A 59,221-nucleotide genomic window follows, 5' to 3' on the forward strand; every position below is an offset into this window, starting at 1 on the left:
TACCGAGCTACTTTGATTCACTTTACTAGAGCTTGAGTGCTTAACTATGCTCTGTGAGTGCTTAACTATGTTAATTTTGAATAGACTCAAGACCCTTAGAAAGAGAAGACAAACTTGAAGGGGTTTTGAAGACCAGTAAAGCCACAACATACTATTGACTAAATAGGTTGGCATTCATTATGGTTCTAGGCACTAGACAGAAATATTACTATGATACATGCAAATGGCTTCTAGGAACCTTGCAGTATAAGCAGGTAAAGAGTAAGCCTATCTTAACAGAAAAGAAGAATTCTAACAAGATTACCATACAAATCACCATCATTATCTATGAACACTGCTGCAAACAGAATGGTTTTATAGATGAAAACCTTTGAAAATGTTCAAAAGTTATTTACAGCTAACCTTTCAGCTGATAGTCTAATGAGCCAGTCTTCTACATAGCCATCGGTTACAGTTGAGAACTTTGGAAACCAACAGTGATCTACATTATGACAATCACTGCCATTGAAATGTCAAAACATAATCACTACACATTGTTAAACTGATAAGAAAGAATGAAATGAACCTTTATTTCTCATGGAACAGTTGTAGTGTTTCTGCATTGCTTCAGAATCAGAGTCTCAACTTATTAATGCATTACAGAAAGTGAAACAGATTATACTGAGTCAGTTTGCAGAAAGGAAGTGAGTTAACCCAGATGGTTTTATGGTAAAGAGAAAAAGGGTCTGTAAGAAATGTTTTCAAAAAAGAGTCTTCTTCATTTATGGGAGAGAAAACTCTCCATGCCAAGTACCAAGACTGCAGTTCTTCATGGTGTGCTTTAGGGACTTCATTGGGAATGCAGATGTTTGCACCATTCTAGGCGTTCGCAATGGCAGCAGGGAATACTAGAACCTGGTAGTGAAATCAGTAAAAGAGCAGCAGACATTCCCCCTTAATATATTTGCCCTATAACTTTACTATCTGCTATTAATTAGAATATATTTACTTCACCCACATCTAATCTGCTCAAAAGTAAAAAAAACAGTAAGTGTACGTATGGATTTTTCTGCTATTTAAATGTACAGGTTTCAGTTCTAAATACAATGTTTAAATTTTAATAGATTTGGCTCAAACTGCAAGGCAGGAAAGGCATAAAATACTGGCTTTCAGAGTTAAGTAGTAATAGCATTTTGACATAGTCATGATTCAAGCAGATAACAAATATTTCACTCCATTTGTTTGTATTTCTTTTAATGGCAAGGACAGAACACTGGGATGGCAGAACCCCCAAATAAATGGAGCCTTTCTAGTCAGTTGATCTGGATATATGTTAGACCCCTTCCAGTATTGGTTTCCACCTTAAGCCACTAGGCTTCGCCACAGATGGGCAATAGTTTTGGTCTCTGGATGATTTTAAAGATAAGCCATGCAACATAAAATACTGTACTTTTACTTTTGAAAAGATGGTGTTAGCCTAAAAGAGAACATTCATAATGTAATTGTTTAATGATTAGGCTCTAAACTTTTCATAGTCTAATTATAGGGAGGTATTCACAGTCAGTTGTCATCTTTTTGCCTTTACCTTCGTAACAAAATGAGGGTTGTCTTCCATTCCACATTAAAACGAAGGGGACTGCCCCAAGACAAAACTGAAAGGCAACAGATTTGTCTAATGAACTGATGAAATGTAGTGCTTGAAGAAATATTCAGTAAAGTGTCTGAAAACTTCCAACTTAAAGTCTGCTCAAAGTTCTAAATCCACATTGCCCACATTCATGTCAAAAAATTAACCTGATTTTTTTTTAATCTGAAGCAAGATACTTTTAACTTATCAGAACTGATGCTGTAATAGTATGTAGGAGGAGGCAGTCTCTCTTTTTCACTGGGGCATATAACCACCCTGCCTTACAGTCTGTGGTAGATAACACTTTGGCATCTCCTCATCTGTCACTGTATTTATTATCATGGTTCCAATCTGCAAGGCTGGTCCCTCAGGGCTTGGGTGGAAAGCACCTGCTAAGGTAACCCCCTGCTCATCTCTCTCAGGGCCAGAACTGCACATTTGTGAGGCCTGAAGTCCAGCAGTATCCTCCTCATTTATTGGAGGAATCTGTTTTGCTTTCTCCAAATGAGATCCATCCATGACTGTGTCATCCCTATTGCCATTCTGTTTGAAGTAGCGTTGCCTTGGAGTTGAGTTGTCACTTCCCAGCACTTGCTGGTCTTCTGGCCTCTCTTCCAAGTCTAGTAGGGGTTGGGTAGACTCAGACCTAGAAAAAACTTGCACCGAAGGTATCTGGTCACGGTAGCCATTGGGTACTACAGTTGAATACTGAACAGTGCTGGAAGTGTTTTGAGCAGGTTCACCTTCATCACTATCAGAAACACTTTGTCGAGGAGAAGACATGCAGGACGATCCTCCGATACCACTGCTGTGCCCTTCTGAGGCATTTTTCTCCTTTTTAAGCAAGTCGAAAGGCTTCAGATCCTGTTCAGAAAGGGACTTCTTGTCATCAGCTTCAATTTCTACAACACTGACATCGGTAAAGCTACCTTCTGGATATATCTGCTCTTTGGAATTAAAATGCTAAAAAGAAACAACACGAAACAGTTATGCTATCTTTGATGCAATTTGATTTTAAATAAAATCAATGTTTATATTACATTGTCCTTGGCATACACTCATGATTCCTTGCATCTAGGAATTTAACCAGGGATGGCGCGGGAGTCCAAAGAAGGGTGGAGTCCGACAGGGCATTAGCGGTCCTCATTAACATTTACCAGACAAAGAAATGCTGGCATCTCATCAACTAATAGCAAAGAATTGGAAAAAATCTACAGATCTGACAATAGTTGTGTGGTATAAACTATCTTTGGAACACTGTGTTAGCTGTATGGGTTGTGTGGAAGTCCAAAAAGGGGGTGGAGTCCGATGGACTCCCTGCCCCATCTGGCCTCCTGGACCCTGCTGGCCGAGCCCTGGCGCACTGACAAACCCAGATGCCATGCTCCCTGGAACACGGGGAGCAGTTGGGAGCGCTGCACCACCTTGAGAGGAGGCCAGGGCAAGAGCTCTGGGGGCTGTCTGCACTGAGGACTCCAGCAGTCAAGCCCTTGTGCACATAAAGCACAAGGGTGTGACTGCTGGAGTCCTAGGTGCAGAGAGGAGGGGGTGGCTTGTTGAGCGGGTCTGGGCCACGCAAGTGGTGGGGCGGGCAGCTCATCAAGCTCCCCCGCGCCCCAGACTGAGAAGGGTCTGTCCATCCCTAAATTTAACCTTCTTGAATGCTGAGCTAACATGGTGGGATGGTTCGCACAATCAAACATGAGGCTGCAGTGCGTGCATGCAGGCATTTTGAATATTCAAGCTGCAACCTGTCAGGCGAGGATTAAACAACCGTTGCACAATCCTAAAACAGGCCATGGGTTATGTGAGGGTTGTTTAATCCTCGCACAATCCATCCCTGACTGGTTCAGATGACATGCCACGCTTGTGGCTTGAATATTCAAAAGCTGCCCAGCATATGCCATAACCATACCAGGTCAGTGCCTACTTGGCCTTTCGGCTTTACCCCGCCATAGCCCACCTAAATCCTGTATTATCTAAATATTATTAGGAATGAAGCATTTCATTGTCAGAATTAATCCCAGAGCTTCTAAAATATTTGCATTATCCTTTGTACAAGATTTTGTATACAAAATTCTATTCAACATACCAAATTTATTCTTCTGAATTAGAAATCACAAAAACTGTTTCTTGCATATTAATGCTTTAAATAGATTTTCTATTATTTTAGGGGTTTTTTTTAAAGAGAAATATTATATGACAACATTTCTTTCATTTCTGCATATGGTCAAAGTCTTTGGCATGGATCTTTTTGTGACTATAAGAGCTTTTTCAGTCTGTGGAAGATTTTTGATCGAGCAGGACATTTACTTTGGCAAAATGGGGAAGGTGGTGCTCCCCCACCCAATTTCCTTCCTCCTTGTGCGGCCCTCATGCCTCTTCAAAAGTTGGAAGACCCTCTAGAATGGGTGGGCAGAAAGTACATTTCCAGATGTTTTTTATTTCAACTCCCAGAAGCCCCTGCCAGCATGGCCAATGCTCAGGAATGCTGGGAATTGGAAGTCCAAAAAATCTGGAGATCTACTTTCTGCCACCCCTGCTTTAAAACAGTGTAGGAGGTGGCATTAGGGGAGCTGGCAATTGCCACTAATTGCTGCTTATTGTCCAACAGGAGCAGCCTGAGCAGAACTCTGCTGAGGGAGTTCTCCTGCTGGCGGGAGCAAACTGGATCCAATTCAGTGACTGACACAACTACAACAGTCATATTAAACAAAATTCTTGCATCCACACAGTATTCAACTTTGTTAATGAGAGGTGCCAGGGCTCAAAGTTAACTGGATACTGCTTTTGCTTTTATCTTTAAACCTCATTTTGACAGAGTTGGCTGGAGCCTAAGGTATTCATCTTTATTACTTCAATGGTTCAAGAATGAACCTGGCACTGAACACAGGTCCTGCCCTTTTTTTTACTTAATTGTCAAATTATTATTCCTCTCCACTCCATACTTGTACCACAAGTGTGATATAAGTGTGCATTTTGATTTTCTCTTGCAATACAACATTTTTTCAACCACTAGTTTCCGGGGGAACAGTTCTCCTTAAAGTTAAGCAACATTAATGCTAGTCCACAATATCAGTCCGTACTCCCCAACCAATTTACAATTCCAGAACTGCTAGATTAAGAAATTAGAACTGTACTCCAAGATGTCATTTATAAGAACACTTCTTGTGGCTAGGACACCCATCCATATAGAAAATATGGCCAATACCCAGTTGAACAAGAAAATCTTGAATTTCTAGCTAATTTGCCCTTCCTTTTTCTATTCAAGACTAGGCTTTTGCTAATCAAGCTTATAATCCTGAGCTGCAGCCATACTGGTGAAAAAGCAGTTCAGAATACTTTAGAAATTATATTACCTTAGATGGTGTTTGTGGTGACCACTGAGCAATTACACTCTTTGAAGGGTCAGGCACATTGGGCCAGATGTGCTTCTTGATGCTAGCGAAGAATCAAAAGAGACAAGTCATTGCACTGCGATCACATGAGCATACTGAAAATTCTCTGCCTATTTATGCAAGGCTGATAAGAGTGATACTTATATTCTATTGCATTTTAAAGAATTGCATTGTGCTGATTTTGTCACGGTTAAAATGTTAAACTTAGGGCTGTTATCACACCCACTTTATGTAAACACTTGCATAGAAAATGTATGTCCATACTGAGAGAGAATTTCAACATTCCAATGGTCCAATATTCTCCTCCACCCCTAAGGAAATGGCAAAAAAGACAATGGGCAGAATCCAACAGAGCGCTTACGCCTCTGCTGATTCTCTTGCACCCTGCTGATTCTGTTGTGCAAGTGGTGGGTCCTGCCAATTCCGCTGCACAATTGGGACCCACTGCTTGCACAACAGCAATTTAGCGCTTCCCAGAGGAAGCCCTGAAATAAGCGGAAACATTAGTTTATTGGTTGGGACAGGTCAGTGGAGCTTGCTGACCTGCCTTGTTCCATAAACGAGCGTTTTCACTCATTTCTGGTTGCCCAGGAAGCACTAAATCTTCCTTCTGCATGTGGCTGGTCCCGCTTGCAGATGGGAATTGGCAGGGCGTAAGGGAATCGGTGGAGGTGTTGGATTCCGCCCTTAAAAATTTTAGGAGCTACGCAACCTTATATACACATGTGTTTGTGTATATCTCCACATCTATCTTAAAAGTGAGAAATGGCATCAGAAATGCTGTAAGAAATTTAATATTCCAGTGTGCATGTAGACAGCCTGTAGTATCAAGGGGCTTGAAAGCCATCTTGCTTTTTAAGAGCAGAAACTGCCATTTAGCTTTCCACTCTAAGTACATAAAAATGTGGGGCAAGTGTTATTTCTAAAGGAACGCATGATCCATAACTGATTCCAAAACCAAGAAGGCTCTGCCTCACGTTCCAGCCAGATGCGTAAGTCCACATGCTGGCAACAGAGGAATGTCTGGCTGGGATGTGGGACAGGGTCTTCTCGGCGGCACCACCCCAGGTGACGAACTCCCTCCCAAGACAATGGTTAATCTTTTAATCAGCTTGTTTTAATGTTCTCTTTTTGCTGTTTATTTTACTTTGTCTATTTTAATGTTGTAAGCCACTTTGGGAACCCTGCCAAGGGCTGAAAGATAAATAATTTTGTTTTTGCTGGTAAATAAGAGTAGTGGATATTATTCACCAAATCTTTTCTGCACTACCAGTAGTATTTAATGATTTCAGGATTTTGCTGTTTGGGTGGGTGTAACTGAATGACATTTTGAGGACCTTTACCCAGTGCCTCTTTCAAAGATAATACAGCATATTGTGCAATATACTGTAACAAAGGTACTTACATATCTCGTTTGTTGAAGCAAAATAATACACCTAAGAGAGTAAACAGCAGGAATGCTAGACATACAGGTACAACTATTGCTTCAATTTCTCCGTCCCCTAAAGGATAAACACAAAGAAATTAGGATGTTTTCCTCAAACACTGCTTGATAACGATATGCTTAGAACAAACTAATCTGAAAACATTTGAAATGCATTATGTGACTACGGCAAAGACAACTCCTGCAAAAGCTGACTCTGCTCCTCTTTGCTTGAGAAAAAATGTTTAAGTGACCAAGATGTCACATTAGGCATAACAATGTGAGCAAATCCTCTACATTTAACCACATTAAAAAAGATTCTCAAGGTAACAGAATAAGCAAACAGAACATTAATATCAGATAGGAGCAGATATAAAATGCAGCAAGTTAAACACATACATTAACTTAAAATAAGGATTAAAATAGAGAACCAAGTAACAGAACCAAACAAATCAGCTCAGTAGGCAAAAAACTGTTTTTTTTAAAAAAAGGTTTTGCCTGCCCATGGAAGTCCATCAACAGGGGGTTAGATGGGCCTCCCTTGGTAAGGAGTTCTAAAGTCTGGGAGCAGCCACTGAGAAGATCCTCTCTTGAGTATGTGCAGGTAGCATACAAAGCTGATTAATCATCTTATAATAGGGATTTGTCTTATGTTTCGATGATCAAGTTAGGATCATTATGTTTGCAACACAGTCCCAAAACACTAAGCTTAGGATCAAGCTACAGTGGCAAGAAAAATTTGTGAACCCCAATGATAATTAAGGAAATTCCATAGTTTTACCATGATAGCCTTCCTGAATCAAAACAAGCCCTTTTCTAAATATCCAAAAGGATATTTATATTAACCAATTCCATGTCTTGTGAAATAAAATGATGTATAAATTAGGCAAGCAATAAGTACTTAAGAGTCAGGGTATGTGCAAAAGTAATTGAACCCCTGGTTGCATTAGCTCAATGAAAGGGAATAATCAGAATCAGGTGTTTGAGTAATTAGGTAGATCTTCAGGGGTGAGTTTGGAGGACCCCCCCATAAAAGGACCAGAAACTTTGTGAGTTTGGTCTTTACCATACGGTTGTGTGGAAACACATCATGCCATGATCAAAAGACATCTAAGGACCTCAGAAAAGCAGTTATTGCTGCTCATCAGTCTAGAAAGGGTTACAAAACTAATTCTAAGGATTTGGGGCTCCATCAATCCATGGTCGGACAGATAGTCTACAAATGTTGAACGTTCAAGACCATAGTCACTCTATACTAGGGATGTCAGAGAATTCTGCCACGGATCTCGGTGAGGCCGAATGCCAGTGCATTCGGCCCGCCGAACTCCGTGGCAGAATGGCCTGCCACCCCCCGGCCCCCGCAGATCCCCCCCGGGACGAGACTTACCTGGGGCGGATGTTCCGGACGGTGGCGGCTTCAGAGGCGGCTGGTCTTCCAAACGGCCGCCGCCGCCATTTACAGTCTGTTTTTTTTTTTTCTCCCCCATTTGTGATAGGCTACGTAAAGACTTACGTAGCCTATCACGTCTGGGTTTAAAAAAAAAAAAAATGCGTACGCAAATGGCAGCGGCTACAGCTGTCGCCATTTGCGTTCCCCCTTATTTTCGCCGTCTTAGTCTATGTAAATATTTACGTAGACTAAGATGGCCAAAAATAAGGAACGCAAATGGCGGCAGCCGTACCCGCCGCCATTTGCGTATGTGTTTTTTTTTTAAAACCCAGACGTGATAGGCTACGTAAGTCTTTACGTACCCTATCACGGCTGAATACAGGGATGCAAACGGCGGCGGCTACAGCCGCCACCATTTGCGTCCCTGCTAGCCAGCGGCCGGATGTCTGGCGGCTCTGCGGAATCCCCGCGGAGCGGAGCCGGCCGGCCAGGATTCCGGGGGGAGGCACGGAGCACCTCCCCCCCCAGTGGAACCCGGCGGAGCCAGGTAAGCGGGGTTTTGTACACCCCTACTCTATACCCAGGAGTGGTCGCCCTACCAAAATCTATCCAAGAACCCATCATCATCCAGGAAGTCAACAAGAACCCCAGAGTAACATCCAAGGAACTGCAAGCCACTCTCGCTAATGTGAGTGTTCATGACTAAAAAGACTGAAGAAGAATCGTGTTCATGGGAAGATAGCCAGAGGGAAACCACTGCTTTCTAAAAAGAACATTGCTGCCTGCCTGAAGTTCGTTAAAGATCAAATAGATGATCCCCAAGACTTCTGGAACAACGTTCTCTGGAGAGAGGAGTCAAAGGCAGAGGTTCTTGGCTCAATGAGAAACATTCTGTTTGGTGAAAAACAAACACTGAATTTCAACAGAAGACCCTCATGCTAACCATCAAGCATAGTGGTGGGAACATGATGGTTTAGACCTGCTTTGCTGCCTCAGGACCTGGACAGCTTGCCATCACTGACACAACCATGAATTCTGCAGTGTATCAGAAGATTCTAGAGAACAATGTCAGGCCATCCATCCATGAGCTGAAGCTGAGCTGAAAGTGGGTCATGGCAACAAGACAGTCATCTTAAACATACAAGCAGATCTACAAAGGAATGGCTGTGGAAGAAGAAATTCTGTGTTTTAGAATGGCTTAGTCAAAGCCCAGACCTAAACCCCATCGAAATGTTGTGGCAGGACCTGAAGCGAGCTGTTCATGCAAGGAAGCCCTCAAAGGTGACTGAGTTGAAGCAGTTTTGTATGGAGGAATGGGCCAAAATTCCTCAAAACCTATGTGAGAGACTGACGAACAGTTCAGGAAACACTTACCTGAAGTCATTGCTGCTCAAGGGGGTGCCACCAGGTACTGAATCTAAAGGTTCACATACTTCTTCACACATGGATATTGAATACTGAATCAGTTGTGTATAAATAAATGTTGAAAAAGCATCATGTTTGTTTGTCATTTGTTTAACTCAGGTTATCTATTGTTCTTTATCTAAGATTATGAGGTTAGATGAAGATCTAATAACATTTTAAGTTGGAAATATGTGACAATCCTAAGGGGTTCACAAACTTTTTCTCACCACTGTAGATATGAAACTAGCTATGTGAGGCTAGTTTCATTACTTTAAAAAAAAGACAGGACGCTCATGGGAAAATCTGAACAGTTCAATCACAATTCAAGACTTAAATATTGGAACATTTCTTTAAAAGCTTACCAAATCTATTTGTAGTAAATGTAAAAACAGGGCCACTTTTTCCTCCTTTTTCTGTGTATGCTGACATCTGCACCATATATAAAGTGTCACTTGATAAGGATGACAGTTGGTACTCTGTTTTGGAAGGGTCCACATTCACAACTAGAAGTGAAAAATACCCCTTTATTCAATGTACATTATTTAAACTTTATGAATACCTGACCTGTATTAAATCTACTTTTATTTGATAGATTGATAAAACTTAAATCAACTGTTATTATTTAACAACTCCAACTTTCATAATTCAAATAAAAAGAAAATCTGCCAATGTAGTTAGACCTGAATATATTTCAACCTGCATTTCTAATTCTATTAAGTCAATTAACATTTCCTGTAATAGTGTATTACCTGAATAAATACTACTTGTCCTAAGAGGTTCAAGACTCTACTTCTTAGAAGTGAAGGTGCTAAGAGAGATCTCTTAGAAGTATGCAACTTTCATTTAAACAAAATAAACAAATAAATATGAATACAAAACAATTTGTCTATGTTTCTAACTTCCATCTATTAATTTTTTTGGGGCTGTGATAGCATGTGCCACTTGTTGGTCAAAATGAGCATCTGGTGTTGTAAACAAAAGGCTGCAGAAAGCCAGCAGACACTCTAATGCTTCAATGCGTAATGAATTTCCAGTGACTGACTGTTCGAGGGGCATCCTGAGCATTCTTGTCAAGTCATGAGGTTATGAAAATGTGAAAGGCATTTTATATATTTTCAAGGAAACAGTTAAAAGCACCCTAGCTTATCACCAGAGAGGTGTCCCTCAGTGACTAGGAGAAGTTGAGTTTCACTTGGGACTAAAATTCCTAAATCCTCTAGGCTACATGCCACATTCAAAGATGTTGGTTTCATAAAAGAAAAAAGGGAAGCCCTGATTAGTTCCCAGAAATATGCACCAAGCAGAATGCTATGGAGGATGGAGTACATAATTACTACATTTTTGTAAAGTCAGAAAGCATTATGATGCTATTGCAGGCATAAACATCTGAGTACACAAAATGCATGAGTAAGTAAAGCTTACTTACTCTTACCTGGCAAGTAAAGCTTAAGATTAAATTTTAAAAAGCCTTTACTACCATCCTGTTTATCATGTATGTAAAGAAAAGCAAAGACACAATTACCTGTTTCATTCCCAGCAATTGTTTTATAAGATATAGTGTAGTATTTGATAAATCCATTCTGCTCTTCCACTGAAAGAGGTTTCCATTCTAAAATGGCATCAGATTTTCTAACTTTCTTTGTTCGAACTGTGGGTCCGTTAGCAGGCACTATTAATGAAAAGGATTAAGATACAGCTCCCATAAGGCTGTTTCATCAAAAGGCCAGTGTAACTGTTTAAATGCAGGATAGAAAGTATCTGCAAATGTACTGAAACAGCCTAAATAACACAGTATATCAATTACTCCCCTTCACGGATCACTGCCTTGTTGTGGCGAAGGGGCTTGCGTAACTCAGTGAAACCATAAGCTATGCCGTGCAGGGCCACCCAAGATGGACAGGTCATGAAGGAGAGTTCTGACAAATGTGGTCCGCTGGAGAAGGAAATGGCAACCCACTCCAGTATTCTTGCCAAGAAAACCCCATGGAACATATCACAAGGCTAAAAGATATGACGCTGGAAGATGAGCCCCTCAGGTCGGAAGGTATCCAATATACTACTGGGGAAGAGCAGAGGGAATTTCCAAGTAGCGCCAGAAAGAGTGAAGCGGCTGGGCCAAAGCCGAAAGGACACTCAGCTGTGGATGTGTCTGGTGGTGAAAAGAAAATCCGATGCTGTAAAGAACAATATTGTTTAGGAACCTGGAATGTCAGATCAATGAATCAAGGTAAGCTGCAGGTGGTCAAACATGAGATGGCAAGATTGAACATTAATGTCTTGGGAATCAGCGAACTCAAATTGACAGGTATGGGCAAATTTAATTCAGGTGACCATTATATCTACTACTGTGGGCAAGACTCCCTTAGAAGAAATGGAGTAGCACTCATAGTCAATAAAAGGGTGGGAAAAGCAGTACTGGGGTACAATCTCAAAAATGACAGAATGATCTTAGTACGAATCCAAGGCAAACCATTCAACATCACAGTAATTCAAGTCTATGCCCCAACCACAGAGGCCAAAGAAGCTGAGGTTGACTGGTTCTATGAAGACCTACAACACCTTCTAGAACTAACACAAAAAAAACAAAGGCTAATAGAGTTTTGCCAAGAGAACACGCTGATCATAGCAAACACTCTTTTCCAACAGCACAAGAGGCGACTCTACACATGGACATCACCAGATGGTCAATATCGAAATCAGATTGATTATGTCCTTTGCAGTCAAAGATGGAGAAGCTCTATACAGTCAGTAAAAACAAGACCTGAAGCTGACTGTGGCTCAGATCATGAGCTTCTCGTTGCAAAATTTCGGCTTAAATTGAAGAATGTAGGGAAAACCACTAAACCATTCAGGTATGACCTAAATCATATCCCTTATGAATATACACAGTGGAGGTGAGGAATAGATTTAAGGGATTGGACCTGATAGACAAGAGTGCCTGAGGAACTATGGACGGAGGTCCGTAACATTGTTCAGGAGGCAGCAACTAAATGAATGCAGAATTCCACAGAATAGCAAGGAGAGACAAGAAGGCCTTCTTAAATGAACAATGCAAAGAAATCGAGGAAAACAACAGAATGGGAAAGACTAGAGATCTTTTCAAGAAAATCGGAGATCTCAAGGGAACGTTTTGTGCAAAGACGGGCATGATAAAGGACAAAGAAGGCAGGGACCGAACAGAAGCAGATGAGATTAAGAAGAGGTGGAAAGAATACACAGAAGAACTATACAGGAAAGATCTTCATGTCCCTGATAGCCATGATAGTGCGGTCACTGAACTTGAGCCGGACATCCTCGAGAGTGAAGTCAAGTGGGCCTCAGGAAGCATTACGAACAACAAAGCTAGTGGAGATGACAGTATTCCAGCTGAGCTATTTAAAATCCTAAAAGATGATGCTATTAAAAGCGATGCTTTCGAACTGTGGTGCTGGAGAAGACTCTTACGAATCCCCTGGACTGCAAGGAGGTCAAATCAGTCAATCCTAAAGGAAATCAACCCTGCCTGCTCATTGGAAGGACAGATACTGAAGCTGAAGCTCAAGTATTTTGGCCACCTAATGCGAAGAGAAAACTCCCTGGAAAAGACCCTGATGCTGGGAAAGCTTGAAGGCAAAAGGAGAAGGGGATGGCTGAGGATGAGATGGCTAGATAGCATCATCGATGCAATGAATATGAACTTGAGCACACTCCGGGAAAGAGCAGAGGACAGGAAGGCCTGGCATGCTATGGTCCATGGGGTCACGAAGAGTCGGGCACGACTTAACGACTGAACAACAGCAACGTATCAATTACTGCATTGTGACAAAAAGAGCAGGCACTAGAGTATGAGTGCTTTGAACTTACCACCTTCCTGAAGGTACGCTTGTGTTGATTGTTCTTCTCCTTGACCATTACCATATAACGGATGCACAGTTACTGTATAACATTTGTGTGGCTTTATATCACCTAAGGAAATAATTTTAAAATTCAGATTTATGTATTTTAGCCAAATATATAGAATAGGTTAGTTTGTATTCATTCTGTTTTTAACACTAGTTCATTCTATCAATTTCCTTTAAACCTGAAAAGTCGACTGAACTACATAGAAGCTAATCTAAAGTGCATTTGATCTAAGAACAACCTTGGATGCTGTAAGACATACAGGCAAGTGATTATGCAAATACTTTGTGCTTCTGCTTGGAATATACACTATAATGTCTAAATGTGAAGTTTTGCAATTGGAATAGCCAAACTCTTCACATATAAAGCTTGCATGCAACTCAAGCCCCTATGCTCTGTATCTCTAGCTATCAGGCAGCAGTTGCTGCCACTTCTAGCACGTGTTTTTTTAATCAATTTTTATTGTGAATTTTAACCAAACAAAACAACAAAACAAACAAAAAACATTAACAAATGCAAAAAATTAAAACTTCAGTTTCAAATATTACAATATTTTAAGAAGAAAAAAAGAGGAAAAAAATAGATTACACATAAACTTCAGTAAAAGCAGACCAGATATCCAAATATAAGTCCATTTGCAAATTACGCCTATATACCACTCTTTCAAATGTTGCTAGTGTTCTTAAGTCTTCAATCCGCTGCATTATAGGCGATGAGATTTATCTTACCAGTATCATAATATCAGTCTTTTAGCAACCACAAGGCCGCGAAACATCCATTTACGTTGAACATGTGTCACATTCCCAAAAACAGTAATTTAAGAGAATTTTTACATCAGTAAATATAAAAGTGCTTTCCAATACAAAATTTATCCATATAATAACTTCCTCCCAAAAGGAGGCAACTATTGGGCATTTCCAAAACATATGAATGAGAGAAGCACTGACTGCATTACACCTCCAACAATTGGCCGAATTTGACAAGCCTTTATTAAAAGACATTGTGGAGTCCAATAGACCTGAAGCAAAAGTTTTTGCTGAGTAAGACTTTTAGCACATGTTCACCAAACTTCTACCTGTGACCCTTTTTCATGCTCCTTCCAATCACTTGGGCACATCATAATGGAGCAGGTAGAGTAAATAGCTAGAAGCTAGTTCTTTTCCCCAAATGAGCTTGTTAACTGTCAGAACTCTCCCACACATACCTTGATACTCTCTAGGTTAGCTTCAAGAGCTCAGGACTTACACACATTAATTTCACTTTGGAGGCCACAAGATTTTGGCTTGATACAGCAGGTCTTTACATCTGCTAAAGCCAGAGCTCTGGAAGTTCGGAGCAACATCAGGCTTCTGTGGTATCACAAGAGCTCAGTCAATGATTTGATTTGCATGTAATGCAATATCATGGGTTAATTAATAAACCCATGATTTCCTGGCAACAAGCAGGAGTGAGTGAATGCACTGCCTACAGGGCGCTCCTTGCTTCCGCTTTCGGTAAACAACCTACAATCGCCCCATTCACAGGTGTGAAGTCCGAACTCGGACATTCTGGGTTGTTTAGAAATTAACCCAAGAACAAATCCAAACAAACAAACAAAAACAAACAAACAAATCCCAAGAACAAACCCAAGAACAAATGGATTAACTCTGAGTTGTTCTCAGCTTGTGCCCAAGAAATCATGGGTTAAATAACCCACTGTGTTATGTGTGAACTGGGTCACTGTTAGAGAACGGCACACACAACAATAGACTTGCCAAAGAAAAAAAACTATATGCTGTGTGCCTTATACCCTACTCATCTCTACAGCTATGGAAAGGGGCCTAACTTGGAAATAGATTTTTAAAATATTACAAATATTATAAGTTGTTTACATTTATTTTTATATTCATGCCAAGCTATATAACTACTATTCTAAGTTATAGGAGCTGTTTATTTGAAAACCTCCAGTCCATCTAAAGAATTATCACATATCTTTAAATGTTCTTATTAGGGTATAAAACGTCAACTATTTTCATGAATGTACTGTACCCCATTACTCTCCAAGGTTACCTTTTAAAAATGCACCCTGTTTTGTTCCAGGTTCCTGCTGCCATTCAGTAGCGCAGGTCAAATTGATGCATTGTTCATACCATTCAATTATGTATTTATCGACTGGTTCTTTGGGAGCTGTCCAATTTACCCAGAGTTTGCCATCTTTAGGAAATGCTCCAACATTTTTCACAGGAGCTGAAACAAACATAACCACAAGAAGTCTTTATTTCAATAGGAGCTGTAATTTAAAGATTTCAACAACTAAAACATTCCTCATTTCAACAAAAAAAATTCAACTGAAAAGCCGCACATCTTGTTTTAGTTATAATACAACTATAAGATTTATAGTTACATCTCATTCCAATGAGTTTTTAACTAAGCCTGACCAGATGCCCAGGCAGCATCAGAGACAGAAGTGGAATTCAAGGTAGGTTTTCACACCCAGACCAAGAGACAGAACTGAGATGTTCATGTCTGGAAGGCGAGAACAATGAAAACACTATGCTGCAATGGCTGAAAACATGTGCATGTGCAGAAAATATCGATCTGTTAAATCCTTGCCTAAGTGCCTGGGACTACATGTTGCCACATAAATTATGCAGTATTTTAGTGGGGCAATAAAGTATATTCTAATCTGTACTGAAGTGTTCCTACTAGGTGGTGCCACATACTTCAGAGGAAGCTTTACAGCAGGGGTGTGCAACTACGGGAGGTCCAGGGGCCATTACTGCCCCCCAACCTCCCTTGAACGCCACACTCCGCAGGGCACTGTGCAGCCTGCAGGGTGTCCGCCCACAAAGATTTTAAAGAAAGGGGAAACTGCTCCATAGTTCTACAGAGTAGTGTTAAATTTAGTTTGTGTCCAAGCTAAATGTAACCCTTTAGGTGCTCCGGAGCAGCTAAGGACACCATTTTTTCCATTAATATTTGTTTAAAAATTGGGAGGGTGGCACAGGCTGTGCCAGGGCTGCATGTTGTCCACTCGCTTTACAGAAACCAGATGTATGTGTCATTCCCTTTTTCAGTCCAGCAACTGATATGTGCAGCATGGAGATGCACCTCCTGACTTGTAAGTGGTCAGCTTGAGATTACCCAGTGAGTACTGTATATTTTTTACGCTATTACTCTAAGTCAGAATGAAGATGCGAAGTTGCACACAATTGCTTCCATTTACTTATGCCTACATTGTGCTTAAATAAGTCATCAGTGTGAATGGCATGCCAGCCGTAAGGGTACAAGGCTGTGTCCACCAAGTCAAACTGTTTGTTACATTATCTGGTACCCTTAAACGCCTTCTACGAGAATTGGCAGTGGGGTCCGACTTCAGAAACCAGTTTTGCAGGCATCTTATGCACAGACTTGCCTGTTGTTGTTGTTCAGTCATTAAGTCGTGTCCGACTCTTTGTGACCCCATGGACCATAGCATGCCAGGCCTTCCTGTCCCCCGCTCTCTCCCGGAGTGTGCTCAAGTTCATATTCATTGCATCGGTGATGCTATCTAGCCATCTCATCCTCTGCCGGCCCCTTCTCCTTTTGCCTTCAAGCTTTCCCAGCATCAGGGTCTTTTCAAGGGAGTTTTCTCTTCGCATTAGGTGGCCAAAATATTTGAGCTTCAGTTTCAGTATCTGTCCTTCCAATGAGCAGGCAGGGTTGATTTCCTTTAGGATGGACTGATTTGACCTCCTTGCAGTCCAAGGGATTCGTAAGAGTCTTCTCCAGCACCACAGTTCGAAAGCATCAATCCTTCGGCACTCAGCCTTCCTTATAGTCCAGCTCTCACAGCCATACATTACTACTGGGAAAACCATAGCTTTGATGATACGAACCTTTGTCGGCAAGGTGATGTCTCTGCTTCTTACTATGCTGTCTAGATTTGCCATTGCTTTCCTCCCAAGAAGCAAGCGTCTTTTAATTTCATGGCTACAGTCACCATCTGCGGTGATTTTGGAGCCCAAGAAAGTAAAATCTGTCACTGCTTCCATTTCTTCCCCTTCTATATAGCAGGAAGTGATGGGGCCAGATGCCATGATCTTAGTTTTTTTAATGTTGAGTTTCAAACCAGCTTTTGCACTCTCCACTTTCACCCTCAACAAGAGGCTCTTTAGATCCTCTTCGCTTTCTGCCAGTAGGGCGGTATCGTCTGTGTATGTGAGGTTGTTGATAATTCTCTCAGCAATCTTAATTCCGACCTGTGATTCATCCAACCCGGCATTTCTCATGATGTACTCTGCATATAAGTTAAATAAGCAGGGCGACAATATACAGCCTTGTCGTACTCCTTTCCCAATTTTGAACCACTCGGTTGTTCCATGTCTGGTTCTTACTGTTGCTTCTTGACCCTCGTACATGTTTCTCAGGAGACAGGTAAGGTGGTCTGTTACTCCCATCTCTTGAAGAATTTGCCACAGTTTGTTGTGATCCACACAATCAAAGGCTTTAGCGTAGTCAATGAAGCAGAAATAGACGTTTTTCTGGAATTCTCCTGCTTTCTCCATGATCCAGCGAATGTTGGCGATTTGATCTCTAGTTCCTCTGCCTCTTCGAAACCCCGCTTGTACTTCCGGTAGTTCTTGGTTCACATGCTGCTGAAGCCTAGCTTGTAGGATTTTGAGCATAACCTTGCTGGTAAGTGAAATGAGCGCAATTGTGCAGTAGTTTGAACACTCTTTGGCGTTGCCCTTCTTTGGAATTGGAATGTAAACTGACCTTTTCCAGTCTTGTGGCCACTGCTGAGTGTTCCAAATTTGTTGGCATATTGAGTGTAGCACTTTAACAGCATCATCTTTTAGGATTTTAAATAGCTCAGCTGGAATACTGTCATCTCCACTAGCTTTGTTGTTCGTAATGCTTCCTGAGGCCCACTTGACTTCACTCTCGAGGATGTCCGGCTCAAGTTCAGTGACCGTGCTATCATGGCTATCAGGGACATGAAGATCTTTCCTGTATAGTTCTTCTGTGTATTCTTGCCACCTCTTCTTAATCTCAGCTGCTTCTGTTCGGTCCCTGCCTTCTTTGACCTTTATCATGCCCGTCTTTGCACAAAACGTTCCCTTGAGATCTCCAATTTTCTTGAAGAGATCTCTAGTCTTTCCCATTCTGTTGTTTTCCTCTATTTCTTTGCATTGTTCATTTAAGAAGGCCTTCTTGTCTCTCCTCGCTATTCTCTGGAACTCTGCGTTCAGTTGGATATATCTTTCCCTTTCTCCCTTGCTTTTCGCTTCCCTTCTTCCTCAGCTACTTGTAAAGCCTCATCAGACAGCCACTTGGCTTTCTTGCATTTCTTTTTCTTTGGGATGGATTTCGTTGCTGCCTCCTGAATAATGTTACGGACCTCCATCCATAGTTCCTCAGGCACTCTGTCTATCAGGTCTAATCCCTGAAATCTATTCCTCACCTCCACTGTATATTCATAAGGGATATGATTTAGGTCATACCTGAATGGTGTAGTGGTTTTCCCTACGCTCTTCAATTTAAGCCGAAATTTTGCAAGAAGCAGCTCATGATCTGAGCCACAGTCAGCTCCAGGTCTTGTTTTTACTGACTGTATAGAGCTTCTCCATCTTTGGCTGCAAAGGGCATAATCAATCTGATTTCGATATTGACCATCTAGTGATGTCCATGTGTAGAGTCACCTCTTGTGCTGTTGGAAAAGACTGTTTGCTATGATCAGCATGTTCTCTTGGCAAAACTCTATTAGCCTTTGTCCTGCTTCATTTTGTACACCAAGGCCATGCTTGCCTGTTATCCCGGTGATTTCTTGACTTCCTACTTTAGCATTCCAATCCCCTATGATGAAGAGGACATCTTTTGCTGGTGTTAGTTCTAGAAGGTGTTGTAGGTCTTCACAGAACCGATCAACTTCAGCTTCTTCAGCATCAGTGGTTGGGGCATAGACTTGAATTACTGTGATGTTGTATAGTTTGCGTTGGATTCGTACTGAGATCATTCTGTAGTTTTTGAGACTGTACCCCAGTACTGCTTTTCCCACCCTTTTGTTGACTTTCAGTGCTACTCCATTTCTTCTAAGGGAGTCTTGCCCACAGTAGCAGGTATAATGGTCACCTGAATTAAATTTGGCCATGCCTGTCCATTTGAGTTCGCTGATTCCCAAGATGTCGATGTTCAATCTTGCCATCTCATATTTGTCCACCTCCAGCTTACCTCGATTCATTGATCTTACATTCAAGGTTCCTAAACAATATTGTTCTTTACAGCATGGGATTTTCTTTTCACCACCGGACACATCCACAACCGAGTGTCCTTTCGGCTTTGGCCCAGCCGCTTCACTCTTTCTGGCGCTACTTGGAAATTCCCTCTGCTCTTCCTCAGTAGTATATTGGACTCCTTCTGACCTGAGGGTCTCATCTTCCGGCGTCATATCTTTTAGCCTTGTGATACGTTCCATGGGGTTTTCTTGGCAAGAACACTGGAGTGGGTTGCCATTTCCTTCTCCAGTGGACCACATTTTGTCAGAACTCTCCACCATGACCTGTCCATCTTGGGTGGCCCTGCACGGCATAGCTTATGGCTTCACTGAGTTACGCAAGCCCCTTCGCCACAACAAGGCAGTGATCCATGAAGGGGACAGTCTTGCCTAGGCTACTACATAAACTGTAGACACCATGAGACCCAGTAGTCGTTGAATTTGGAAATCCATCATCCTGTGGAAGTGGGAGGTTTTGTGAGCCAGCTCTATTAATTTATGAAGCCTGTCCTGAGGTAGATAAGCCCTCGCAGTTGTTGAATCTAAAACCACACCGATGGAGGGGTTCACTTGTGTGGGTTCCAACCTGGATTTTTATTATTAGGCCCAACGAAGTTAAAAAGTTCCTGATGAATACAATTGCTTGAGAAACTCAGTGTTTGGATGATGCCACTATTAGCCAGTCGTCCAGATGCGGATGCACCTCAATGCCTTGAGTGCGAATGTATGCACACACCACTGCCATGCACTTTGTAAAGACACGTAGAGTGGTCGCCAAGCCAAATGGAAGTACTGTGCACTGGAACATCTGCTCCCCAATGACAAAGTGAAGGTACTTCTGATAATCCTCCCAGATGGCAATGTGGAGGTAGGCATCCTTGAGATTCACCAAAGCGAATCGTACACCGTGGCAAAGAAGGGGCATAATAATGGCCAGAGTAGTCATCTGAAACCTTCTCCTCCCGATGAAATCACTGAGGCCCCTGAGATCCAGAATGGGACGAAGTCCTCTATCCCTTTTCGGTACCATAAAGTAATTTGAAAAAAACCCTATCACTCGTTCAATAAGGTATAACTCTCTTGACAGCTCCTTTTTCAAAAGTGAATTTGTCTCCAGCCTCAGAACCTCTGAGGCCACTGTAATCTGTATGGTACGGAGAGGAGGGAGAACTTCGAACTCTATCCTGTATCCAAACTGGATGATGTCGAGGACCCACTTGTCCGATGTTCTAGTTATCCAATTTGGTAGAAAATGAGAAGGGAACCAAAAATGGGGCATGTGATGTCTAGATGAGTCTGGAATTGAATTAAGTCAAAGCCTCCATTTACAGGAAGTGTCCCCTTTAGAATGTGGCTGGCGAAAACAGCTAGAAGGGTGCTGCTTCCTCTGGGGTTGTTGTTGATAAAACCGTGGGGACTTATCTTGGTACTGGCAAAATTGATGGAACTGTTGTTGCCTAAACAATCTTTTCGGCCTATAAGGCTATTGTCGGTTCTGCTGTGAAATTTCCATTTTCTTAGCAGTGTTTTTTGCCTTTTGGATGGCATCCATCACCTCATCAGTTTTAGAATTGAACAGACCCTCCCCATCAAATGGAAGATCTTCTATCTGCGACCGTGCCTCTGGTGTCAAACCCGCTGACCAAAGCCAGGTGTGTGTGTGTGAAGGGCTACTGCTCCCACCATCACCTTTGCATCACAGTCGGCTTGGTGTTGAGTGGTATTGATCTGTTGCCGAGATAGCTTTAGTGCCTCAGTCTGGAAAAGTCAAGCAAGTTCCCTTTGGTCTTCTGGAAGGTAGTCGCACAGAGATCCAATCTTTTCCCACAAAAAAAGTTGGTGTTGTGACATTGTTGCCTGATAGTTAGCCACACAGAGACCAAGTGCAGCCAAGGAATAAATTCTCCTGCCTAGTAAATCCAACCTGTGTCCTTTCTTGTCAGCTGGCGAGGCATTTTCTGGGATTTTTCCTGTGATGACTCTACTATAATGGAATTTGGATGTGGATGTGTAAACAAAAATCCTGCATCCTTTTCTCCCACCTTGTAGAGCGATTCTAATCATTTTGATGAGGGAGCCATGGATGAAGGGGCCTTCCAAGACTCCTTTACAGTATGAAGCAGAGTAGGGAGAAAAGGAATGGAAACGGAGGCTGAGGCTTCCGTATATATAACGTCAAATACTGGGTCCTGTAATTTCTCAGCAGGTTGTTGAGTCTCAATCCCTAAAGATTGTGCCATCCTCAGTATCTGTTCTGTAAAATGGTAGAGATCCTCCAAAGGAGAAGCTCCCTCACACACCCTCATGGCATTGTCCAGGGAGGACACTGAGGGCGGTACTGAGGAAACAGATGTCAATGGATTGCAGAGATGATGCTGTGCCTTGATCCTGGTTCCTTTTCTTCCTTAGATGCCGAAAGAGGCAGAGGTGGGAGAGGGCAAGACGCAACTGATCCCACGGTATCAGTAGCAAATGCCAGTGATTTTTGTTTTAAGACAACGTTTGTCCCCTCAAGGAAGTTCACCGCGCCAGAACCGGTGGAGGAAATAAAAATGGTTGCTCCTGTGGTGGTCTTGAAACAGTCACCAATGGTGCAGGACGATACCAAGGGGATGTTGCTCCCAAATATCCTGTACGACCATGGAGTGCATCTCGATGATAATGCCAGCCATCATACTGATAGTGCATCCTAGGCAGAAATGACCAATCACAATATCTGTCCCATTCATGTACTGATGAATGAGATCTGTAGCCTCCATCTCTCTCACAGTGGTCACGGTAAGGTATACCTGATCTGTCAGAGCAAAACGAATCTGGTGCTGTACAGGCATTCCCCTGGTACCGGGAGAGGAGACAACCGCATCAGAGGTGGCGAGCCATGGGGAAATGTCGGTGGTGAGCCGTCTCTATTTTTGCCTTCCAATGTCGACGCCATATGCAGCGGCTTGGGTAATGATACCGAAGGTGCTCTCAGTATCAATAATGAAACCGATGGAGCTCTCGGTATTGGAGAGTCCAATAACGGAGGTGGTGGTGGAATTGAAGTTCGTCGCTCTTCCTGCGCAGTTTTAGAGGGAAGAACTCCCTTATCATGGTCTTCCTTTCTCTTCTTCTTAAGGACTTCAACCAATGACTTAAAAGCCCTTGGAGCTTTTGCTTTCTTTGAAAGCTTCTTAGCTGTAGAGACAGTTAGAAAACTGCCTGGAGTGGGTGGATCAGTTTGACCCATGGTTAGAGTTGGAGACTTGGCCCGATCAATAGCAGGAGATTGCACCTGCTCTGCCTTCACCTGAGGCCATGAAGCAGAAGCCTTTGAGTGTGTGGAATCAACAGCTTCTAAAGCCTTTTCCCACAAGATCACTTTTAAGTGGTCTGATCGGTGGCACTTAGTTTGTTTAGTAAAATTCATACAATGGCGGGTACCCCTCAATACTCTGGGGGGTAGCTTATGGTTGCACTGAATGCATTTGTGAAAGGGGGCCTTAACAGCCATACGTTGCCTAACGGCGATCACAAAATACAGTACGATAAACTACCTAATTTTTTTTATATAGAAAGAAGACAAACAGAAAGACAGAAAAAAGCTAACTCCTAACTACCTCAGCCAATATAATACTAAAGAGCGAGAAGTCCTAACGAAGAGTCCTTTCAGCAAGGCAGCTGAAAGAGAACCGAGGGAACAGGCGGGAATCCACTGGGACATGCACAGTAAATAGTGGGGGGGGGGGGTTTCCTGCTGAAAAATGTTTTCCTCAGCTAGAGAGTGTTCCCAAATGAGGCTCTGTGCAAGCGCAGAGCCCATAAGTGTGATGCATAGGGACCACAAAGAACTGAAGACAGCCTGTAGAGCAGCTGGATTGTAAGTAAACAGGAAAAGAAGACAATTCTTTTATTCATTCCCACTATCAAGCTCAAGATCTCCTAAGTACACATCATTGGGGATAAAAGATAGCACAACAGTATATGAGGAAAGGCAGAGCAGGGCTGAGAGAAAAAAGTTAGAGCCAGTGCTTAACTCTGCAAAAAAAAAAAAAAGCTGCAAAAAAATTAAATAGCCCGTTTTTCCAGACTAGCTACAAAAGAGTGGAAGCTCACTCTTCTGTGGACAGCATGGCAAAGCAGATCAGTTAAAAGAATAGCCTTCTTCCTCCTGGTGGAGGGACAGAGACAGCCTGCTGTATTTCTATGAAGGTCATAGAGGAAGAGACTTCCCTTCCTCCTCAGCTAGCACAGAAACCAAGTGATCCATTCCTCCTCCATCATTGTTCTAATTCACCTGCATAGAATACCATGAATTCATCTGCATGGAATTCCTGGTTGCCCATGGCTAGGCTATCAGGTGAGTTGTTAAATAAATACAAGGCTGACATAATAAAATACCTAACTACACAAAATCTAATATAGTGGACAAAATTTTAATGGCATCATGTGATTACTAGTGTAATATCAAGACTAAACAGTGTAAGTAGCCAATATAGTTACAAGGATAGGACAAAGTGCTGAAAGGAGGAATAATTTGCAGAATCATCTTGTAGAAGGTGGGATAATCCACAAAGCACAGCTGTAGTTACAATTATTAATTCAAATTTTATCAAAAACAGGATGTTGAATGCAAAGTTTGAAAACAGAAATGTAAGAGAAACAGAAGTCTGCCAAGATTAACATTTATTTCCTCTGATAAAAACTGGATATGCACTGCACACGTATAAAATCATGTGAAAAAATGTACCTTTTGAGTTAGTTGCTGGGATAAGCAAAACTGATGGAGGAGATTTACCAACTTTGTTATATGCTGTAACCCTCACTTCATATGTCCCATTTTGCACATTTAGGGGCAGCTGAGTGGTATTCACACTGTAGAATTCAGTTCGAAAAGAAAGTGGTGGCCTTCCTGCAATGGATACTTCATACTTCAAAATTATTCCATTGGCTTCGGAATGATTCAACTCCTGTTAAAAAGAAATATAAATAAATAAATAAATAAATATTTGGAGCTTATGTGTTAACATTATGAAGCTGCTCTATGCAGTCAGACCTTTCGTGCATCTAATCCAGCTCCTTGTCTACTGCAAACTAGCAGCAACTCACTAAAGTCTAAGCCAGAGATGCTTTCCAGATCATTTTACAACTCGATCGCTATGGATTAAACTTGGGATCTTCTCCATGCAAAGCACGTGCTTAACTACTGAGCAATGCAAGAAACCTGTTCAAAATTTCCATCCAACTATGATATTTACATCTGAACCTAGGCAAGACACTCTCCCAGACTAACTTCTTTCTCAGGGCGGCTGAGAGGCTAAAATACTGCTCTGAATTCCTTGAAGAAGAAGCACTAAAAAAATTTCACTGAACAACAATTAAATCACAAATATTTTACTCTCCTGAAGAGAACTCAAGGAATATAAAGTTATTTGGAAGTCCCTATTCTCAAGTGGAAAGATATGGGATTTGAAGGTCCTAATCAATACAATTATAAAACTCTATATTATTCATTTCATTTCTATACCACGCAATAGTCGAAGCTCTCTGGGCAGTTCACAAAAATTAATACCATGAAGTACAACATAACATATAAAATATGAAAGCTTAAAACTACAATATAAAAGTATAACTGCAAATAAAACCTAGCAGCCATACTAATCCCATAACCTTGGGTGTATGAGTAGAAATGATGAAGGGAGGGGGAAGTGTCAAGGTACAACAGTATTTGGAAGTTTACCAACACTAGTAAACAGAACTATGCATTGTAATTATTAAGTATCAGAGAAGGGATTAACTGCTGATCCCAAGTAAAACACTTGTGCTATCTTTATGTTGCAGTACAGTAGTTTGGTATAAAAATGGTATCAAATTCTTTTGTCAATCCAGCTGGAAAGAGGGGACTATGACCCATTCCAACACACACAAATCGTTGGAGAAAACAAGTAGCTGTACTATTTATTCAAGCCTTTATTTTGCTCTCACGTCTTCAATAAAGACATGGGAGCAATTATTATTAACAAGAGAGAGTCATGGCTCTCACAACTTATGAATGGTTACATCTAATCTCTCATTAGAAACTACACAAAGACCACCATAGCAAGTTACATCTATCCGAGACAAAGCATGGTGCCATTCACATCCATGAGAGATTTGTGCTGCTTTCAAATTAAGTTTAGTTAACTAAAGTGTAGTCAAGGTAAAAAAATTAATTTATGCCCCTCATCCAGTATACGACAGCCATACAATAATATATAACTTGCTGAAATCAGGCCTATTAGTTATTGCTTTGTCCCAGGAGAATTTGACCTAAGCTTTATGAATAATTCTCAAGCAGTGGTTTACAGAATTCTGTAACCCTACCACAACATACAGTGAAAGGTACATGTCTATTCTGCTTGTTAACTTGATTAATTAAAATATTCAGATGAAATGGTGAAGAAAGCATTATACCTCCTTCCCCACGTATTTTAAAGGAACGTAGCAACTACTACATGTGCAAGTTCTTTACATTATATGCTAAATATGTCTATTTTAAAACTCTTGAATCTATCCCAAGTGCAGTTTGTTGTGCATGAAGTTGCCCTAGAAGTAATGTTTACAGCAGGATGTGTCAACTGCTGTGCCAGTGCTGTATGTTATGATGAGTTTATATGGATCAGTAATTGAAAATGCTGTAGATGGATATAATGGCGAAAAAATCAGGAAGCCAGACATTCAGTTTGATAAACATTTGGTACTAACCTTCCAGATCAATAGCAGAGTCCAGTTTCCTGATGAGTGAGCAGTGCTAATCTTCCGCCACACAGCTGGTCCTTTAGATGGTTCTGATGAAAACAAACGAACATCTCAAAAATATTCAGATGTTTCATTTAGCTCACTGTTTAGTTTTCTTTAATGCATATGTACTGTGTTAAAAAGAAATAACTCATACTTCCAAATTCACACATGCTTTATTACAGTGATCCCTTAGATCTATACACAGATGACAGGTGGGTCTTTTGAACCCTCTGTTACCAGATAGAGTCAAATGCACCTTGACAGCACTGGGAGAAAAATGATAACTTGTGTCAATCATCCACAATGAAATGGTATGTTGTGTTTCAGCAAGCCCCTTAATTTAGTGAAAAAATTACATTTTTATTTTTGGGACAAGTCTACCTCTATTGAAATGACCAAGACAATGGAAAACAATGCACACAGAAGCCCTGTTTGCACATAACAACAGCCCATTGGTTAAATAAACCATGGGCTGTTGGGGACGAGTGGAAGAGAGCAGGTGTGCTGCCTGCAGTGCCCTACAACACACAATAGGCTCGCTCCTTTGGAGACTATAGAGCATATCAGAACCTGGACTGCTAGGTTGTTTAAGGGCTAAACAACCGAGCGGTTAACCCAACACTAAACCCAAACAAGCTTGTTGTTGTGGGTAAAAGCAGAAGTGCATGACAACAGTTCAACAACACCCTACATTCAACCACTGAGTGTGGGTTAACGTGCTGTGTGAACCCAGCCTGTGGCTTATTCACAGGGTGGCTTAGTGTGATATGCAACCAGATCATAAGACACTATGAGCGGGTTTACACATCATGCTAAGCCACCCTGCGAATAAGTCATGGTGGGTTGGTTGTTCGCTGAAGAACTGACAGGCTGGGTTCACACAATATGCTAATCCACACCCAGTAGTTGGGTGTGGGTTATTGTTGAACTGTGGTTTGTTGAACTATGGGTTAGCGTGTTGTCCAAACCCAGGACATTTTCCAGAGGGTGGCTTGTTAACCATGCAGTGTGGCTTTTCTTTCTTGAGCAAGCCACCTTGTTCAGGGTGGTTAACAAGCCAGACTGCATGGTTAACAAGCCACCTTGTGGAAAATTTCCTGGTTTCAGACAACCCGTGGGTTGACAAACAACCCACACTCAACCACTGAGTCTGGGCTAGCAAGTTGTGTGAACCCAGTGACAGCAAACCAGACAGATAATTGGGCTTGTGCTGGCTTGTTCTCCCCCTCCTTCTCCCATACCCCGAGCACCACTGCTGCAGAACCCTCTTGTGTTTTGGCCCTGGAGCCCTCCATTATCCGAAAGCTAAGCCTTTTCATTCCCCAGTTTTTTTAATTTTTATTTTTGAGTGCCTCAAAAATGTGCAAATGGGGAGGTGGGGTCATAATTTATTTTGTCGGCCTTTCGCAAGTATTCACTTACTGCTGTCCAATAAGTGTAGTCTTGCCTGGTCAATTTCTTTGTATGTTTCAACTGTCAAAGGGACCAGCAAAGTGGAGTAGGTGGAATACAAGGAAACTGAAAAGATGAAGCTGAATACAGGCTAATTTGCACACAGCTGTAAAGGACCAAGGGAGAAATAACAGTAAGACAAAGGAGGGACCCAGTAGCGCAATTCAGAAGCAACAAAAATGGGGAGAAAAGGTGAATGGAAGAAGTGCACCAAAAGAGGGGGGACGGACAATATCTTGGTGATGTGATCCTCTTGCTTTTAAGTGTTGAACTGACACTTCTCAGTGTCCTCCACCTTTTCAACATTTCTGAGACTTCAGCTACTCCACAACGTGGAGATATTCATTCACACCCCCCCCCCCACACACACACTTTTCACTGCTCCTTTTCAAAGCAGTTACTGCCTGCCCTTCAGTTGTTGTTGTTCAGTCGTGTCTGACTCTTCGTGACCCCATGGACCATAGCACGCCAGGCCTTCCTGTCCTGCGCTCTCTCCCGGAGTGTGCTCAAGTTCACATTCATTGCATTGGTGATGCTATCTAGCCATCTCATCCTCTGCCATCCCCTTCTCCTTTTGCTTCAATCTTTCCAAGCATAAGAGTCTTTTCCAGTGACTTTTCTCTTTGCATTAGGTGGCCAAAATATTTGAGCTTCAGCTTCAGTATCTGTCCTTCCAATGAGCAGGCAGGGTTGATTTCCTTTAGGATTGACTGATTTGACCTCCTTGCAGTCCAGGGATGGATGAAAGTCCCTTACTTGATCCCGCAGCTTGCTTCACGGTGGGGGGGAGGCGCTCCATCCCTCCCCCTGAAATTCTGGGCGGGGGGGGAGGCGCCCTGTCCCTCCCCGCCAAAATTCTGGTCGGGGGGGAGGCGCCCCGTCCCTCCGGCCGCGAAACCTTGTCTCCTGCCGGGACACAAATGGCGGCGGCCATAGCCGCCGCCGTTTGCATCCCTGGTCTGCAGTCAGCCGTGATAGGCTACGTAAATGTTTACATAGCCTATCACGGCTGACTTTGAAAAAAAAAGAGAAAAAAGCGCGTACGCAAATGGCGGCGCCCATTTTTTTTTTCCCAAAGTCAGCCGTGATAGGCTACATAAACATTTACGTAGCCTATCATGGTGTTTTTTAAAAATCTAGCCGTGATAGGCTATGTAAATCTTTACGTAGCCTATCACGTTTGTTTGTTTTACTTGGAAAAGGCGGCGGCGGCGGCCGGTCGGAAGACTGGTCGCTGCCGCCGAACTGAAACCGGAGCCGCCAGGGACATTCGAGCAAGTTAAGTCCCATCCTGGGGGAGGCAGGGGGGCAGACCGTTTCTCCACCAATTTCGGGCATTCAGCCTTCCCGAGATTCGTGGAGAAATTCTCTGACATCCCTACTCGTAAGAATCTTCTCCAGCACCACAGTTCGAAAGCATCCATTCTTCAGCGCTCGGCCTTCCTCATAGTCCAGCTCTCACAGCCATATGTTGCTACTGGGAAAACCATAGCTTTGATTATACGAACCTTTGTCGGCAAGGTGAAGTCTCTGCTTCTTACTATGCTGTCTAGGTTTGCCTTAGCTTTCCTCCCAAGGAGCAAGCGTCTTTTAATTTCATGGCTACAGTCACCATCTGTGGTTATCTTGGAGCCCAAGAAAATAACATCTGTCACTGCTTCCATTTCTTCCCCTTCTATATGCCAGGAAGTGATGGGGCCAGATGCCATGATCTTAGTTTTTTTTAATGTTGAGTTTCAAACCAGCTTTTGTACTCTCCACTTTCACCCTCAACAAGGGGCTCTTAGCTTGTAGGATTTTGAGCATAACCTTGGTGGCGTTTGAAATGAGCGCAATTGTACGGTAGTCTGAACACTCTTTGGCGTTGCCCTTCTTTGGAACTGGAATGTAAACTGACCTTTTCCAGTCTTGTGGCCACTGTTGAGTGTTCCAAATGTGTTGGCGTATTGAGTGTAGCACTTTAATAGCATCATCTTTTAGGATCTTAAATAGCTCAGCTGGAATACTGTCATCTCCGCTAGCTTTGTTGTTCGTAATGCTTCCTAAGGCCCACTTGACTTCACTCTCGAGGATGTCCGGCTCAAGTTCAGTGACCGCACTATCATGCCTATCAGGGACATTCAGATATTTCCTGTATAGTTCTTCTGTGTATTCTTTCCAACTCTTCTTAATCTCAGCTGCTTCTGTTCGGTCCCTGCCTTCTTTGTCCTTTATCATGCCCGTCTTTGCACAAAACGTTCCCTTGAGATCTCCAATTTTCTTGAAGAGTTCTCTAGTCTTTCCCATTCTGTTGTTTTCCTAGATTTCTTTGCATTGTTCATTTAAGAAGGCCTTCTTGTCTCTCCTTACTATTCTCAGGAACTCTGCATTCAGTTGCATATATCTTCCCCTTTCTCCCTTGCTTTTCGCTTCCCTTCTTTCCTCATCTACTTGTAAAGCCTCATCAGACAGCCACTTGGCTTTCTTGCATTTCTTTTTCTTTGGGATGGATTTCGTTGCTGCCTCTTGAACAATGTTACAGACCTCTGTCCATAGTTCCTCAGGCACTCTGTCTATCAAGTTCAATCCCTTAAATCTCTTCCTCACCTCCACTGTATATTCATCAGGGATATGATTTAGGTCATACCGGAATGGTTCAGTGGTTTTCCCTACGTTCTTCAATTTAAGCCGAAATTTTGCAAGAAGCAGCTCATGATCTGAGCCACAGTCAGCTCCTGGTCTTGTTTTTACTGACTGTATAGAGCTTCTCCATCTTTGGACATAATCAATCCGATTTCGATATTGACCAACTGGTGATGTCCAAGTGTAGAGTCACCTCTTGTGCTGTTGGAAAAGAGTGTTTGCTATGATCAGCGTGTTCTCTTGGCAAAACTCAATTAGCCTTTGTCCTGCTTCATTTTGTACACCAAGGCCATGCTTGCCTGTTATCCCGGTGATTTCTTGACTTCCTACTTTAGCATTCCAATCCCCTATGATGAAGAGGACATCTTTTGTTGGTGTTAGTTCTAGAAGGTGTTGTAGGTCTTCATAGAACCAGTCAACCTCAGCTTCTTCGGCCTCAGTGGTTGGGGCATAGACTTGAATTACTGTGATGCTGAATGGTTTGCCTTGGATTCGTACTGAGATCATTCTATCGTTTTTGAGATTGTACCCCGGTACTGCTTTTCCCACCCTTTTGTTGACTATGAGTGCTACTCCATTTCTTCTAAGGGATTCTTGCCCACAGTAGGAGATATAATGGTCACCTGAATTAAATTCGGCCATGCCTGTCCATTTGAGTTTGCTGATTCCCAAGATGTCGATGTTCAGTCTTGCCATCTCATGTTTGATCACCTCCAGCTTACCTTGATTCATTGATCTTACATTTCAGGTTCCTAAACAATATTGTTCTTTACAGCATCGGATTTTGTTTTCACCACCAGACACATCCACAGCTGAGTGTCCTTTCGGCTTTGGCCCAGCCGCGTCACTCTTTCTGGCGCTACTTGGAAATTCCCCCTGTTCTTCCCCAGTACTATATTAGACACCTTCTGACCTGAAGGGCTCATCTTCTGGCATCATATCTTTTAGCCTTGTGATACGTTCCATGGGGTTTTCTTGGCAAGAATACTGGAGTGGGTTGCCATTTCCTTCTCCAGTGGACCACATTTTGTCAGAACTCTCCACCATGGCCTGTCCGCCTTGGGTGGCCCATGGCATAGCTTATGGCTTCACTGAGTTACGAACAAGGCAGTGATCCATGAAGGGGTGCCCTTCAGTGGATGTGTGGAAATCTCCCTAAAAGTAATGGAGGGGAAATGTGCACACCTACAGTAATGGAGCAGTCATTGGCTACCTATTATCACTGAAATCTTCTCCCAACAGCAAGACAAGTTGTCATCATAAGCAAACATTGCTCCAAACTGGGTACAGTGTCAAGACTAGAATCAGGGTGACCCAGATTCAAATCCTCAGTCAGCCATGAAGCTCATTAGCTAAACCTGGTTCAGTCACACACATGCAACCTCAGCGGTTGTTGTGAGGATAAATGGGGGGTTATTTCGTTACCGCAAGCTCTTTCGGGGAAGGTTAGAATGAAAATAAAATAATTACCATGTCTTTACACAATTTCCTGAGGGTAGCCATGTTAGTTTATTGCAGGAAAACAACTAAGGGAGCAATCCTACGCGGATCGAGAGTTGCCTCTGACCCCAGGGGCAACCACCTATCTAGGGAAGGGTGGGAGGAGCGGATCTCCTCCTCACTCCCGCCGTTCTGCTTTTGTGGCTAGACAGCCGATTTCGGCTGTCTAGACATGTGACCTTGGAGTGTGGGAAGCAGTGGCCGGACAACACATAGGATGTGTCATACTGGCATTTCCAACCTCCCCGCCCCGGCCACGCCCTGTTTTTGTTGCTCTGCGCTGCTCTTACAAGCACGGAGTGCGGGGCTGATCCATGCTGCCTATGAGGTGGTGCAGGAGGGGGGTGGGGGTCGGTTCTCTGGGAAATGACTTCAGAGAGCGGGCTCTGAGGTCGGTTCCAGGGAACTGACTTATCCTATGGCCATCTAGCCGCTGACTAGCGGCCACAGGATTGCGCCCCAAGTCTTGTAGCACCTTAAAGACTAACAAATTCTGGCATAAGCTTTCAGGAACTACAGGGCTCTATGCCAGAATATATTTGTTCACCTTGAAGGTGCTACAAGACTCTTTGTTGTAATTTCCTTAGAGTTCGCTGTAATTGTGAAATAACAATACTGCTCAACCCAAGTAATTTGTTTTAGAAGCTGTTTAATTTTTTAAAAAATTTCTGTTTTAAAAGAGCAAGATGTTTCTTTGCATTATTAATCCTTTAAATAGAAAGTTCAGCATATCTAAGAAATTTACAAACTAGTGAAGAGTCCAGTTCAAACTAATTTATTCAAAATACACACAATATGCCACAAAATTTAGTGAAGAGATAAAATCTAGCAACTATACAGAAATTGGTTATAAGTAATCTTTTTTTAAAGATCAAGATATATCCTGCCCTTTTGCTATAGAGGACTTTCAAGGCAGATTACAAATACAATTAGATTAGACATAGTGTCAAACATACCTTAAAAAACAAAAAAGGCAAAACATATAAAAAGCATAAAAGCAGTAGTACAATAAAATAAGAACAGGTAAACATGAATAAGCCTAACTGCAAGTTAGACAGGTTCTGCCCAGCATCTGAAAACATAGTAATGACGTGCCTCAATAAACACATCTGGGGAGGAAGCGTCCCAGCCACTGCTTAACATCTAAAAGAAGAAACACCAGGAAAACAGTATCTACAGATGATTGCCTTGAGAAAAGGCAATCTTTAGATATCCTGGTCCCCAACCATTTAGGGCTTTACAGGTTTACATTATTTTCCCAGAAGAAGGTGTAGCTGGCATATAACTCTACTACTTAACAAAGTAGGTTCCCAGAATGCAGATATGTTGGCCGCCTAAATGGCAAAGGGGAAGTGGGACTGATGGGTTCCCAACCTGATGCCCTCCAGATGTTTTGGACTTCAACAACCATCCACCTCAGCTGGCATGGGCAATGGTCAAGAATCTTGAGAGTTCTAGTCCAAAACACCTGGAGGGCAGCAGGTTGGTGAAGGCTGCTAGAGATGGGTGGCGGGGAGGTAAGTAGCAAAATCTTGCAGTGGGCAGTGCACAAGTGCTAGCTCTCACAAGTGCTAGCTGTGTGTCTGTTAGTTATGCTGTTTAAGGAGTACAGAAAGAATGGCAAATCCTTCCTTCCACTCCCACAAAGGGGCATTCCAAAGGCAAAGGGCAGCTGAGCCATCCTTTCCCATCCAAGTGACTATGGTGGAAAGGATGAAATTGGGCTGTGATACAGGAAGACTCTTCGGAGTCCAAATCCCTCCCCCCAAATGATCACACTGGAGGTGATGTGCTCAGAGGAACTGTACACTTTGGCATGCTGTTTCCGAGGCAAAAATCCTTTCCAACTGTGGCTGAACCCTTCCCTTCTATGTACTATATGTTGAGGGAAGGATTTCCCCCTTGAAATTTTGTAGGTTCTGTACTTATCATGAAGAATAAGTGAAACAGGAGATAACACTTTTTTTGGAAAGAGGAAGCCAGGTTAAAATGGACCACCTTCAAGCGTGGAGAAGAAGAGACAATATAATAAATCCCACTTTGAAAACAGCCATGCTAGGGGATTTGTATGTTCCCTAACTATTTAACAGTGTAACTCAAAGAATCTCTTTCCCCTCTCCCCAGAAACCAAAATTAAAGTGGGTAAGAACTGATTTAAGTACAAATGGACCAGATCAGATGAACTTTACACCTACTTCAAATCAGAACTGACAAGGTGTAAACTCGTTGTGTAAACTATCTACTATTAGCTTCTGACTAGCAGTTATGAACCAAGACAGAAGAGTTAAGGAGTATTCAGATGATTCCTTTTCAGAGAAGGAGAAATGCACATCCTCCTCTAGCTGCACAGGATACACACTAATTTTTCCTGTTATGAGGCAGTCATTGGGAAACTGGTTGTGCAAAGATTGTTTCAGCTAAGTTCCTGCTGAAACCCCAAACAAAATCTTCAGATGCACAAAGCGCTGAACTAATGTTGTGTTACTGTCATGAGCAGCTCTTTGGATTGCCCATGTCATCACTGGTGACAAGCCAACACATAATCCTGGCTTAATCCAATGCTCTTTTTGAACTTTTTTTGTTTTTAGTTTGCTGAAGGACAAGCGCTTATTTGCATGTGCAGATTAGCACTCATATAATTCTTTAAAGTAAAAAAAGTTACAATATCCCCTTCTGCTTTATCATTTCATGTTCTTCAAAGAAAACAGATCTTGAACTTCTGACAGAGAGTGCACTTCTCCAGAACTGTTGCCCTGCATCCAATAACCAAACCTAAGTGAGATGCAAGCAGGCCTTTCCCCAACCAGTTTAGTGCAAACCTTGGTTGCCTCCATGGATGTAACAGCAAAACTACTGAGCCCTTATCTTGGATGATGCTCTACAGAAATTCCGTAAGTATTCAAGCTACAATAATTATTCATTAGCTCTCATTTCATGTTATGTTTCAGTTAAGATTTTGCTTTTAGCTTGGATTTTATTTTTAGCTGCCTTGAGTGCCATTTTTTAGCAGGAAGGTGGGATATAAAATAAGTAAATAAAAAGGAACAGGGAAAGGTTTTCTCTCCTTCTCTCATAATACCAGAACCCAGGGTCATCCAATGAAGCTGAATGGTAGGACAGATAAAGAAGAAATACTTCTTCACACAGCACATAGATAAACTATGGAATTCACTACCACAAGATGTAGTGATGGCCACCAACTTGGATTGCTTTAAAAAGGGGATTAGATAAATTCATGGAGGGTAAGGCTATCAATAGCTACTAGTCATTATGGCTATATATTACCTCCAGTATCAGAGGCAGTATGGTTCTCAAAACCAGTTGCCAGGAAACACAAGAGGGACAGTGTTATTGCACTCATGTCTTACTTGTAAACTTCCCACAGGCATTTGATTGGCCACTGTGGAAACAGAACATTAGACTAGATAGACTTTTGGTCTGATCCACCAGATCTCTTATGTTCTTTTACCGAGACCTTTCTTAGGCTGAAACATACCTGCTTAACATTTTGACAACTTGGGGCAAACTGGGCACTTTTAAGTATTACTTACTGTCTTCAGCTGTGAACCCGATTACTTCTTGACTCCAGTCACTCCAATAACCTGGATAATTTGCAAGTGCACAGCACAGCTTAAACACATATTTTGTATTTGGCTTAAGTTCCTGGGTAACGAAGGAAATTCTTGGTGAATCTGTGTCTTGAGGAGGAACCTGTGAAAATGAAACTGGACTTCAGGAAATGCTACTAGTTAATGAGCAAGGCAGAGAGGCAGACAGGTATATCTAAAAATTGAAATCACCATACTACTATACTACTCCCATACTACTCCCTTTAGAGTATTCATTTTGCTACTGCATTTCTGATTTTTTACATAGTTTAGCAACAAGAGCAGTAGGCACAATAACCTTCCTAATACCTCATTAGGATATGATTGAAAAAAACTTACTCGAGACCTCCATTTTTGTTACCATTGTAGTAGAAAACATTTAGTGGAATCGCTTTACAATTTATTTCAGCTTTATGTTCCAAGGGCAAGTTTTACAGTGCAATCCTATGCATGTTTACTTCTGAATGTCATCATTTCCACTGGGGCATGCTCCCAGAAAACTGTGCACAGGATTACAGCCTTTAGAAATATTTAATTCTGTAGCATTCTCTGAATGATGAATGCTTTCGCAGGGGGCATATTTGGTAATGGTGTCGGTGAGTTTCAAAAGTATTCATCTTGCCTTCAAAAGGTACTGAGGGTTTTTTCTCTTTCCTTTTTTATCACAAGAAGAAGCTTTGCTGCTGCTTCAAACAGGCCAATGAAGCAGGGAATAACCCTGCCCCTGGGAACAACACGATGGCATCATACACCATCATTCCAAAGGCATTCTGTTCAGGAATGCGACCAGAGCTGCTGCTTCAAGCAGTTGCAATGCTTTTTGGTTAAAGAAAAAAAAGCTACCAGCTACCTCATAAGGTAAGAAATCCCCCTCCCCTGAAGATTAATACCATCTTTTTTTTATACAGCCCAGCCAAACTACAAAGTTTGGGTGGGCTGTATAGCTCAGCCCAGCACTAGTTTCAAGCAGATATCTATGCTTCCAGTCAGTTCATGCCTACAGGTCTCAATAGTTCTGTCAGCAACCAGATCCCCTTAGTTCCCAAGGCCTGATCCCAACTGATTATTTTCTTTCTTCACAATTTAAAACAAAATAACGAAGTAACACCTACTTCAGTACACGTGGGGCAGACATAATGTCACAGTAAGATTACTACCCCAATGCCCAGATACTAACACATACTGCAGGCTGTATGACATAACTATATCCATAACTGATGCTGGATTGGTGGGCCTTAGACATTAGCTTAGATTCAGAAGGGGTGGTAGTGATGCAGGGTTTAAAAAGTTTGTGCACTGGCCAAGAATGGATCACATGGGGATTAAACCGGTGCTAGAACAAGTCAGAAGACTCTCTCTGAAACTACATAATTATACATGGTCTTCCAGTCCTCCTACCATAGAGAAGACCTGACAAGCATTTTGCTAGCAATTACAGAATCTTAATAGGTTATCTAGGTAAACATAATTCCCTATTCTGACAGGTGCCTACCCACCCTTTTGAAGTTATCCAGGGAGACTCCACAAGCTCCCTAAACAAGTTTATTCTCCTACTGAGCTGTTTTTACTTATCACTGTAACAACTTAATTCCTTTATCATATTTCATAACAAGGATTTTGTAATTCTTATTTTATGGATCTTTCCCCCAAAAGGTTAGCTGAAATGTACCTTTCTCTTATTTAAACCACTACCATTCCTGTAAATTCCAGCAGCAGTATAACTGGCCTAAAACAAGGTGTCACCGATAACTGTTGACAAATAATGGTTGTAGTGTTACCTCATTCCAGTCCGTACTCTCAATGGTCTTGTATTGAATTTTGTATTTCAGCAGCATTGTTTTTTCATTAAATTGGTCTTGCCATGATAGTTTCAGGACTGTGGCAAATTCTCCTGAGTTCAGAGACAGATTGTGTGGAGGCAGAGGTTTTACTAGGAAAAAACAAAAAAGAAAAAAGTGCTCAATTAACCACAGGCTGTTTCATTGTTTTAATGTCTGGGTTCAAATTAATTTGAACTTGAATAGTCAGGTACATCCTACTGCCAACCCCCTGAGGGAGCAATCCTATGGTCACTAGGCAGCAGCTAGATATCCACAGGATATCCGCTTTTCCGGGAACCAACCTTGGAGTCCGTGTTCTGAGGTTGTTTCCTGGAGAACTGACCTCCCTGCACTTCCGTGCTGCCTCCCCATCCTCCACACTCACAAGAGGAGCGTCTGGGGGCGTTCCAGGGAGGGCGGAAATGCCTATATGACACATCCAGTGTGTCATACAGCAGCCTCCTTCCCTGCTCAGTCCTCCCACGGCTAGACAGCCACAACTGGCTGTCTAGCCAAAAATGCAGGGCAGGAGAAGCGTGGAGGGAATGATCCCCCCGTGCTTCTCCTGCCCTGCCATGGATAGGAGGTCGCCTCCGAGTTTGGAGGTGTCCGCCTATCTGGATAGAATTACGCCCTTAGAAAAGGAATATTCAGCTTAAGGTCCACAAGCATATCTAGCACAAACCCCCAAAGGAGCTCCCCCACCCCTGAAAGACCATCCAATGAGATAGGATTATACAAACTGGAGGGACTGTTGTGGCAGGCCAGATATCATCTGCAGAGATTATTTTATCTATCTCCAATTTAAGAAAGACACTTTAAAATGATTCTAAAGCTACTTCTAATTGTGTTGCTGCCTGAAGGAAGCGATAGCTATGAAGAGCAAAGGTATAAAGGAAAAACTGGAATTATGAGATAAATTTTCTCCATTTTTAAAATATGGCATGTGTTTATCCCTCCCTTCTTATGCTCCTATCAAGACAGTAGGTACATTAACTTTGTTAAGGTATTTCTAACCTAACTTTCAGTTTAAAAATCCCAAAGCACCTTCTAATTAAAAATCAATATAAGACATGGCAGAAATAAGATTTAGATAATGCTTGGAAGCACCAATACAATTAAATCAATCAATGTAAGCCCAAGAAAATGAAAATGCTTATTCTGGTACCTAAAACTCAGCAAAGTGGTTGCTAGGTAAACGTACCTGGGATTCAAGAGCATTCCACAAAACGGGTGCCACATGGAAAAGGCACTACTCCCCAAGTGCCACACTCCCAACCTCTGAAGACACTGTCACATGGAAGGCATGGGCTAGAATGGCCTCCATAGGTCTTACCTGCCAGGGAAGTTCATACAGCAGGAGGCAGTCCTTTAGACACCCAGGTCCAAGCCATACAGGGTTTTTAGAAGGTTAAAACCAGCACTTTTGACTTGTGCTAGAAACACAGAGGAAGCCAGTGGAGTTATTTCAACACTGGCAAGATATATTCGATATGGTGTGTTCAAGTCATTTTGCACCACCTGCAGTTTCCAAGCAGTGTTTAAAGGTAGTCCCCAATTGCAGTAATTTAATCTGAATGTTACCAGGGCATGGCTAACTGTAGCCATACTACCTCTGTCAATAAGGGGTTGCAGGTAGAACACCAACCTATGCTGGTGAAAAGACACTTTGTGCTACAGATGCTACTTACGGCATCTAACATATAAGATGGATCAGGTAGCATCTCCTAGCTGCAAATCTGACCCTTAATGGGAGGACTGAAATTTGTCAAGAACAGAATGAACCTTTGAACTACCCTCAAGAGATTCATGGAGCCAAATGCATTCCAGAACTGTGGAATTTTCTCCACTGGCTGGATGGTTGCTCTTTCAAAGGCCTTGTCTTGTGGAACAGAAGGCTGCTTACTGCTATTATGACAGTGGTTGCCAGACATCCTTTAACATCGTCATTGACACAGTCTCCACCCCAACTCCATGATGTAACAAAAGTGTATAAAAGCAAGGAGTAAGATGACCCAACCACAAATGACACTCGCCTTGTGCTAAAGCCAACTAATTGTGGCACATAATCTTTTTAAAAAGGGCTATGCTGCAGGGTAGCAGCAGTAAAGAAGTCCTATTGCACTGCTGCCAACAGATCTGTCAAGTGTTATCCAGCAGAGATTTTGTAGATGGCAAGTGAGTAAAGTCTGCTTCTACTAGGTGATTAAGCTATCATGTCTGCTATGAGGAGTCTGCCACCCACTTTACAGACAAAAGTGGCTCGTATTTGCCTCAATTTGGCCACTACCTATTTAAATACAGTTAAATCCCAAGTAACATAGCTTGACTTGTTTTGTTCATTTGGATCTATATCAATCCCACCTATCATCATAGTGTCATAGGAAATGTGACAAGTTTTTAAGAATAGCGATTTGCAGCAAGATAGACTGATATCCATTCTGGCTGATATCCATTCAGTTGCAGAAATCCAACTGCAAGATGGTGGCGCTTTTGTTGTATGGGGAAGGACAGCAAGGGGCTGGATGGTTCACAGTCTATGGTTGTTCAGTCCCTGCTTAACCCCCACTTCTGGCATAGTTTTCTTCGTCAGCTGCTGCCCTCTCTAAACATCCATTTTGGGGTACTTCTGCTACTTGAACCACCATCCTCCAGCTACAAGCACATCTGGATAACATCAATTTTCTGAACCCCAGCAGTCTAGCTTTCAATCTGGTGGTTGTCTTGGTCTCTAGGTGATGTCAATCAACTTCCATGTCAATTGCAACCTACTGATCCAGTTTTAGATCTTCCTACAACTTATACCGCCAGTTAACATGAAGAACTGGTGACTAGGTCCTAAGACTTTGTAGGCATTTGCACAACTACAGTGAAATGGTTTATTATTTATTTATTTCATTTCTATTTCATTTCTATACCGCCCCATTTATTCATACTGAATAGAGATAAAGTGCTAATTTTCTTTGGAATTCCACGGGGTTCCCCCTGCTTCTTTTTCCACATCTAGACAAGGCCTTCTGAAAAAAAGCTTGGAAGTGTCAATTCCCATTCACAGAAGTAGCTCTATTTAATTCTTCTCCAAGCACTGCTCAGCTAAAAGGATATAGTTACCATTGTTTTCAGGAATAAACTCAATGTGGTCAGATTCGACTTCCCCAAGCTCATTCTTGGCTTCCACCCACAGTTCTAGGGTAACATAAAAGTTAACATCAGAACTGTTGCAGGAATTATTCGTTTTCTTGGGTATACAGTCAGGGAACGTTATGGTTGGCCTACAGTTGAAGACAGAAAGTAGGGTTTAATGCAGGAAAAATGCAGCATCTTGATCCTAGGATTTCATAAATGTATATGTGCATAGTTTCCTAAGCATATTTAATCAGATGCAAGTCCCACAGAATTAGGTGGGATTTACTCTCTAGTAAGTGAGCTTAGGACTGCAGCTTTAGTTCTATAGCATTACACTAAATAATTGCTTTACTCAAAGTAAACTAAATCAGAATCTTTTTTACCAAACATTATCTGCAATCCAAAGCTGTCGCAGATTAAGTCAAACACTTGCAAATAAAAAGAAAAAAGTGAAAGAGGAAATGAGCCTATGGCCCCTAGACAGCGCTTGAGGGACCACATGATAGCTCAGATTCCCAGATCCAAGGGCGGAGACAGTGCTCCAACTCTGGAGCTGAGAACTGGAGCTCCAACCCCCCTCCCCCAGCCTGTCAGTGCAGAAAGAACCGCACTGGCTGCTCTCTGATGTCGGGATGCGACCTTGGAGGATGAGGAACAGGGATGTTTCAGTGGGCAGAGACAGGAGGAAACTGGACAGATCAGCTATCCTGAGGCCTCTCCAGCTTCCTTCCCTCCCCCTCCAAAAATACAGGACGGGAGGACGGGGAAGTGAAGATCGTCTCCACCGCTACTACCACCCTGCATAATATGACCATAAGCTTCCGAGTTCGGAGGCTTACGATCATTGCAATAGGACTGCGCCCTTAATACTTATTTTTTAATTAAATGAAGAAAAGATTGATATTTATAGCTTGGAGCAACATAAGGATATACAAGTAGTATAATGAAACAAAGAAATGCAGGCAAAATACCAAGTGATTTCCCCTACCCTATTTTGAGAATTGAGAAGTTGCCAGGGCTAGAATTGATCCATTCACTTAGGTGTTCAGTAGTTTCACTTTGCCACTCATTTCAATAAAGGTCAAACAGCTCCCTGATAAATGTACATTGATCTTACTAAGCTTTTAAAAACTGAAACTGGGAGTGGGAGACATGAAACAACACAGGACAACTGACTCCATAATTGTTGAGGAATACAGTAAGTATGAAGTAGTTCATGTTTGCTAATTCTCTTAACAAACATTTCAAATAACTAACAGGATACCAAAAATAAAAAATTGAAAGCTTTGTATTCACATTCCACAAAGAATTAAGAAACTGGTTTCAAGCCTTTAAATTGTACAATATATTTACCACTGTGATTTTAAAGAATAGTTGGTGTTCAGGAACGTATTCCTTCCAGGTTCCCAGGTACATCTTCGAATGAATTCTCTCCTTTGGGTTTGAATCACAATACAACTCAAGTTCTTAGGCTTCTCTGGAGGAACTGCATTAAATACACACCAGAAGTTAATCCAGCAGCACAGTTGTTCTAGTGAAGAACACAGACCTATTCTGGTCCTAATTACTTAAAGATGCAGTAACAAGTGATTAATAAAACCATAATGATTTCTATTCCGTCAGCTTATGTTGTTAGCCTGCCCACTCCCCGAAACCCAAGAACAATGGCTTAGATCCAAAATTTGTGCAAGTCGAAGGCTACTCATGCAAGGATAGTTTCCATCCCTCATCCATCATGCACCCCCTCCCCTCAAAGTTGCTCTGGAGGTTTGGGGACACTTCTGAACTGCGGTGCAGGGGGCATAGTTGGATGTTTCCCCTGTTTCACTAAAGCCTCCTGTACTATAACTCATTCTTTTGGGACCTCTGATCTCCAGAGAGGTGCTGAGGGTGCACAGGAAGGAACAGAAACATCTTTACACTAGCACAACCTTTGAAACCAGCCCAGAATATTTAAAAGTACACCTGAATTAAATTGAATAAAGCCATTAAAAATACTAGGGCCATTCCTGGATCAGATTAATTACAATTCATACATTTAAATAAGATTTATCAGTTAAATCTGCACATGGAAGCATTTCGAGACCAAAGTAATATTGGAAAGATTCCTTTAAAGACATCTGAAGAAAGATAAGTGGCCCCTGAGGAAGGAAATTTCTTTCTGAAACGCGTTGCAGAATATATATTTTTTCAGGCACCTGAGACCTTTTCTCTTTTGTTTTGTGACACACAAGTGCCTTTCTCTCTTATTGTTTCCTCCAGATTTTTGGCCTACAATTTCCATCAGGCCTACCCAGCACAGCCAATGGTGTGGGATCATGGGAGGTGTAGGCCCAGACATCTAGAAGGCCACAAATTGTCCACACCTATTTTAAGATGTCAGTTGTCACCCATGGACATAAAGTTCTTCTATTCAAAATATCCACCTATACATTTCTGTTGCCTGATGAGTCAGTTCATATTTTGATTTGAAAAAGATTTTAAATAAGTCTAATTAAGTAAACATTGCAGTCCCCCCAATATACTGTTAAAACCCAATCTCTTATCCGCTTTAATCCTGTACCTTACCCATGATCTTCACCCCTCCAGTTCTGCCTTTGCTGCTCCCTCAAAAGATTCCATCCGTTCCCCCTTGTTGTCCCATATGCTTGGAACTGCCTCCCAGAATACCTGCATAATGCCACCTCTTCCTCTAAATCACTTTTCGAAACCCATCTTTTCAAGGAAGCCTTTGACAAAACCCCTACCTCCCATGTCCTTCTGTAACTGAGGCCACAATTAAGCTTAAGCATGTGTAACTGAAAGAACCACATATTGCTTCCGTATTTATCCCTGTCTCCCCTTCCCTCCCTTTCCTCTGTTTCCCTTGTGCTGAATTTTGTATTGTAATCTCCTTAGGAACAAGGACCTGTCTTCTTATACCATCCACAGCATCATGCACACTGATGATGCTATAAAGAAATAATCCCTATCACCAGTTCCCTAATCTGGCTAGTTTAAGTGTTTCTGCAGTATTATGCATAGGGTGGAGTAGGAAAGAAAAGATGTATGCTGGATCCTCCTAGACACTCTTTCCAAAATGATCAGCCAATGGGATTTTGTCAATCTTTAGGGAAAGAAAAAGGCCATGGAGCCAGCACAATCCTGGCTCTTCCTCCCTACCTATGTAGCCCACCTTGCAGGCCTAAAACCCAATGCCAACAAAGGGGACATATCTGTGGTGGGGTAGATAGTGATGGACAACACTGATGAAAATTTTAATGTTGTGTGAGCTATACTGGCACAATGGTGGTGACTGGTTGTGCATCCTAGCACATCATGCAAATGTTCAGTGTTGCTCTTGAATACCATTCACACAATTGCCAACTGTGTGAATAGTTTCTTTGTTTTTAGAGTAAATGGCAGTCTAGAGATCCCCAGATATGGCTTGCAGCAAAAGGTTAAGCCTGCCTACCACTGCCAGAGTCCCAATATGGACCATCACTATCACAGAACCTGCTATTTACTCAAACAAAAACCCAATCACACAATGGCTAATTGAATGATATCACATCTAATTTGGGTGTTAGAATCACACTGTGCCCCCACTGAAGTCAACAGGAATAAATAAAAGCAGGTCCATCTACTCTAGATTTAGTCATCACTTTGGTCATTAGGCTACAACACACACATAACATATATTTGCATATATGTATTTATATATATTTTGCTGAACATGGGCTCCTTTACTGTGGAAAGCAAATGGGGATGGTGGGGGAGAAACAGGAGGTAGGAGAGATGTATATTCATTTCAAGATCTGAATATTTCAAGATCCTGGAGCCAATGTTGTACTCTTTCAGGTGCCAGGTGAAGAGCTTTTTATTTTCCCAGCATTTTAGCATTATAGTCTTTGTTGCTTTGAATCTGTTACAGTATTTTAAATCTCTGCATTGCTGCTAGGTTTTATTCTGGTTTTATTTTTATACTGTAGTTTTAAGCTTTTATATTTTATACTGTTTTTATTCTGTACTTTGTGGTTTTAATTTTTGTGAACTGCCCAGAGAGCTTTGGCTATTGGGCAATATAGAAATGTAGTCAATCAATCGATCACCCATTCTGTTAACCTGGTTCTTTGTTGTTTAACAGTGATCAAATTTGCAAGGAACTATACTGAATTACAACACAACTGACTTCACTAATATTCCCATATTATTACTAAGTCTCAAGGGGACACTGTATTTCTTTTTCTAGTAGTTGCGCAAAGCATGGCGGGGGGTGGGGCGGGGATTGTTGCTTTTGAGTTGGTAAACAGTAGGCAAAGAAACAGGAAAACTGCACCCGCCCTCCACAGTCAATACCCTGTTAATGCTGAAACCAATCATTGATTTTGCATTAGGAATACCATCGAGAAAACTCCATTATGTAATTACATGCAGCTTTGGCCCTAAATGTGTACCTTTCCACTATTTCAATGTGTTCTAGAAATCTAAAGCAATGTAAGTGTTCTATGTTTCCTTTATTATCAAAAAATGAAAATCCTATTCTCATGAAGCACAGTTCAACTTCGTAAGATGTAATTTCTCTCTGCTGTTTTACTTGGTACCTCTTAATCATGTGAAATGCTGTTTAGTGTTTCTCCTTTGTTTTGTCGTCAATATATTTGCCAAAATATTTATCTGTAATGCTAAGCTTTAGTTTTCTTTTCTTGTTCAAGTGTTTTAGCTGAAGCATAAAAGGTAATACTCTTAAGGGGTTGTTGGACCCCATGTAGAACGCAGACAAGAAATGGAAGGTATACTACCTAGCAAGAGACAGTACATTTGATGTAGAACTTTCTCAGTGTCCCATAAGGAAGAATTTAAAGAAAACTACTTACAGCCCAAGCGGATTTGAATTCCATAGATGTTCTGCTCAATATTTCCGGCTACTAAGATGTTGCAAGTCAGAGGAGAAGCCAAAGTAGAGGTGTCATTAAATGTCACACTCGAAACAGTATCGTTTATTACACTATAATGCTCTTTTGGGACAACCACATTTTTAGTTTTCCAGATAATCTGATTGGCATGAACTCTGCCAAAAGATGGATAGCAGTCACTGATAATGCAGAATGCTGTAAAATTGGAGCCAATGGACAGAACTACTGGAGACTCTGGGATGATATAGCCACACAGATCCACAAGACCATCTGAAACTGAGAGAGAAAATTATATTTGTTTTAATTTGTTCCATCTAGTGACAGAATATCTACTATTGCTATAACTCAGGGAAGACAACCTGGTGCCTTCCAGGTATTTTGGACTACAGATACCATCCAAAACATCCGGAGGACACCACGTTGCCTACTCTTGCTATGAGGAAATTACAACAATACTACTGAAAATAGCACCAACTCCCTAGAAAAATGAAGGGGAAATAATTTATTCTGTATGTGACAAATTGGCATGTATCTAAGAGAAGCAATCAGAAAGTTCATGGAAGGATTTCCCACCGCTTCCTCCCCACTGCAACCACCTGTGCTCCCCAAAAAGCTTAACTGGCAGGTTGAGTAGTTCTTGCATGGGATAGGGTGCAGCAGGCTGTTGGAGGAGAAAATTGCCCAAAATTGAGAAGACCTATACCTTATCTTGGGCAATTTTACCTTCCTCTAGCAGCCTATCCCACACTGTCCAGAATGGCTCTCTACCGCCTCCAGAGAGGTTTTTCAGGGTGTGCAGTTAGCTGCAGTGGGGAGAAAGGGACAGGAAACTTTCCTTCCATTAATTTATCTTAGGACCCAAGTCCAGGACACAGTATAAGGGCATCTGGTGCACCCACATTGCTGAAACTAGGCAGTTCTGTGTCTAGTCAGTGCTGGGATGAGAAGACTGCCTGAGAACCTCAGGTATACCACCTCAAGGTTCATGGTGGAAGAACGTCAGCATAGAAATGTACTCAGTGAATAAAATAAATTATGTCTAGCAAATGTAACTCCTATGTGCATTTCCTGTTCATGGTAGTAAGTGAACTCTCCTACAGAATTTCCAAGATGGTTTTATTACTAGCAGAACTATGACTGAACCAAGAACTAGGAGTGTGAGGAGACAACTGTGACCATGTGTTATATTTTCTTAGGCCTGTTTAATATTATTTCAAGTGAAAAATCAGTATAACCAAAGAAAGAGAACAGCAAACATTTTAAAGTGCTACACAGATACTTTTATCTACTTCATGAAAAAGTCGGTTGCAACAATTCCTTAAATAATATTCAAATCATTCCAAGGAAATCAATCCTTTTCTAATATTAAACAAATAAGGCGAATTTGGACAATTCTGTTCGGTTTGATGACTAATCTCTGAAATGCCATCTATCAGAGAACATGTGGATTTTTATCCATATCAACAGGTGATCAGCTAGAGCAGCTTTACTAAATACCTGTGACTGCAGCCTGGGCCAGCTGATCTAATATAGAAGGAGAATGTTATCATCTCCTCTGGCATAGAACTGCTTTCCAACTTAGAATTAACTCCCTCCCCCCAAAAATAAGCCTAATAAAATTCCGTATCTAAAATCTGTCTCATTCTTAGAAGCATATTACTCAGTTTTGTCTGTACAACTTAAACAATAATGTTGGAGGAAATGTTTTAACTATCTCTCCCCTCACCCAATATATTACATGTAGGAATCTGGTTGGTGTGTGTTATCTAATCTTTCTACTGTACAGGCTAGATATAAAACCTGAAACAGAATTGTATGGCTGACATGGCGGTTCATTTGAAATTACAAATTAATGTGCTATTAGCTTATGTCTTTACATTTTGTAGTTTAAATTTATCTCAAAAACATTAAACTTTAATCTGTTCAAAAGCTTCCAATCTATAAACCAGTCAAGAATATCAAACTAGAACAGCAAAGTTTAATGAGCCCAATCCTGTGCAGGGCAGGCCTTTATAAGTATTATTGTACTATAATAGCACTTTCAAATAATCACCAAGAACAATTTTCTATAATATTTACACAACTAACAAACTCACAGTTGTATAGTATTGCATTACAACTTTATTATTTCCACAGACTTACCTCCAAAGGAGTAAATGCTCAAGAGTGTACACAGAGCTTGTACTGACCAATCCCATTTTGAAAACATCTTGAACCAAGTCACTGTAACGACAAATATTTTATATCGTATCTTTTTACTGTACTGAACAAACTACTTCTTTTTATGAAGACACTTCCCAGTTTCTGTAGTTTCTTTTATTATGAAAAGTGTATTATGCTTGAACAAAAAGGTCTTGCAGAGAGAAAGAAAAGAGTATTATATAGGCAAAGAAACATGGGAGAGAAAAGGGATGTCCTCACACATCACATTATTGTGAGAAGACAAACTGTACAGTAAAACATGCATGAGAAATGCATCAGAAGCACTAATAGTTACTAAAAAACACCAGGGTAGATAAAAATAGATTTTTAAAAAAGTAATAAAATACTAAATTTCTCTCATTAAAAAATCAACATAATTACAATTAAGTCATGCTAAATGTACACAGAGTCTCATAAAAAACAATTAATGGCCCTGTCATGCTCACACATATTGGTAGGAAATTCAATCAAATACGGGCACTCACTTTAGTATCTCATCTCATGAAAATGGCTCTGTCCAGCCTAACTACCAGCTCTTGCTTCTTGAAAGTTCGGGGCTTTTGGTTTCTGTTTCTCTGCTTAAAGGCACATGTGCAAAGGCACAGGCTGGATAAGAGTGTTGTTCTTTGATTACGTCGTGGTGGAGCTGGGCCAAGCAAAAGGGAAGAGTTAACCTCTTGCTCCTTTCATGACCTGAAGTCTATTGATGCAGTGAATCTCTGAATGACTGCTCCCTCTTCTCTTCTAGCCCTCCTACCCACTTCTTAGATTCTACAGTTTCACCTTCAATTCCTCCCTATCCTTACTTCCCAGTTTTTTATCCCACTGTCCCAACTAGCTGTTCACACCACTAACCCACAGCCCTGGCTATGTCCCCTATTTATCAGCACTTAACGCTCTTGGACTGCTGGGTGCCTTTGGAAGAAATCAAGAAACTCGACCTTGTTTTACTCCCTTTTAAATTCATACTCTCCTCCTTGTAATCTGCTATTTGGCCAAGCAACATTGCTACACAAACTTAACTCACAACGCTTAGAGTTTCTCTTCTCCTTTTGAAACTCTACTATGTCCTATCCTTTCACTTGTCCTGCTCCTCACTTTGCACAATAGATGTCTTCTATCTATGTCCATTCACCCTGTTGGGGAGGCACACAGCCTTAGTTTTTTCTCATTTCACTTTCTGCTTTGCTTCCCTCATTCAATCTGTTGTCTTGCCTTTTTCATTGTACAAGACTACAAAAATCCACCTTTCCACTCTATCTTCATAAGCTAAGGGTGCAATCTTATGGCCACTAGTCAGTGGTTAGACAGCCACAGGATACGCCAGTTCCCCAAGAAGCGACCTCCACCCTCTCTCGTGCAGCCTCATAGGCAGTTGTAAGAGCAGTGCAGAGCAGCAAAAACGGGGCATTCCTGCAGGAGGGCCGGGGTGGGCGGAAGTGTATTTCCCACGCATCCTATGAGTCGTCTGGCCTCTGCCCCCCCACTCCGACTTCTGAAATCAGCGGTCTAGTCGCGAACGCAGGTTAGCTGATGTACAGAGAAGATCCCCTCTGCGCTGCTCCTGCCCTGCATTGGATAGGTGGCCGCCTCCAAGTTCAGAGGCACGGCCTATCCCAACAGGGTTGCGCCCTAAGACTCGAATTTGTGTTCCGGTTACCTTCTTCTCTTTGGCTTTCCTGTAGCACACTACAGTCCTCTTATGCTTATGTGCAACATATACTATTTATATAATAGAATTGGGCCCAATCCTATGGCCCCTAGCCATTGTCCTAGCGGCCACAGGATACTGGGGATTTTCACCTCTGGGGCTGTAGTGAGAGTTATGACACTGGAGGTGAAAATCCCCACTCAGCTCTTTACCTCTGCCCTCTCCCAGCTACCACAAAAGATCCATGGTGGGTCCTCTTCCAAGATCGGTGTCATGACCTCTCGTACAAGGACAGGGGGAAGAAAAAGGGGGCATGCTGGTGGGTGAGGAGGGGAGGGGAGGGAGGAGAGGCCAGGATGTGCTGTATACTGTGGCCTCTCCAGCTCTGAGTATGCCCCCGCAACTCCTCTGGATGAGCTCAAAGGCCCATCTAGTGGAAGAACTTTAAAAGGATGATGAAGAGGGGAAAATTGTCTTTATTGCTCCTCCCACTCTGCTGGCAGGGTATAGAATCTCGGAAGCCTCCAAAATCAGAGCTTTTCATCTAACAGGTAAGCAACCTGATAGGGTTGCACTCTTAGGCAACTCTTTGAAGAGTGGGGCCGTAACCCTTTCAGTATTTGTGCAAGCGCTGCCTTCATAATGTTAACATGTTACTTTTCTAAGTCAGTTTCTCTCCAACTGATTGAGGCTACCCTCTTGAATATGCAATTCAAGTCCCAGACATATACTGCAGAACCATGCAGAGGTTGTCTCAACTGTGGAACTTGAATTTCCAGCAGGAGCAGATGACCCTAAAGAGGGGGAGAGGCTCAAAGTTCCAACTCTGATCTAAATGCCACCCTTCTTGCCCTACCAAGCATTCTAGATCCCCCCCCCCATTGTTGAACAGTAATTATCTTAGTCATTATCATATTTAAGCAATCTTAAAACCAGGGCAACAGTTCCAGTAAGTGACAGGATTTAAGAGCAAGCAATACGTTTAAGGCCCCTTCCCGGTGCAGTGGTGGTGGTGAGGAAACTGACAACTGAAGGCCATGGTGGTGCTAGTGAAGAGATTTTAACAGACAAGATATGAAAAAGTACCACATTGGAACTGGATGGCAAATTTTAGTAACTAAAAAGTTTAGAAACTAAAATGCTCCCTACTCACCATCTCCCAACATGTATTACAAGTTAAAAAAAACAGGACAAGTGTTTCCTGCTGTTACAATAGCAGAACATAACAGGACATTCATTACTACAAAATTATCTTCTTCCTTCTGCAAAAAAATTTATTAACACTACCATTATAACAGGGATTAGGAACCTCAGACTTGTAGGTCTTATCAGGCCCCTGTAGAGGTTCTCCATCCCAACTTGCAACTTCCTCCCCTGGCCCCGCCCTATGGAGGGAAAAGCTCTTTTCTCCAGATGATCAGAGAGAATGTCTTTTTGCAGCTTAACACTGAAAGCGGCTCCCTCAGCTGCTGACTGGAGGGAGATAAGAGCTTTTCCCTGTGGGGAAGATGGGATGGAGCTAGGGAGGAAGTTGCTGAGCTATTCAGTCCTGCTTACTTCTGAATGGTCATGTAGAGACTAGTCCTGTTTTGTGAACAGTCCTGCTGCTCATGCTTACTTCTGAATAGACTTGCTTCCTACTATAAATTGGTAACAAAGAAATTGGGGGAGGGGATGAACCCCACCCAATTTTGCCTTTGATCCCACCCACAACTGGAATGTTGCCCCTAAGAATGTCTCCAGAATGGAATCTGGCCATGGGCTGAGAAAGGTTTCCCACCCCTGCATTATAGGATGAGGGGTAGGAGGAACATATCCTGATTGTCACAAAACAAAAACAAAAGTTGGGTGGTGGGGAAAGACAGGATCAGATTCCCAAATCCAATGAAATGAGGTGAACTATAGAAGTTTCTATGAAGCCTTTTTACTGAAGCAGCCAAAAAGCACAGCAAACATTCTTTGTAACGGTTTCACTTTGTTGGTAATGAAAAGAACAAAAGAATAAAAAATTGCTCAGAGTAACTATGAAAGCATAATTGTGTGATCACCAGTCACATTCATAAATCACACTAGGAAATTGAGAGAATATTGAATTCTATATTGTCATACTTCTGTACTTTCTAATGAAACTAATGTTTCATCAGCTAGAAAGCACATATAGCAGACACATCCAGTTGGAGCCATGGCGTCCTGCAGTGACTTGCAGAGCTTCACAGGTTGCTTATCTCAAACAGCTGGGAAAAGGTTGAGAAACCTTTTTATCTTCCCCTGGAATTAAAAGGGGAAGCTTACAGTACCATCCGGATGAAATCTTGGAAGAACAGCTGCTTCTGCGAAGAAACAGAGGGGCTGAAATCTAAGATTAGATGCCGGAGTGTCATCTACTGAACGCTGTTTGAAACTCCTAAGCAATTAGGAGGCATAAGGACAAACGGCTCCAAATAATATTTCTGAATTTAAACTACCAGCAATATTTGAGGACTTGTAATTAAATCTGCGTAAGCGTTTGCTTTTTTTTGTTCCTACAATTATACTTGCTTGTTGTGCTTTTGAAAGTGGAGGATGGCAGTACCAAAGGAAAAAAGGAAAAGCTTGAGAATGCCACCTACCCACCCCCCCAATTGCTCTCTCGGCAAAGGTTTCTAGAAATGCGAGAGATGAAGAGGAGTTGCTTGTGTTGATAAGAACTATGTCTTCTCAGCTACCAGAGCAGTCAAAGAAACTGGAAACAATTCAGGATTCAATTACTGCCCTTCATGGGGCTGTGGGTTTAATTAATATCTCTTTTCAAAAGATGGAAACGAAGGCTAATGCTCTTGAAGATTGGGTTACTGCTCATGAAACGGCCATCGAAGCGTCTCATAATATTTTGTCTGCTTGAATTTCTCAACTGGAGGCCTTCATACGCAGAGCGAATCTATGTATCCTTGGTATTAAAGATGTGGCTACTGATATAGGTTTGGCTGAATTTATGGATAAACTTTTGCATGAGCTATTTGCTTTACCATCTGATTTTTTACTTGATATTGAGCATGCATATTGTGTTCCTGGTTCAGCATGTGGCACTAAAGGGAATTTTGGGACTGTTATTGTTCAATTTTCTCGAGTCTCCACAAAAAATTATCTTATGCGTCTGGCAAGAGAACAAGGTGAGCTTCAGTGGGGACCAGCAAATGGCAAGGTTATGCTCTTTCCTGATTATACTAAAGAAATTGCTGACAGAAGAAGGCAGTTCACCAAGGAGAGAAGTTTGGCAAAAGCAAATTAACCTGCAATATCATATTAAATATCCAGCTACATTTTGCATTCTTTCTGAAGGCCAGATGAAAAGATTTTTGGATCCTGATGCTGCAGAATCATTTTTAATTGGTATTAAAATTAAAATAAGGGAACCAAATCTCTCAGCCTCCGGAGTTGGAACTTAACCATCTTTACTGTTCTTTTGAAGTGTTGTTTGGACTATAGCTGATAAGATGTCTAGGCAGTATGCCAGAATAAATGTTTGCATATTTTTCTTTTCTTTCTCCTTTTTTTGTGTTATATTGTAATAGAATGCCTATTTGTGTGAGTATGTGTGTGTACACATATATATTTTTACATATGATATTACTTAAAATATACAAATGATTTGCTTTTGTTTATCTTTTTTATCTTTTTCTTAAACTTCCCCCCTCTTTTTATTAGTATTATTATTAATATCATTATGGGATTATTATTACTATTTCTTGTTGGCTAAACTTTTAATGTTTCTTAATACACGTTAACTGAATGGTAACATATGGCTAATGGAAATGGATTGTTTGCTCCTATTCCTTTGCTATAAGACTGGATATTTGGTTTGTTCTTATTGAAGTTTAATATAATTCTTTTTTCCTTTTTCCTCTTCCTTCTTTTGCTATCTTCCCTTTTTTTCTTTTTCTTAGAATACTGTAATGTTGGAAACTGAAGATTCTGATTATGTTGTTGGTAGTGTTTATTTCATTTATAAAAATAAAATAAAAATAGATTCAAAAAAGAAAAGAAAGCACATATAGCAGATATGGCATTATGCTCAATGCAGCATTTAACTGGGATTGTGGTTTAGAACTGAGGCCGGAACAACCTATGGCTAGCTAAGAACTTCATTCCACTCAGATTTTATACAACTGACAGGTTCCCAAAAGCAGTAATTGGGCTATTTTTGACAGCGCTACACATCATCATTTGTGCAGAAAACATAATTATACTGGTGACCCAATCAGGGTTTTTAGATAGTGCATATGGGTATTTAAACATGTATGCATGAATGGCCATCCACAACTTCTGTATGTTTGCTGCAGGAAACAGAAGTATAACACCAGCATCTCTTGCAGTAATTATAATGGCCATATTTGCACAAAACAGTAAGTCAGAACTGGTGAGAATTCCAGCTTAGCAGTAACAAGCAAGCATACTTGTGCATGCTGCCCGATTGCTCCTGCCTGTCTCCTCCTGCAAGTGGAAGCAGCTAAAATAACCAGCAACTTACAAGCAATAGAAAGCTTAGCAATTTGTCTGAACCTGGACCCCTGGTTTGTCTCTCCTCAACGAGTCAGAATTTGAAGCCAGGATTTGTAGTTGGCTTCCCACCTAGTCCCTTGTTTATTATAACAGGAGTATCCATCAAGATTATGGGCGTTAGTTCTCTCGCCTGCTGCTGCCACCCCCAGGTACTGTCCCATCCGCCAGGTTGCAACAAGTGAATAACACAATGAAGACTATATTAAGTAAAAGTAAAGGGTTATACCATGCATAAAACTAAATTCAATCACAGAAAACTTAACATTCAGATAACTGCTAAACTATAAAGATTACTCCAAGGAAGGTAAAAAATATGCCTATCCTCACCAATCTAGATGGCATGAAAAGAATTATTCCCTGTCCACAAGAAAGGTGATCAGCACATGCCTAGGGTAGACCTAATATAAAGGGAAATGTGGGCAGGCTGCACAGCTTGTGGCCTCCAACTCAGATTGAGCAACATGGGATGCTGCCTTTTATAACCTCGCCCCTAACGCACACGCGCGCACACACACGCTTCGTAGGGAGTCACCTGACAAAGTTAATTACAACTTTGGAACCGCCTAATTTGACTGGTGTTGTAGCCATTCATTATGTTACTAATTAATTTTATGAATTAATGACTGTATAAGAAAAGGAAAATTCTCTATGGGAAATATAGACGTGGAAAGTTTTCTGCCCTGTCTTTAGCCTCAGTTATGTTATTAGCTTACCCTATCTCCTGCTACACTTAGAAACATGAAGTTGGGTGAGGTACACCTTACACCCTAATAAAATTCCCCCTTTAGGAGACAAGCTAGATCAGTTTTCTTTCATGAATAAAATCTGACTGTTTTGCCATATTCCTGTTTAAGTCTAAGTCTTGTTTGTGTTACAATTTGGAGTTGAAATATGCATAGATTAGGAGAGATGCTTAAGGTGCATCTGTTTCTCAACTGGAAAATGTATTCCGATGCACTTGTTTTTCAACTGAATCCTGTATTTTAGGTTTGTATTAAATAACCTATGAGCAGATCTTCCAGGCTCCTATTAATTTTCTGCTGGCACCTAGGCTGTGGAAATATTAAATCCTACACAGGGCTGACTCCTAAACACTGACACTCCTTTGAAATATCTTTTCAGTGCTCCTTGTATTGTTATATAAGTGTCTCTTCCCACAACTCAGTGTGTCTTGAACATATGGAGAAATTGGTTTTTTAAATATGTATATTAAAAGCTGTCTGCATAGGCCACATATGTGAGTCTTCTAGGCACAGCGGAGTGCCTTACAAATCAAAGGCAGCAAGCTAGCATAACACTCTCTGAAACTCCCTACCACTACAAATTAGGCAGGCGCCAACTCTTCTACTGAAAACATAGCACTGAAAATAGATATTCCCAGGAAGGTAATCTTGTCTTCTATAAGAAGACTTATTTTCCATTTAAAATTTCTTGAACACAAGTGATTCGTAAATACCATTTAATAAATAATGAAGTGGCTTGTCACATATCAGCGAACAGAATTTTGATATTGCCTCCTACTAACAGCCAAATCTTATGCAGTGTTAGATGCATTTAAAATAATTTACTTCAATAGTCTTAGGCAAGCCTAACTCTACAGAGGATCATACTGCACATTACATTTATATCTCGAAACAAGAAATTTTGGTTGCGAAGTACTAATACCATTTTTTGTTAAAATAGACACTTTACATACAATAGAAAATATCCAGAGTACCAGAAAAGCATATAAAAGCAAGAGGAAACCACATCTGATCTTGCCTTTTTTGCCTTTGACGGCAATTTAGGAAGTGCCTTAAGGCAGCCTTGCCCAACCTGGTACCCTCCAGACGACAACTCCCAGAATCCCACAGCCAGCATGTGGAGTTGTAGCCCAATATATTTGGAGGGCAGCAGGTTTGGGTAACGCTGCCTTAAGAAAACTGTAGTCGCTACTGGTATCTCTCCCCATTATCAACAATGAACTCAAGTGAACTAAAGGGCCCTCATTCCAGAAAAATTCACCACTCTTCTATGCTACAAAAGCAAGCTACTCAAATCTGGCAGAGGAACAAGAAAAATACATGAAAGGAAATTAAGTGAACACATTATTCTAGCCAAATAAGTATCATTGCACTTATCTAATCCAGTGGAAATCCCGTTATCAGGCACACTTATGACCATCCTTGAGGAAGTGCACATATGCTAAGCCTAGAAACACGTAGTAGAAGTAATACTGAGCTGCAACACAACCTGCTTTCCGATAGAGAAATGAACGAACCACCCACAGAGCTTCAGCTATTAGAAATGAAATGAATAAATAAAAAAATAAAATGAAGGATGAATTCTGGTCAACCCTTCCCGCCATCTTGACCCAAGAGATCTGGGATGAGGAAATACTACTATTTAATATCAACAGTGCTTTAAACATGGCATTATTGCTATTAGTTTAAAGCGTGCCATCAATTATGCACTTTATAGAGTAACATAACCATAATAAAAGATAGACTGTAAGAGCTTTACAGCAGGGAGCTGCCTAAAACAAAGGAAAGGCAGCAGAGAGAAACAAGGGCAAACAAGGAATGGATATGAGCAAGTGCAGTTGTATATACTTTATACCAACTGGGGTTAGGTATAGATGACATAGGCATGGTACAGAACTACAGCACAGTTCTCACTGACAGTAAAGATCACCTGGGCTGTACCACTTGCAACGGCAGATGAAGGTTTGCATGGCTGAATGGATGCTCCTCCATGCCCCCCGCAATGCTTCTTAATACAGAAAACTAGCTGTGAATGACAAGTATTCCAGCAGAGCCTTCTCCCTTAGCTTTCTATATATGGATGGTGTGTTGGGGGATGAATGGGTGCGGGGTGCATACATGAACATTCCTGGGAACTCCCATTCTGTCTGAAGTGATACAGCCCAAGCAGAGGTTTACCACCTCCATGATGCAATAAGGATGTGATACAGCCCATGCCCAGAGAACACACAATCCTCATAGACTAAACAGCATTTGAGAGCAGGTTAGTAGGAGAGAGAAGCAGTCGGAGAAGTCAAATAGCTGGGGTAGAGAGCTGAGGAGATCCAGGAAAGAATGAATCCACACCCGTATCTGACATGACCAGTGGCTTATCTTGCTCACACAGCAGCGCTGAGATGGAAAAGAGCGAGAGAAATTAGCGCAAGTCCTCAGTCTTCTTCACCCCATGTAACAGATTATTCCTTCCATGGCTGCCCCCCTCATATCCCATATTATCGCTTAGTCCAGATGAACGACCACTCCCCGACTCGTTTCTGAACTCGAGAAGAGTGCTGATTAACACCCCCCCACACACACACACACTTCATACATACACAAGAACAGCAAGCAGAAAAGAGGGCGGGGAAATCCCACCCCACTGTAACCATGGCTACAGCTATAAGAGAGCGATTTTAAAACACGATTAAAAAGGGTAGCACTAGGGCAGACGTGACCCGTCGGGCGTGTAAAACACATACACACAGGCATTTAAAAAACACTGGGTAAAATCCAACGCAAGTCCTGCTTAGAGTAGGCCCATTCAAATTAATGGAACTGACGTAAGCCATGTCTAACTTAAATCCTATTTTCCGATGGGTCTACCCTAAGTAGGAACCATGCTGGATCCGACCCATCGTGAGCAGCCCTCCGAGCCCGACAGACGGAAAGCGAGGCGATACGCCCGGCGAGGGAACGAAAAGGGCGCCCCGAAGCACTTAGGCGTCGCCCCCGCTAACGGACTAGGTCTCATGCCGCGCGGCGAAGGGCAAGGCCCGCCGGAGGGGGAGGGCAGCGGCCGCCACACTCCCCCTCCGGCCTGGCCCGGCTGTGGCCGCAGCCGTCGTCCCCTCGCTCCCTTTCCCGAAAAGGGCAAGGCGCGCCGGGAGGGAGGAGGAGCTGGCGACGACGCGGAACGGCCCCTCACCTCCTCGTCCGCTCGCTAGCCCCGCAACGCCCGCAGGCCTCGACCCATCGCCCTCCGGCCAGCCCCGCGGCGATCTCCGCCCCTCGCAGCCTCTGGCGCGGCTACGCCGACGGCCTCGCGACTGACGGGGGACTCGCTCGAGCGCCTCACTCGGGCGGCCACTGGGAGGCAAGGCGGTGACGTCATGGCGGGGGCGTGGCAGGTGCGGGAGGAGGCGCTTCCCGTAACGGGCCTCTCGCGGCCTGGTTTCCGGGCTCCTGGTCCCAGCAGGGAAACGACGCGAGGGAAGGGCGGGAGGCAAGGAGCCGGGGGCCGGGATTGGGGGCGGAGTGCGGGGACTGCGCGCGAACGCCCCGCATTGCAGCCACAGCGCCTGCGCGCGGGAGACCGAACGTTCACTCTGGGGGAGGCGGAGGAGGGAGGGGAGACCTCAGGCAGCAGCGGTGGCGGGTGGCTCCGATGCCAGCGGGGCTGTGGATCCGCTCTGGGTTTCAGTCAGAACCAGCCAGAACTCTGAGGGAGCTACCCAGAGTGCTGACCCATTTGGGGGGGGGGTAGGGTTCAGTACCTTGGATAGTTCGTTTAGAGTTCTGACTGAAACCCAGAGTGGCTTTGCACAGCCCCACTGACATCGGAGCCACCAGCCTCCACTGTCGGTCAGTCTCTCTCCGCCGCCGCCACCGCTGCGTATAAACCAGCAAACCCAATTCTACATTCCCGGGGCGTCCGCTTTGCATATGCGGCTTTGGGGCTCCGAGCTAATGCGCGCTGCCTTGAAAGGAAGCCCCGTGCAGCTCGCTTGTTTACTTCCAAGAAGAACAACATGTCTGGGAGGGCAGACTAGATTCGTTAATATTTTACATAGCGCTTAAAATAAATTGCCGGGAAGAATTTTGCTTTCTATAGAAAGGCGAGGCACAGGAGGTAAAGGGGGAAAGGAAGACTAAAAGGGAGTTATTAATAATAATAATCTGCTAAAAATGTGTAATTTTAAAAGCAAAGAGACTTGTGGCACCTTGATTAAACACATTTATTTATGGCAAATGTTTTTGTGGACTAGAGGCCACTTCATCACATGCATCGTGCGCTGTAGTCCATGAAAGCTTACTACACTATAATTAAGGCAAGCCTTCAGAGTGCCACAATACTCTTTCTTGGTTCTGCTGCAACTGACTAATGCGGCCACCTCCCTGGACATTACATGGTATAGAGCCTTTGCAGAAACATTTGTAAAATAAAGCGAGGATGTGGAAAGGGAGGAAACGCAAGAGGTAAATGTGCAGAGAGGCCTGTACATTAAGGCCGCTGCTGTGTAGGAGGGTCTGAGCTGTTTGGGGTTTCCCTCCCCATCGCCTGGGATTTTTTTTCGAAAGTTTTTTTTTGTACTTTTGCAAATACAAAAAAAAAGTTTTTTTTGTACTTTTGGGTTCCCCCAAGCCTGCTGATACATCCTTCATGTGCATGGATAGTGCTGTTTTGGCAACAAAAGAATCCATACTTGGGAGGCTTGTTAGCATATATGATAATATATATGATCCCACCCTTAAGCCTCACACAGGTGAACATAAGCTGCTTCATACTGGTTTCTTAATGGTTACCGTGTCAGACTTGTTCCATTTCAACATATTCATTCATTTCATTTATTATATTTCTATACCAACCCTTGGCTGAAGCTCTCTGGGCAGTTTGCAAAGCTTAAAAACCACTGAGAGCACTTCCTATGCATGTTTGGACAGAGAAATGGCCTACAACTCCCAGCTTGTCCCAGCCAGCCATACTGACTGG

The 59,221-nt window shown here is 42.1% G+C and overlaps 1 protein-coding gene across 2 annotated transcripts; it reads right to left on the bottom strand.

Moving 5' to 3' along the window:
• Positions 1 to 533: 533 nt before the first annotated feature.
• On the bottom strand, positions 534 to 57,559 carry IL6ST (interleukin 6 cytokine family signal transducer). Of its 2 annotated transcripts, XM_084833266.1 has the most exons (17): positions 57,437 to 57,559; positions 47,805 to 47,965; positions 47,260 to 47,340; positions 45,079 to 45,393; positions 41,576 to 41,708; positions 40,208 to 40,368; positions 37,055 to 37,206; positions 35,220 to 35,379; positions 26,059 to 26,141; positions 24,065 to 24,284; positions 15,150 to 15,326; positions 13,065 to 13,166; positions 10,744 to 10,890; positions 9,584 to 9,724; positions 6,410 to 6,506; positions 4,966 to 5,047; positions 534 to 2,569 (listed from the first exon to the last, which is right to left on the bottom strand). In XM_084833266.1, coding segments are annotated over exons 2-17 (2,760 nt in total). In that variant the 5' UTR covers positions 47,806 to 47,965; positions 57,437 to 57,559; the 3' UTR covers positions 534 to 1,861. The 2 variants fall into 2 exon arrangements, with proteins under 2 accessions (XP_084689392.1, XP_084689393.1); XM_084833267.1 differs by lacking the exon at positions 47,805 to 47,965.
• Positions 57,560 to 59,221: the final 1,662 nt, after the last annotated feature.

This window comes from Heloderma suspectum, chromosome 2, assembly GCF_057233095.1.
Source record: "Heloderma suspectum isolate Gila_16-S chromosome 2, 16-S_ref, whole genome shotgun sequence".
Taxonomy (NCBI): domain Eukaryota; kingdom Metazoa; phylum Chordata; class Lepidosauria; order Squamata; family Helodermatidae; genus Heloderma; species Heloderma suspectum.

Excerpts from the sequence above, each read along its gene's own strand:
- IL6ST (XM_084833266.1), bottom strand. Across the intron at positions 41,709-45,078 it reads AATTCAAATCCGCTTGGGCT|TTCCTCCAGAGAAGCCTAAG; the intron begins GTAAGTAGTTTT and ends TATTTAATGCAG. Across the intron at positions 5,048-6,409 it reads TGCTTCAACAAACGAGATAT|CATCAAGAAGCACATCTGGC; the intron begins GTAAGTACCTTT and ends ATTCTTCGCTAG.